Source organism: Lolium rigidum, chromosome 6 (assembly GCF_022539505.1).
Source record: "Lolium rigidum isolate FL_2022 chromosome 6, APGP_CSIRO_Lrig_0.1, whole genome shotgun sequence".
In the NCBI taxonomy this organism is placed as follows: domain Eukaryota; kingdom Viridiplantae; phylum Streptophyta; class Magnoliopsida; order Poales; family Poaceae; genus Lolium; species Lolium rigidum.
Window position 1 is genome coordinate 88,173,178 of NC_061513.1, and position 63,054 is coordinate 88,236,231.

General features: G+C 45.8%; 2 protein-coding genes, 2 long non-coding RNA genes and 1 pseudogene across 4 annotated transcripts; 2 read left to right on the top strand and 3 right to left on the bottom strand.

Annotated features, from left to right (window-relative positions):
• The first annotated feature begins 10,733 nt into the window (after nt 1-10,733).
• LOC124662922 lies at nt 10,734-24,441 on the top strand (annotated as a pseudogene).
• On the bottom strand, nt 13,238-19,764 carry LOC124668005. The gene is made up of 3 exons (XR_006991513.1): nt 19,695-19,764; nt 19,330-19,617; nt 13,238-13,574 (listed from the first exon to the last, which is right to left on the bottom strand). It is a non-coding gene; the product is annotated as an uncharacterized LOC124668005 (long non-coding RNA).
• On the top strand, nt 16,274-18,442 carry LOC124668004. The gene is made up of 2 exons (XR_006991512.1): nt 16,274-17,774; nt 18,234-18,442. It is a non-coding gene; the product is annotated as an uncharacterized LOC124668004 (long non-coding RNA).
• An 835-nt stretch (nt 24,442-25,276) lies between the features above and the next one.
• On the bottom strand, nt 25,277-32,101 carry LOC124668365 (probable LRR receptor-like serine/threonine-protein kinase At1g51810). The gene is made up of 12 exons (XM_047205525.1): nt 32,008-32,101; nt 31,162-31,729; nt 30,544-31,046; nt 29,657-29,798; nt 29,211-29,282; nt 29,060-29,125; nt 28,904-28,984; nt 28,058-28,221; nt 27,709-27,944; nt 27,418-27,547; nt 26,036-26,095; nt 25,277-25,951 (listed from the first exon to the last, which is right to left on the bottom strand). The coding sequence occupies exons 1-12, from the start codon at nt 32,099-32,101 to the stop codon at nt 25,281-25,283; spliced, it is 2,787 nt and encodes a 928-aa protein (XP_047061481.1). The 3' UTR covers nt 25,277-25,280.
• Nucleotides 32,102-54,768: 22,667 nt separating this feature from the next.
• LOC124667924 (probable LRR receptor-like serine/threonine-protein kinase At1g51810) lies at nt 54,769-60,741 on the bottom strand. The gene is made up of 12 exons (XM_047205149.1): nt 60,642-60,741; nt 59,828-60,395; nt 59,057-59,550; nt 58,255-58,399; nt 57,802-57,873; nt 57,650-57,715; nt 57,500-57,580; nt 56,688-56,845; nt 56,338-56,573; nt 56,087-56,216; nt 55,558-55,617; nt 54,769-55,470 (listed from the first exon to the last, which is right to left on the bottom strand). Exons 1-12 carry the CDS (start codon nt 60,739-60,741, stop codon nt 54,776-54,778), a joined length of 2,805 nt encoding a protein of 934 aa, XP_047061105.1. The 3' UTR covers nt 54,769-54,775.
• Between the last annotated feature and the right edge of the window lie 2,313 nt (nt 60,742-63,054).

The window sequence follows — 63,054 nt, forward strand, 5'->3', positions numbered from 1 at the left end:
AAAGTAAAACTAATTCAATTCAAAATGTTAAAAATACTAATAATATATCAAAAAATTCAGAAAAATAAAACTAATTCAATTCAAAATCTAAAAAATACAAATAATATATCAAAAAATTTAAAAAATAAACACTAATTCAAAATTTTAAAAATACAAATTATCAAAATTCATAAAAATAAGACTAATTCAATTCAAAATTTCTTCCCGGCCGCCTCTCGGGTTTTCTCGGGTCTCTCTCTTTCCCGCTTTTGTCTTTCCACGGGCCGACCCCTCTTCCCGCCTCGTCTTCCCGCCCCATTTCTTCCCCGTCTCTCCCGCCTCGTTTTCTTCCCGCCAATTTCTTCCCGCCCCGTCTTCCGCCAACCCCCCTTCCCGCCCTCGTCTTCCCGCCGTTTTTTCTTCCCCTGCTTTCGCCTTCTTTTTCTTCCTGCCAATTTCTTCCCGCCCCTTTCTTCCCGCCACTTTCTTCCCGCCCCGTCTTTCCCGCTCCGATTTTTTCCGCCATTTGTCACTACATATATGTAGCCCGGCCTGGCCAGCATTATCACATCTCTACAATCTCCTCATCACTCTCTCACATGGCTTCCACCGCACCCACTCTAACTCCACGTTGCACAGTGGAGGAGCTTTGCGCCTCGGAACTACCCTTGCCCACCGGGAACTGCCGCGTCCCCCCGGCCGGGCCGGAGCCTAAGCGCCGGCGGCGGTGCCGGCCCCTCCCCGTCCGTCACGGTACTACGCGCGCGGCCGGCGCCATCACGAACCACTACTACTCTCGACTCTCACGCCCGGAGCAGGCCGGGATGAATCCCCGCGGCATCCCGATAACCAAGCATACTTGGGACGCACTTTCTTCATCAATCGGCGTGGAGAGGGCGCCGCTGTGCATGAGGAGGACGCCGCCTACGCTCCCTCGGGAACTTCCACGAGGCTCTGGCCGTCTACGGCTATGGTGGTACGGCCGGACTTCTGCAGCAGGCCATGGACTACATCACGGGCCGGCGATATCCCCCGCCCCGCGCTTACCCTCAGTTCGAGCCACGAGCGCCGCCCTCGACTGACAGGGACGACAAGAATGACGACGACGGGGCAAGAACTTTAGAAGGCGATTTACACGCATAACGGCGCGGCTAAGGAAGACTACGAGTATGCATATTATACGCCTAGGTAGGAGTATGACTGGAATCACCCAAATTTCATGTATCATCAGTGCTATCTCGAGTCAATTGAATCATTCGAAAATGGACACCAAACACATCACTGGTAATATAATTCACATGATCCATTCAACAAAGTTTGGTACAACAAATTATTACACATCATTTCTTCCTTGTGTCCCCGCTTGCTTACGATCTGCCGTATCCATGGAGCATCCTCATCATTTAACTTAATGCTTGGGTCGGTGTTCACTTTGAAGGGCGGAATTTCAGAAAACATATTATAATCTTCTAACTATGTCCGTCTTGTCCTCCACTCCCACGACTGTTTCTTTTCCCGAAAGAACAATGTGGCGCTTTGATCATCGCGATGATGTACCGATCGCTTTCTTATCTTTCCGCTTCCTGGTTTGCTATCTCATGTCCTTCACATAGAAAACCTGAGCGACATCTTTCGCTAGGACGAATGGTTCGCAAGGTAACCAAGATTGTTGAAATCCACCATTGTCATTCCGTATTGCCGATCCACCTTTACCCCACCTCTCCGTTAGCTTGAACCATTTGCACCGTGAACAAAGGGACCCTAAAGGAGGGTCCATAGTCAAGTTCCCATATCTCCTCTATGTAACCATAATATGTGACCTTTGCCCATTCTCGGTTAAGCCGCATCAAAGCGGACACCACCGTTTTGGTTGGTGCTCTTTTATCTTGGGCGATCGTGTAAAATGTATTCCCATTTATCTCGCACTTTGGAAAGTCGTTATAGTCGAAGATGGTGTCTTGGCCAACATGTACAAATTGATCTACAACATGATCGTCACTCATTAAATGTTTTCTCAACCAACCGCCGAAAGTCTCCATGTGGGCCTTCCTAATCCAGATTCAGTGCTTCCTCGGGTTGTCCGAGCGTAAAATATTCTTGTGTTTCTCAGCACGGAGCCACCAAGCCGGAATTGGTCGAACCGTGTGGTGTGCTTCAGTCGGAGAATGGCCGTCCATACATATCGTTGATTTCCTTCCGATCGTGCCTTTTCCACTTAGTCTCCCCTCGTGCCGCGATCGAGGAAGACCAATCGGCTTAAGGTCAGGAACAAAGTCAACACAAAACTCAATTACCTCCTCATTTCCATAGCCCTTGGCGATGCTTCCTTCTCGTCTAGCACGGTTACTTAACATATTTCTTTAATATTCCCATGAACCTCTCAAGGGGAACATATTGTGTAGAAATACAGACCGAGAATGGAAATCTCATCGACTAGGTGAACCAGGAGGTGCGTCTATAATATTGAAGAAGGATGGCGTGGAACACCAACTCGAAACCGACAAGACATTGGATCACATCGTTCGTAACCGTGGTAGAACTTCCGGATTGATTACCTTCTCGAGAGATTGCATTGAGGAATGCACATAGCTTCACAATGGCTACTCGAACATTTTCCCAACAGAGCCCCCTCAACGCAACCGGAAGCACATTGCGTCATAATCACGTGGCGCCGTGAGACTGTCAGGTTTTGGAACCTTTTCTCCGCCATGTTTATTATTCCCTTTATATTGGACGAGAATCCAGACTGGACCTTCAATACTGCTCAGCATTCAAAAAGATGACCTTCTCTCTTTGGTCGTAGCGTAGCGTGCACGACCTTTGAAACCGCCCGGAGCGTCTGGCCATCGTGGTCTTTTCAAACGTTGGCCGGTCCCGCCGTGCTTCCTTTGTATCATTTGATCTTCCCATACACGCCCAAGAAGCTTAGGAGGTTCACGCAAATATTCTTCGTAACGTGCATCACGTCGATTGCGCAGCGGACTTCTAGGACTTTCCAATATTCTAGCTCCTGTATCATAGATTTCTTCTTCCACATGGCCGCGTGCCCGTCGCCTCCCTTCGAACCGATTGTCCGCCATGACCCTTTCCAAAGATGACTTTCAAATCCTTGACCATATCAAATACCTCAGCACTCAGTGTGTTCCGCAGCTTCGGCCGGTGATCTGCCTTGCCGTTGTAATGCTTGGCCTTTTCTTTCTTACCGGATGAATTTTCGGAAGAAATCGACGATGCCCAAGGTACACGTTTCTTACAATTTGGCAAATGTACACTTTCGGGCTCATGTGGGGCAGTGCGTGCATGCATTGTGGGTCCTCTTATTCGACGAAAACCCCGGAAGGTTACTATGAGCAGGGCCACTCGCTGATGGTTACGGGTGCCAAACGCCAGTAGGTCAAATTCCTCTTCTTTGTGCTCGATCCCGCGCACGGAGCGACCAGTGTCTGCCCCACAGCTGCAAAAGTTCATCAACTAATGGCCTTAGGTACACATCGCATGTCGCTGCCGGGCTGCTTCGGACCTTGGATGAGCACCTCGACATCATATAATGAACTTCCGCTTCATGCACAACCAAGGAGTAAGAAGCGTCGTAGATGCATAGAGTCATCGGGCCGTGCGCTATGGCTGAGCTCGCCTGCCAAAAGGATTCATGCCATCCAGTACTTTCAGACCAAATCTTGTGTTCCTTGCGTTCGCCGCAAAATCTTTGAACTCTCTCGCTCGATCTTTCTCCATTGGCGTTCCACCTGCGGGGTGTTCCCAACTCCCCGTCCGACTGGCGGCCACCTCTTGATGCCATCGCAACAATCTTGGCATGCTCTTTGTTCCCGGACGAGACGCTTCAACCGTGGTATTATAGGAGCATACCACATCACCTGGGCGGAACGCTCTTCCCGGGGTTTCTCGCCCGTCAACATCGGCCATCAGGAGTCATCAGCCTCTGATCTTATACGTCGCAATGCAGTGCATACCGGGTGCATTCATTCAAATTCTCGTATTCACCGCGGTAGAGGATGCAGTACGCTGATGCATGCATGTATCTTCGTCAACCTCTCAAACCTAGAGGCGTACAACCTTCTTGCTTCTTACGACTAGCGGGCAACTCTGCTATTCTGGAAACATATTCTTCAACATTTTCAAAGCAAGTTTTCAAATGCCGAGTCAGCTACACCTGCCTGTGCCTTCCATTTCAGCAAATCCAGTGTGCTAATGCTTGCCTTTCTTTCTTATCGGATGAATTTTCTGAAGAAATCGACGATGCCCAAGGTACACGTTCTTCTTACAATTTGGCAAATGTACACTTTCAGCCTCATGTAAGCAGTGCGTGCATGCATTGTATCCCTTATTTGACGAGTCCCGAAAGGTTACTAAGAGCAGTGCCAATCGTTGATGGTTACGAAAAGCAACGCTCGTAGGTCAAATTCCTCTTCTTTGTGCTCATCCCACACACGGACACCAGGTCTGCCCCACAGCTCGTAAAAGTTCATCAACTAATGGCCTTAGGTACACATCGATGTCGTTGCCGGGTTGCTTCGGACCTTGGATGAGCACCGGCATCATAATGAACTTCCGCTTCATGCACAACCAAGGAGGAAGGTTGTAGATGCATAGAGTCACGGGCCAGTGCTATGGCTGGAGCTCGCTCGCCAAAAGGATTCATGCCATCTCGTACTTAGACCAAATCTTATGTTCCTTGCGTCAGCTGCAAAATCTTTGAACTCTCCGTCGATCTTTCTCCATTGCGTTCCATCCGCGGGGTGTCTCAACTCCCCGTCCGACTTACGGTCCTCTTTGTGCCATCGCAACAACTTGGCATGCTCTTTGTTCCCGAACAGACGTTTCAACCGTGGTATTATAGGAGCATACCACATCACCTTGGCGGGAACCCTCTTCCCGGGTTTCCGGCCCTCAACATCGTCACCGGGGTCATCGCCTCCGATCTTATAACGCAATGCAAGGCATACCGGGCATTCATTTAAATTCTCGTATTCACCGCGGTAGAGGATGCAGTCGTTGATGCATGCATGTATCTTCAGAACCTCTAAACCTAGAGGGCAGCCAACCTTCTTTGCTTCGTACGTACTGGCAGGCAACTCGTTATTCTTTGGAAACATATTCTTCAACATTTTCAGCAAGTTTTCAAATGCTGAGTCAGCTACACCTGCCTGTGCCTTCCATTTCAGCAAATCCAGTGTGCAGCCCAGCTTTTTCAGACCATCATCGCATCCGGGGTACAGCGCCTTTCTGTGATCCTCTAACATGCGATCCAAATTCTCCCTCTCCTTTTCAGTTTCGCATCGTCTCCGTGCATCAGCAATGGTCCGACCAAGATCATCAACGGGCTCATCACGTGCCTCTTCTTCACCTTCCCCTTCACCTTCCCCTTCACCTTCAGACATCCTCCATGAAAGTATCACCGAAATGAGCAAGATAGCTTTCATCGATGAAATCATCCCCTTCTTCATCTTCTTCCATTATAACCCCTCTTTCTCCATGCTTGCTCCAACAATTATAGCTTGGCATGAAACCGTGCCGAAGCAGGTGCATGTGAACATCTCTTGAGGAAGAGTAACCCTTCGATTCTTACGGTTAACACATGGACAGATAACAAAACCCCCCGCTTGTTCGCATTAGCCACTACGAGGAAATCTTTCAAACCCGTAGTGAACTCGCCGGAGAGTCGGTTACCGTACATCCATTGCCGATTCATCTGCATTATTATAATACAAAATATATAATTAACCATCATGCATTTGTTAAACTAACTAGCTACAAACAATATAAATTAAACAATGAACTACACACATGCATATTTTATCAATGACACATGAAAAGGTTCAAGTGCTAACCGCGATCGAGGAGGAAAAAATAAATAAGGAAGCTCAAGTGTGGCTCCAACACTTCATATCATGTTTGTTTCATGCTCTTGGGGCATTTTTATCAAACACCTTGTGTGCATAAGAGGAACCAAAAGCAAACCTACACCCCCTTGTGAAGAGAAGTGGCACCAAATGGCTAAGTGCTGTGGGCTGAACTGTATATATAGGGGTGGGGCTTTAGTCGCGGTTGGCCTGGCCAACCGCGACTAAAGGCATTCGGGCACCTTTAGTCGCGGTTGGCCCGGCCAACCGCGACTAAAGCCCCCTCCCGTCCACCGGCTCGGCCGGCCGAGCGCGCTGGGCCCAGCTCTTTAGTCGCGGTTCGCCACCCGAACCGCGACTAAAGACCCCATTAGTCGCGGTTCCTATATTTTGGCGACTAATGGGGCTTCCCGGAAGGCCATTTTTCTACCAGTGAGCGTGGCGCCAAGTCACATTTCGTTCTATCTGGAGACTTTGGTACGGATTCTCCAACCTACTTCAGCCAGGCTGGGGACTCCGACCTTCCTAGGCGAGACTCCAGATTAAATTGTTGCAACATCTAGTATTTTGAGAGACCTATATAAAGCATCCTTCTTCCGCGAGTGGAGTTAGATGTTTTGGTTTTTCTCTCCTCCATTGTTGACGTTGAATAGCTTGCCCTGACTCTCTGTTCCTCGTATAGCTTGCCCTGACTCTCTATTCCTCGTATACTTTTTTGAATCTTTTTTAGGGAAAATAGAGAGAAGATCTACATCTACTCCCTCTGATCCTTTTTGATTGACTCTACAAAGTTATACTAAATCCGAGTCAATTAAAAGAGACCGAAGGGAGTACGAAATTTGGTGTTCTCCCCTTTTGTTCTTCCTCTTATATTCCTCCATAGCATTAGTTGTTGTGGTGGATTTGTGAGACAAGGGCTTGAACACTTCTAATGTTCTTCCCATTGCATATGGTGTATCGATTTGAGTTCTCCACGGATATTTGGTTGGTGAAAATTCATGAGCTTATTGCTCTCACGTGCTTGTACCCCGAGCTTGTTCCTCTTGAGTTCTTGGAACCCTAGACGACTTTCTGAATTGGTGGTGCCATGGAGATCAATCATTCTGGCATAAAGCTCACGATAGATTATTTGAGAGCCTCCAATTAAGTTGTGGAGACTGCCTAATCTTGTACGGGTTTGGTAACCGATGTCAAGGGTCCCATAGTTGATTGAGGACTTTCCTTTTAATTTGGAAGGAAGGTTCGAGGAAAATATGATGAGTCATTGTGGTGCTTGGAAGCATTATTGTGCCTCTATAGTGCTCCATCGGAGAGTAGCACCCAATTTTATGATACACATTTGTCATTGTGTGCCTCGGATATTCCGATACCTGAGGTCTTTACTTATGAGCTTTACTATGTGATAGCTTTAGTGCCCGAAGCCCCGAACTTATATATCTTTCTATCACATAGTTGTGAATCTTGTTCAACAATAGTATATAATTCAATTATAGATTTATTTTGCATTTTTCAAACCCATATCGCAAAAGTTGTAAATCACTTATTCACCCCTTCTAAGCGACATCGGTGCCCTTTCACATGTACACACCACTACCTAACAACTTCTTATGAGATTCTTTGCAAATATCAACATCATGCCACGCCAAATCTTCATAATAACATCAAATACAAGTATAAAATTAGTCCATATAAGTACACGTGCATCATTCGATCATGCCCATACTAAGAATAATTGAATCGGGAAAACGAGTCCACGAGTTGAAACCACTCAAGCTAAATATTCCTTGTGTTCCGACCGACGCCCCGGGAGGGGGGAGGGGGGACTGACACCGTGTGGTATTCTCCTTCCTTTAAACCATAGAACCCACCCCCTCGTCCGGCGGCCACGGTGCCCGACGGCGAGTGGGAGGGGGTCTGGCTCCTTGTAGTTTTAGGTTTTATTTTCCTTAGGTTTCCCCACACAAATAAAGAGGTGTTTGGATCCGGATCCACCTCAAATCCTTCATCGATCTTCTTTCCCTCAAACTCATGGTGGTTGCGAGGTGAAGGGATGTAGCTTGGTTGACAGTGGATCTTATGCCAACACCTCTCAGCATGATCCATGGCGAAGCGCTGCTTTGGCGCGATCACTCCCACAAGCTCCCCTTTCTCCTTTCTTCAATAAAGTGTTTTTTTTCTGTTGCTAAATCATTCGTACTGGTGCTACCTGGAACTACTAGGGAAAGGCCTATTCCCACCGCAGCAAATTCCGCTACCATCGGCGCACCAACGCGCGCCAGCGGGAACATGCCGGTGGTAATTGCTTATCGCCGGCGCACCAGCCTGGTGTGCCGGTGGTAATATTTTTCAGATTAAAAAAAAACCTAGATCTAGATCTAGATATGATTTGATCGTGTGCGTCGGGAATTGTGGCTATCGCTCGGGAAGTCGACATTGCGGAGAATAGGTGGTCGCCGGAGGGGAGGTGATAGCCAGGGAGGAGGTAGTAGCTAGAGAGGAGGCCGCTGGCTTGAGGAGGTGGAGGTTCCCGGGAGGATTTGGTCATTGGCTCGAGGAGGTGGTCGCCGGAGTAGCTCGAGATGGCGGCGGAAGGAGGAGCTCGCGGCTGCGGTGGTTTCGTCCTCGTCGCCATCTCCCGCAACATGGAGGAGGAGTGCTCGTCAAATGGAAGAGGAAGAGAAGCTAGAGGAGAAGGAGAAGAGGAAGGAAAGGTAGACGAGGATGGGGAGAGGATGAGGAGAAGGGGTGCGGGCTGGCTGTTTTGAATATATAGCACAACACACCACTATGCTCGTGCGTTGGCGGTAATTTTCCTTTTTTTTGAATTTTTTTCCATCAAACTCTTAAACGTAGAACTTATATTTCCTTTTTGATTTTGAGGAATCTAAAATATCCCAAAAAAGTAGTAGGAAGTTGAAATCGGATGTAAAAAATTTCATAGATACATTTCCATATAATTTTTCCTTCATCAGAGATTGTATGCAACCAGAAAAGTTGTTTCATCGAAATATGACACCATTTTGCATAATATATCGAAATTCATGTTTGATAATTTTCCAAGTTGACTAAATTTTTACCAAAAATCATTGTAAAATACAAAGTCAATACTATCATTAGATAGATAATGAAATATAGGTAGATATGATATCTACAAAATATCATATTTATAAATAGATTCTTCTAAAAGTTTAGTCAAACTATATTTTGGTTCGACTTTTTCAAAAGATATAAGCCTTAGGCTTTAGGATGGAGGTACTCCCTCAGTCTAAAAATAAGTGTCTCACTTTTGTCTAGATACAGATATATCTTGATGCATTTTAGTTAGAAATATATCCTTATCTAAATAAAATATAGATACTATTTTTAGACGAAGAGAGTATATATCTAAACATGTTTATAAACTAGATACATTTATGTGGGGAAAGTTTCATCAAACGATGACCAACTCAATAGCTATGCTGCTCCCGAACAGTGAGATGAGCAATTCAAGATCCAAATAAAATTGACTCAATTAATATATGAATGTACATGTTTTTTACTTTTTTTAGAGGCGTTTATTGTAGTATACATGCAAGCGATTGCATCCTATGGGCAAGCAGGCCATACCCTCTCTGTTTCAACACAGAAAGTGGATTGCTATTTTTTTCCCGTAACTCTCAGAGCCTCTCTCAGGGGCGATTAGGGTTTGGTGGACGCGGCGGCGCACGTCGATCCGATCGGCGGGGCGAGCGAGGGAAGGGCTTGCGACGAGATGGCTTCGCCTGCGAGCAACACAGAGAAGGCTCAAGGGGCGCTGTCGCCGCGTGCGGCAAGGGCGAAACTTGAAGAGGAACTGGGAAGGTTGGACATCACTGATGAGGAGGCCACCCCCCTGGTGGTGGACGATCGTGATGATGATCCTGTGCAGAAGTGGTCACTGGCGGGTAAGGTCCTCCACCGCACTGCGTTTCATATCCAGACCATAGCCAGTGCGCTTCGCCCGGCGTGGGGTAATCCTAGAGGATTGATGTTCAGATCGGTTGGAATCAACATGTTTGTTGCTGACTTCGCGACTAAGCGCGATCGTGACCGAGTCTGGGAAGGTTCTCCATGGCATGTGAGTAATAATGCTGTAATTTTATGTGAGTTTGAGGATTGTATGCAGCCCTCGGAATTAAGATTTCATCGGCTCTCTCTTTGGGCACGGATCATGAATCTGCCTTTCAACCTGAGAGATCAAAAATGGTGGTTATTGATTGCCCATCAGATTGATAAAAAGGCTACTGAGGTTCAGTTTGACCATGTTGGTGGTTTCCTAAGGGTGAGGGTCACCATTGATATTGCAAAGCCCTTGAGGAGATGGGTACTGATCGATTCTGCTAAGAGAAAGAGTATGGATATGTATGAAATCCAGTACGAGCATGTGCCTCATTTTTGTTTCTCTTGTGGTCGTTTAGAGCACTCAGACCTTCTCTGCCCGAACCCTGGTCATCGGGATGAGAATGGGATGCTTCCTTTTGGCAAGGGTCTGAGAGCGCCAGATGCTTGGAAGAAGCCCTCTGTCAGTGAAGGTTCGGCGGGTCCTAGCCAGAACAGGAAGGCGGAGACACGCAGCTCTAGTAATGTAGCTGAGAAGGGGACAGAAGTTACATCGCCTCTGAAAAAGAACCCGGCTGCAAAGCGTAAAAATGGTGTTGTGCAAAAAGAGTATAGGAGGGTAGAGATGCCGCTCCTGAAGAATAATCCGGATGGCGTGGGCATGAGTGTTGTTGTATATGATGATCCAGCTAAGGGTGCCATGACCGGTGGACCGGGTAGTGTGGAGATTCATGAAAGGGATGCAAAAAAGAAGAAACCTACACCGACTAACTCGGACAACTCGGCAGCGGCTGCTGTGCAGCCCTGCCCGGAGCAATGAATTGCCTAGAATGGAACAGTCGCGGGCTTGGGAACCAGGCGGCTGTTCGTGAACTTCGCAATATTGTGAAGCAAGAGCGCCCTAGTCTTCTGTATGTGATGGAGACGAAAATTTCTGCTAAACGTGTGGAAAGTCTGAAGGAATCCTTGGGTTTTGCAGGCTGTTTCGCTGTGAATAGTGATGGTTTGAGTGGTGGTATTGGTGTTTTCTGGTCAGCAGATGTATCTGTTGAGGTTAAATTTTTTAGTTTCTGCCATATTGATACTATGGTGAGGAAGATTGGTAGTCCTGAACTGCAATGGCGATGGACTGGATTTTATGGGGCTCCAAGGGCGGAAGATAGACATCATAGCTGGAGATCCCTTCGTACGCTGCACGGGATTGAACACTCAGCCTGGCTCTGTGTTGGCGATTTTAATGAAACTTTATATGCTTCTGAGCATTTTTCCAGAGCTTTGAGGCCGGAGTGGCAAATGCGAGCGTTTCGCGAGGTGCTTGAGGATTGCTCGCTCGTTGATCTGGGGTGGTCAGGAGTGGAGTACACATGGGATAATGGTCAGATGGGTGTGGCAAACGTCAAAGCCAGACTAGATAGATCTCTTGGTAATGAAGCTTTTATGAATATGTTTGCTCACAAAAGAGTTCGGCACATTGTGACCTCGGAGTCGGATCATTGATTTGTTCTATCTGAATTCCGGGTAGATGTGGGTGATACACGGCCTAGGGGACCCAAACAGTTCCGCTATGAGGATGTATGACAAACACATGGTGATTATGACGATCTGGTGTTAGCGAATTGGAAGAAAGGTGCTGGACGTGATGGTCTGAGTGGGGTTGTTCAAGCCCTTAATGATATGCAGGTATCCTTAAGCTTGTGGGGTGCAAAGGAATTTGGTTGTTTGGCACGCAAAGTGCGGAAGCTTAGGCAGAAACTTGAGCGCTTGCGTGGCTGTTCAGTAGGCCGTGGGCCGACAGATGAGGAACGGGCTGTAGTCAAGCAGCTGCGTGAAGCACTTTGCCAAGAGGAAATATGGATGCGCCAAAGATCTGGAGTATTGTGGCCCAGAGAGGGTGACCGCAATACGGCGTATTTCCATCGACATGCTGCTCACCGTAAGCGCATAAATAAAATTGAAAATCTAGCTCGTGATGATGGCAGTATATGTGATAACTGGACCGATGTGTGTACTGAAGTCCAGAGTTTCTACCAGAATTTATATACGTCTCAAGGTTTTAATCATATGGATGAGCTGCTGGACCTGGTTCCTACCCGGGTGAATCAAGAAATGAATATGGAATTAGACAAATCATTCTCTGTTGAGGAGGTGAAAGCGGCGCTGTTCCAAATGGCGCCATCGAAAGCACCGGGTGTGGACGGCTTCACGGCCGGTTTTTTCCAAAGGCACTGGAACCTGTTAAAAGATGACATAGTGCCAGCGGTTCTGGATTTCTTGAATGGAGGGGAGCTACCTGTTGGTATGAATGATACGGCAATCACTCTTATTCCCAAGGTGCCCCATCCTCAGAGGATTTCGCAGTATCGCCCAATTTCTCTGTGCTCGGTGTTGTACAAAATTGCAGCCAAATGTATTGCTAATCGGGCAAGGGGACTTTTGGGAGAGATTATTGGTGAGGAACAAAGTGCTTTTGTTCCTGGTCGCCTTATTACTGATAACTAGATGATACCCCGCGCGTTGCGGCGGGATTTAGCGATGTATATAATATGAATTCATATCTATAGCTTGGAAGCTTTGATGTAAAGCAACACATTTCATTATTCAAAAGTCAGTAAAAAGCCTATTACATGGTCTGAGTACTTGATGAGTGCATTGTTGACTATCCAAGGTGTTTGTAGATCTTTTTGTCTCCACAAAGGATAGTCCTGGCATGCCTCTTTCCATTTTTTATGTAAACAATTGTGAAGGGCGTGTGATCTGATCTAAGTATTCTTGTGATGTCAGCACTTGGAGGTCCCCTTGTTTGCCCTCTTGTAAAGTTAGATGCAGGGGTGGTATAATGTCCACAAGTTTTTTTATTCCCTCGGCATATATCTTGTTGACTTCTATTTGTCGATTAGGTGAAGAAGGAAGTATTCACGCGGTGGGCCTCATTAGTGTGCTCGATATAAAGAAATGTGCATTAATGTAGCAACGTCGAATATAAGCAAACATGTATGGTTGACTAAGCAATATCTATTTTTTCCTCTCATTGTTGCTCCATGTATCGTTGATGGGAGAGGCGTGTGTGTTAAAAGTTGTATGTGCATTTTGATAAGGACAAATTAACTGGTATTGTTCCTCCTGTTGTAGAGAGATATGTTGTGGCGCCTTAAATTGGGTACGGGTTATTAAATCAGCTTTAAAATGAACGTTTTTGCAAAAAAGGAAAATTAAAAGCATAGAGTTAGTATATATTAGGCTTTTTATGCCCGTGATGCCCAGGGAAACTGCCAAACAAAGTTGTATAAACCTGAGACGAAATGAATGGAAGCCTTCTCTACTGCTCCTTCCTTTCAAGAATAGCACAACTATAAAGATATTGATACTTAAGTGGAGAGAATGAATTGAAACAAAAGAGATGAATATCATCAATGGCAAGGAAAAGGCATGAAAAAATAAATAAAAACTAACAATAATAGAGGAAATTGACGATTCAAAGATGATCACAGAGTAGTTGCCTTTTGAGACAACCATAATGGCCGCTGGAGCAGTATACATGTCTTGGTCAGCCTCTCATACTTAGTGCCCTTGAGTAACTTTAGTTGTTGTATCAAGGATAGTAGACAACTGACCGTCAAAGGGTGCAGAACCACGCGATGTTCATAGTGTTTCTTGTACCTTACAACAGCAGAAAAAGAGTAAATACAGAAAAATAAAAGCATCCTATTTGTTGGTGTTTGAAGAATTGATGTAGATGATTCTTCATTTAATCTTCGACGTACTGACCGTTCTTCTATATCTGTTGTAGTTTGATCAATATGAAGCTCATGGCAATTGAATAAATTATACACTATATAAAAGCTAAACAATTTACCAATCCCATATTGACTCAACCACTGTAGATGGGCTATTTATCTCTCCCCTCATCCAATTGCTGTGTGGCACGTAGCTTTTTTTTCCTTGCATTTGATCGACTCGGACGATCGAGTGAATTTCGTTGCCTTTTTTTGGGGGTCTGGGGCTACCGGCTACCGGTTACTAGCCTTTTGTGAGCCGTTGTGTTCTGTTTCGGGTGACCTTCCCCCTTCGTTCACGTGTTTAGATCAGTTTGGTCAAAAGCGGTGGTACACCTCACAATTTACTTCACACGTCATCTCTTTCTGGACTTTTCCCCACAATTCTTCTCTATCCCCCACCTCTCTCGCCTCGCAGGGACCTCCATCTCCACCGGCCTCTCCATGGGTTCCCGGCCGAGATCCTTCCCAAAACCGTTCACCACACACTATCACCACCTCGCGCAAGGAAGTCGGTCGCATGGGGGTAGTAGGGATGCGGAGGACGACCAAGGGCGCTAGGTTTCTCCAGCAGTCACACACATGGGCGAAACGGCGTCCTGGTGGCCAATCGGTGGAGGAGTCCAATGCGGTGTTGGCCGGCGTACAGGAGCAGATCTGGACTTTTCTAGGATTGATGGCCTCCTCTCTCCCCTGGCCACAGTTACCCCTTCTCTGCTTGAGCTCCTTCCCGTTATGGCTGTCGCTAGGTATGTTGCTTGGTCTTCAGGCTTTAGGTTTTTTTCCGCTCCTCACAGTGGAGCTCTTGATCGATCTGCACGTCCTCCAGTTCTAGGTGCCGGTCCATCGGTGCTTCGGCTGATGTGATCATGTGGATGCTCGAGGTCCCTCCAGGTTCTTCCGTGAGGGGCTCCTCCATCTGCCGCTTTCGTGATTCCAAGCCACTGGCTATTTCGTTTCAGTAGGTGGAAGGCCTCTTTCCTATTTCTTCTTCTGGTATGTGATGCTTCTGATTCAGTTACACACCCATTTTGTGTTACGTTATTTGGGGCTTAAGTTTTTCCTCCTAATTGATTTATAGCTTTCAGTTATATGATATACAAATGTAGGCTTTTCCTGGTAGTGATTGAACTATTATTGCCAATGTCCCTTTGGTAAAGTTCCAAAAAAGAAAAAGACAACGTTCCTCTGATCATGGTATCGATCCTTCTTTTGCTAGCCATGCCAGTTCAGCTAGCAATTTTCCAGATGATATTGATGGTCGGATGTACAGAGTTTATCTACCCAAAAAGGTTATTGACTGTACAAGTAGCACTATGCATCCTAATTTTTTCTTTCTCTGTTCAAAGAAAATATATTAGATGTTGAATATAGTGTATAATAAGTCAACAAAAAATGTTAAATAGCACTCTCGCGGTGCGGCACATTTTTTAGGGTTGTTGTTCGCTCTTCACGGGTTCGTCCCTGCTGCAGGTCTGCGGCGTTGGCGTCTTCTGCTTCGCTTAGGTACGCCTCTATGTGCCATCTCTCAGTTTTCCTCCTCAACAAAGCGGTAGCATCCTTGATCTGCCTCTGCCTCCATCACACTGGCTTGTGCTGGTCAGATGTTGGTGCCTGGCAGTCTGCAGGGCCACTCATGAACTGCCAGGACATGTCTGCTAATACCGTAGGGTGATGTTGTTACTAGAGCCTTTAAAATTTCCTCTATAATGTTTGCACGATGCTGATTACCTTTTTAGAATGAGGTAAATCAATCCCCCTCCAAGTTCTTCTCTATTTTCCTTCTTCACGTAGCAATTTCTGTACATTTATCTATTTCAAGTGTGCAAGTAATTTGTGCTTTTTCTTCTTCCATCGTTTGTAATCATACATGAGTCTCTGTTAAAAAAAACAAGATCTTCAAAAAGTGCCATTTTTGACCACTTCTACTGCATCCATGTGCTTGCAGAATGTTAGTTTATTCCTCCATGGCCATACACCAAACTTCGATTTGGTTACTTTAGCTTCCTTTGTCAACAAAGGGGTTATTTCATCTTTCTGAATTGTGGTCAGATCTTTGTAATTCATGGGACTCTGCAATTTTGCAGCATATATTCTTTTCTGTTTGTACCCATTTAATACTAGAGAGTTACTTCCTGCAGGGTTTCTTCCAAATTTATTGGTAAGCTTTTCATATTACAAACTCATTGACCAGTTTTTCCGAACATTGAATTGATGCCAGGTCTGAGCTTTCCACTGAAGTTTTCATGCTTACAGGGATTTCTCCTGCAGGTTTGAGTTATTCTTCGAAAGACACCAACATATTATGTTTCTTCTTCGGGTTCAGAAGTTGCCCATCCATAATTCAATACGTCCTCCTGGCCCCACTCCATCCACCGCGGCGACCAATTATTATATGTCATGTTAAGTCGTTGCCACTGGAACACCGAGCAAATATGATTACTAATAATTGCGTGTGTAAGACCTTTGCTTAATTCTAAAGAAGATTCTTCAGTTGCTACTTTCTTGAAGGATAAATCGCGCGTATCCATTATGTTTGGTCAAGAGGATTGGGACCATAAGATTCGTCCTGGCAGTTGGATATGAAACCGTCATATTTCGTTTGTGGATCTTGCTTCCCATAGAAATATGCCATGTTTTTTCATCTAAAGCAGAGCCAGTGGTGCAAAAGAGGTTAGATTTTGTTTTTATTTGAATTTATGCTCGCTTTGTAATTCCGTTTTCCTTTCTAATTGGCATCTGTTCGTGTGCCTACGGTTCGATGTTGGTATGATATTGTTATTTGCAAATGCACTGCAAGAAGGTGCAATGAACAAAATATTTGTGAATATGCCAAAGCCTCATGATGTATACTCATGTGGTTTATTATGTCCTCAAAAAGCCTCCCTGGAACCTGGTCTGTTAGATGAATATTTGAGAAGGGCAGTGAGAATTGTTTGGTTGCAGTGCATACCTATATAGTGTGTTGCCTTTGCTTAGGTTCCTTTTGTAAAGGATTAATTAATTGATCAATTGGAATTTTCAACTCTCGAAAGTCTGGCCAACCTAGAACCAGGTCCGTGAAAAGGTGGTATATCAATTGGAATTATGAGTCCTTACCATCTGAAGGGGACTTTCTTAGCCTTAAGTGGGTATTGTGGTATATCTGATAGACATGTCTTGAAGAGTTGTATTTTTTTTTCCTATATAGCTATGCTGCATAGCAAAACTGAAATTTATTATGAGAGTTTCTTATCGGAGATGACCGCTATAAGAAAGGCAGGTACGTTTGCAGACAGATAATATGATCGTTCACTCCACAATGTTCTGTCTGCTTCTTTTTGGGGCAAAATAAACTCAAACTCAAGTATTTCCCTCGCTTGCTTTATTGTGTTACATGATACGATGATGGATACGTGCCAGTTCATGTTTTACACACGACAGATAATCTGACCTTTGCTTAACCGGTTTCAAACAGAGATGTATATGTGATATAGCACAAACATGTGTTGTTTATGCTGCTGGTTTTGAAGTTCAGTGCTTGGCTTTGGTCCAAGGTCTGGGTCAACCATGGGTAGACTTTCTATTTTAACTAATTATTTTCACCATGTGATTAATGACACTATTGAATTTGTAAAATACCAGAAAAGAAGTGAGCCATTTATTATTTGCCATGCTGATAAATTTAAACATTTGCCATGTCCCAATACATGATGACATGTAGTTGGAGATTTAAAAAAATAATTTCATTGGAAGTCTGAACATGCTTTCAATCATATTTCCATCTTTCAGATATACTTTTTTAGAGAGTAAAACAACGACAATACCAAAAGCAATTCCCAGGAGTCTTAGTGCAGAATTATAGTTCACAGCTTTTGCCAATTTTGTACCAAGTTCTGCTGTAAACTTAAAAACTATACTCTGAGACAGTTCAGGTTTAACGCTATTGTTACATGATACGACGGTATGTTATATTCCTTTTGCATGCACTACTATACCAGATAATCCACACTTTTGGTTCAGCAGGTGCGGCAACATCTCTTTTTTTGAACAAGTATACTGTTATCATGGAGAAGGCACAGTATCTTCATGGAATAACAAAAAGGTATCGATATGACAGTGCACCTACTGTATCTACTACATTTTGAAGTACAACCTGTTAATTCATATATTTCGCCAGCTTTACTTGACGATGATGTTATCCAAAGGTACTCTACGGCAGTGGTTCTGCATCCCAAATCCGATTAGTATTTAGCAGACTTGGGACATGTTCGTGAATTTATTAAGTCAAAATATACATGTTCGTATATGAGTTCAGCTGTTGAATGACTATGCATTTCTTGGTTTATATTGAGCAGAATTATCCTTTCATGTTGCCATACAAGATATTATTTATTTCAATGGTAGACTAGATTCATAGGGGAGAGCTAGAGCATATCCAATGGCCGTCAGTTGTTTATGTGGTCATGACAAAGACACAGACCCTGCAACTTAAATTCAGCTCCACTGATCGGATACATATTGGGTCACTTTGGATCAATGAAATCGCATGAGCTAATTGCAGATTACAGCAAGTAGGACCTTGGTGAAGTTATCACATCTGTGCTCCAGATCAAGATGCTGCCATTGCGACTGATGGACTTGACCAACCTCTATGTTGTATATCAGTGTAGTATTTTATTTTTGTTAGAGACCCTTTCCATGAACTATATTGTAAGTTGCTACATTATGTTGAATTGTAGTATGCCAGACTATTGCTCTCTATAACCTTAAGCCAGTTCCGAAGAAACAGTCTCTGTTCTGCTAATTTTTGCTCATATCTAACTGGCTATTTCCGGTCCACTCAGTTCTATTGCACATCTATTAAATTTTCTGTCTTTTAGTTCATTCCCTCATCTTGATGTAATAAAGATTGGATCGAAAATTAGATCACTAATAGTACTAATTATAAAGCCTGATGGCATTTAAGTTATCAAAATTGTTATACTGCCATTAGACGAATCTTGGAACAAGGTTATTTGCCATCTGCCTTTATTCTACAAATTTGTATGCATTAGTTCTATTAATTTTTACCATGCCAATGCTTCCATACCAAAAAGATAACACCACGGGCGCGGCGTGCCGCCGCGCCAATGCTTCCTAGTTGATAAGTATATCGGTAAATATGAGACATGTTGACCCTTACTAACCTCTATTCCTATGGTGGGCGCGACGGCGTGGGTTATTGGAAGAAGAATGGTTCAGTTGAGGGGTAACAACCAGTTGTGACTGACAGAAATAGTCGTTTGGGACTGCGTGAGACAGAATTCCTACCAATATGACTCATGGTATTTTCATAATCTTCAGAGCTATCTATCTTTGGAACTACACACGGGCATATTGAAAAGAAGCAGGTACTATTGTTCAGGTACTTTGATGGAAGATTGCAAGAGAGCAAATCACAATGCATTTAATTAATTCAGGGAAGATTTCACAATAGAAATGCATTACTATAAGATCACGATTACTTAAACAGATGATGCATGTGCCCATCCAATGTAAATGAATATTTAAAGCCATGATATTAGAGCTTTTCGTACCAATGCATGATTACGGAAATAGATGATGGATGTGCTCATCCAACGTAATAAATTTAAGATTAGGAGATTACAATTGCGTACCGATGCAATTAGGTGTTGCGCAGCGTCCATAGATGGTACATGCCTCCTAGCTTTAGCGAGCAAATCCACAATCAAATAAATCCAAAGAAATCTGGGGGATTGAGGTAGATCAGAATCCAATCAAATCAGACGCAGAGGACTTCATGTTGATTTGAAGCCGGATCTCTTCAGCGTCTGTAGGCTGTACAGGCCTCCTAGCTTCAGCGTCCGTAGCCAGTACAGGGCAAAATCCAATCAAATCGGGCGCCGAGGAAAAAACGTCAATCAGATTTGAAGCCGCATCTCAACCTGGCAGAATTGAAAGACATGTTGAGGGATTGAAAAAAACTAATAGGGAGGATTGAAATGGGGGGGCGGCCAGGTACCAGCGTGGAGGCTGCTGGCAGAGGTGGCGCCGCGAGGAGGCCGGCGTGCTCGGCGCAGATGGAAGCATGCCCTGTTTTTAAGCCGGAGGAGGGGGCAGATGAGTTCTAGCCTCGTGGGGAGTTTCCACTCGTTGAATGCTGGGGAGTAAGAGCATCCCCACTCGTTGGCGCTCCCCACGCCCAAATCCGGCGAAATTTTCGTCCGGATCCGGCGAAATTTTCATCCGGATTGGAGGAAGATTTGGCGTGGGGAGTAGTAGTTTCCCAGCCGTGTGCCCAGGCGAAGTCGATGAGGAATTTAAAAAACGGAAACTTGACAAACTACGGCTAAAAACGGGTGAATATAGACTAAATTTAATGATATTTATTATATAACGGGCGGAGTTCATACATAGAGGCCGAATTCGACTATATTTCGAATTCGGCTAGGGGAATTCAAATGCTAATTTTAAAACACGGCGCTCTACATGCCGAAATGGCGGTAGAACACCGTGTAGTCGCCGCCGTCGTCGTCGGAGCCGTCGTCGTTGACCTTCGGCCGCGCGGCCACGGCTGCTGCCGCCTGGCCGGCGTCTCCCCACCCCGGGGATGGCTTGTACCATTCGTCGTCGGAGGACTCGAGGTCGACGACGGGGACAGCGACGGCCGGATGGAGGTGTCGCGGGACGATGGTAGCGCGCGACATCGTCGTTGGCGGTTGGAGCGGCGCGGGCGGCGAGTTGGCGTGCGGCGGCCGGGTCCGGCGGTCGCCGCCGCTGTCGCTCCGCCTCCTCGCGCTCCCGGTCGCGCCTGGCCCGATCCGGTGCGGCGTCGTCCGCGCGCTTCTCCTCCTCCATGTCCTTCGGCCGACCGGCGATCGCCTCCGCCATCGCGGCGTCCTCCGCGCGCTTCGCCTCCTCGCCGGCGAGCTGGTTTGCGGCGGCCTCTTTCTTCGTCTTCTTCCGGCCGCTCGCGGCGCGGAAGGCTGGTCGCGGATGACGAGGGCGCCGCCGCTGCGCCCTCCGGTCGGCGGCGGAGACGCCGGCTCCTTCTTGACGCGCACCGGCGTCGAAGGCGACGTCGCCTCCTCCTCTTCACCGGCGCCAAGGATGACCTCGGCGCCGATCCGGAAGACGACGAGCCGGCAGCCATGCGCCGTGGCTGCCGCGACGTTTCCCGGCGGCGGCTCGCCGATGCCCTCGATGGAGGGGGCATCGTGAGCACCGGGAAGTTGCCGCCCTCGATGTGCTCGAGGACGGCCTCGAGTGTCCGGCCCGCGGCGTTGTTGCGCGGAGGCGGAGGCGGCGGGCTGTCGTAGGAGGCGAGCTCCCGCTCCCACCGCCGCAGGAAGTACGAGTTCCACGCCGTGTAGTTGTCGGGGTGGTGGCGTGGCTCGGCGCGCTCCTCATCCGTCAAGGTCATCCGCGCCTCCTCGATGGCGACGTCGAGGGCGTGGCCATGAGGCGGCGGCGGGATTGGTACGCCGCCGGCACTAAGCCGCCACCCGCCGCCGGGAGGCCTCGTGTCCGGCGGGCAGGGGTACCCCGCCTGGTGGAGGAGGTGCCCCTCCCACGCGTGGAGCGACCGGCGGGGGAAGCCGTTGTTGGTTGCGCCGTCGTCGTCGTAGAACGTCATCGGGAGAGTAGAGGGAGAGTGGAGGGAGAGTGGAGCACGGGGTACGCCTCGCGGCGAGCGGAGCGGCGTATATAGGCGCGGCTGGCGCGGGGGATTAATGCCGCGTGGAATGCGACGCGTCCGCGGCGAGCTGACCGGCGGCAGCCTTTAGTGCGCGCGGAAGACGATGCGTGCGCGGAAAACGACGACATTAACTCGCCGCGTGGCCGGCGAATGCAGACGGCGGCAGGCTTTTACAGCGCGCGGAAGACGATGCGATGAGGACGACGATCGGTTTCTCTCGCCGACAAGTTGAGGCCACCAGACGCGCGGGAAGTTTCCTCGGTATTTCCCGCGCTTTCGTTTCGTCCGGAGTCCCCGAGCGCTCCCCGGGGGGCCGGGGATGGCGTGGGATCGCCGGATGAATTTAGGCCCAAATCCGGACGAAAACGAGGAACCGGGGGCGCGACTGGGCCGAATTACGCCGTCCGGATGGAAAAAAGGCTCGCCGGGGGCCTCGTCGGGGGGACGAGTGGAGATGCTCTTATCTGGTGCCTTCATGAGCATTTGTGAGGATTTGTGAGGAGGAGGCCGCACGTCATACCAGCCCACCAGCCCACGTACGAAGAATGGAGGGACGGAGCGACGTGAGGTGAAAATTGTTAATCAGGTGACGTGGCTCGCTGTGAGATCAGCAAAATGGGGCCATCTATTAAAAAAGAGAAGATGTGCTTATTGCGTATGAGAGTGTTCATGCAATGAAGCGAAGGAAGAAATGCAAGAATACAGTATGTGCAGTTAAGCTCGATATGATGAAAGCCTAGGACAGAGTGGAGTGGCATTATCTTCACGCTATTATGTTGAAGCTTGGGTTTAGTGCGAGCTTTGTGCGGTTGGTTTTGAAATGTGTATCTTCGGTGAGGTTTACGGTCCGTGTTAATGGAGAATTATTACCGTATTTCACTCCTACCAGAGGATTGCGACAGGGGGATCCGATATCCCCATATCTATTTCTATTATGTGGAGAAGGGTTTACCTCTTTGTTGAATCATTTTGGTGGCATTCATGTAGACAGAGGTATAAGGGTAAGCCATCGCTCACCCTGGATCAACCACTTGCTTTTTGCGGATGATAGTTTGATCTTTATGAAAGCAAAGGTGGAGAGTGCGCAGCGACTCAATGAGGTTCTGCAAATTTATGGAGATTGTTCGGGGGAAGCGGGTTAACAGAGATAAAAGCTCGATTTTTTTCAGCCCAAATACACCTGTGCCAGTTCGAATTGATCTCAAACAGCAATTGGCCATCACAATTGAAGCGTTCAGTGAACGATACTTGGGTCTCCCTATGGCTGTGGGGCGTATTACCAGTGGTACCTTTGACCATCTTGGAGAAAGAATACGCAGCAAATTGCATGGAGGCATGGAGCGGATGGTTTCTTGTGCAGGCAAGGAGGTTTTCCTAAAATCTGTCATACAGGCTATTCCAACTTTCAGTATGAGCTGTTTTCGTTTGACGAAGAAAGTGCTCAAGCAGTTTCGGTCATATATGGCAAGATATTGGTGGACCTGGATCGTCGATCTCTGCATTGGCTCTCGTGGGACTCGCTAGTTGCACCTAAGTGCACAGGAGGTATGGGTTTTAAGGACTTGGGGTATTTCAATTTGGCTATGCTGGGTAAGCACGGATGGAGGCTTATCACTCATCCGGAGACTCTGTGTAGCCGGGTGTTGAAGACAAAATATTTTCCTGAGGTGGAGTTTATGGCAGCCACGATCCCAAGGAGCTCTTCTGCGACATGGAGAGCGATAATCGCTGGCAGAGAAGCTCTCACTTGTGGCTTGATCAAGTGCATTGGCAGCGGGTTGTCTGTTGATGTGTGGACTGATAGATGGATTCCAGAGACAAAAACGATGATTCCGTCGGTCCAGATTGGTGATGCAGAGCAGGCTGCTGCGGATGATATCAACAAGGTTGCTGATCTCATTGATTCCGAGAACTGGACATGGAAGGCGGAGGTCATCCGAAGGAATTTTATCGCACCCGAGGCAGATGCTATTCTAAACATTCCTCTTCGTCAGGGTGGCGGTGCAGATTTTTGGGCCTGGGGTTTGGAAAAATCGGGTATCTACACCGTAAAGTCAGCGTATCGATCTCTTATGATGCAGAACGAGCATGCAGCTCTAGCAGAAGGGACGGCTACGGGTACTTCAGATTCTGATACACAGTTGTGGTCTCGATTATGGAAACTCAAGGTAGTTCCTAAAATTCGTGTTTTCTGGTGGCGTGTTATCCATGGTATTCTGCCAGTGGAGCGTACGCTACAGCACAGGCATATTGCTGAGTTGGGACGATGCAAAGTCTGTTTGTCGGCGAATGAAGATCTGATGCATGCACTTGTTAGGTGCTCTCATGCGGAGAATTTCTGGTTTGAAGCTAGAGCGTGGCTGAACATAAAATTGCCAGCTCTACATCCAGATACTTGGACTCGTGATATCATATGTGATGAAAGATTCAGTGATGATGATAGATCAAAGATTGTTACAGTCATGTGGGTAATATGGTCATCAAGGAACAATATCACTCATGAGAAGGGTGGCCTCGATCCGGTTCAGACTATGTTGCGGACGAGGGAGGCCCTAGCTGTGCTGGATATCCCCAGGCATCACGCCAAGATACTACCAGGCCATGGTTGGAGACCGCCAGATGAGGACTGGATAAAAATCAATACAGACGCCAGTGTGTCTTAGGAGAACCGGAAATCTGGAGCAGGGGGTGTTGCGCACAATCCTTCTGGCTTCATCGGAGCATGGAGTAACCGTATCCGGGTGTAACTAACCCCTTGATCGCCGAGGCATTGGCATTGAGGGATGGTGTCATCTTCGCAAAGCTTCGGGGTTTTACGCGAGTGCTGATGGAGACGGACTGCAAGGAGGTCATCGACTTCTGGGAATCGCGTACGGGTTCTCGCGCTGTCATAGCGCCTATTACACAAGAGATTGAAGGGCTAGTTTTTTCGTTTTTATCTTTTGACGTATCACATGTAATGAGGTCAGCGAATACTCCTGCCCACCTTTGTGCTAAGCATGCTTGCACTTTGGAGGTGACGAGTTGCTGGATAAACTCCAGGCTGAATGTGCTGGTAATGGGTGAATAAAGCCTTTAATTTCCTCGCAAAAAAAAAAGGCCATACCCTCTCTGTTTGGGCAGCCGCGTGCTCAAGGGTCACCCGGCCCACTTCTTCGCCTCCCACGCTCCCAGTCCCACTACACTGAGAAAAAAAAGGCCATCGCACCACCGCCACACTGCCGTCGATTGGGGAACCACTCGCTCTGCCGCGGTGCTGCCCCCAATCTCAGTGCTTCCCTAGTACAGCTTGGGTTTCCAAGCGGAGGCGGCAGAGGCACTGCAGCGAGCAGCCGTCGGCCGACTCGAGGAACTGCCTGCTGGCGGCGTTTGATCAGGGTTAGGTATGTCATGTGCTCGCTTTTATGCCTTTACATTGCATCAGATTTGCTCATAGCTTTAGGTGCCAACTTGCATAGGGGCTCCATCTAGTGCTATGACTTCGTGATAGTGGAAGAATTCCGGAAATGATTTGGTACAGGGAACGCTATTTTTTTAAAATCTAATTCGCGAGAGATTGAGGAATAAAAGGCAGAATTTTTAAGCGCACCACTTGTGTTTAGAATTGGTTTATACGAACCATAGTGTACGCATACCATTTTGTTTTGCCAGTAACCAATATATAGATCAACCGAGTTCTCAGATGGAAGGAGAGGCTTCATGGTCGAAAACTACTCGAGCAAACTACCAAAGCGCGCACAAAAAATACCCCTCACTGAAACAACCCTCTGATAGTAAACGGGCAATATTACAAACTTCAGATAAAATCACTGAACTGCAATTTATAAACAATCGGTGACAACACAGTTGAGAATATTAGCAAACTTGTCTAAGCAGATGCAACAATAAAACAGTGGGCTTTTTTTCCTTTCACCGTCCAGAAAACATGCTTATTTCTGTAAGCCCACCGGTATAACCAGACTGGAAGGAGGTCCCCTCATTGCTTACTCCTGAAATCATCATCTGGAACTGCTTTGGAATTTCAGAATCCATGGAGTACTTACGTCGAGGGGTTCCAGAAGCAGACTGCTTATCGCTTGAAAGCGCTGGCAACCACACTCTGAGCCTTGAAATAACCTCGGTCATGCTCGGCCTGTCAATGGCTGCGTTTTCAACGCAGTTCATGGCAAGGTCTATCACACTCTCCAGGGAACTGGCATCGTACTGATCCAACAGCCTCTTGTCTGCGACATCGTGAATGCTACCCTTAGCTATCTTTTGCCGCACCCAATTCGGTAGGTGGACGGTTTGAGGGTCGTTGAATACTGGGGGTTGGCCGGTGATGATCTCCAAGAGCACGATACCGAAGCTGTAAACGTCCGTCTTGACAGTGAGTTGGAAAGTTGCATGGTACTCGGGGTCGAGGTAGCCAAGAGTACCAGCAGCAACAGTAGATATGTGCGTGTAAGCATCGTTAAATGCCCGAGAAAGCCCAAAATCAGATATTACCCCCACCAGGTTCTTGTCCAAAAGGATGTTGGCGGTCTTCACATCTCTGTGCACTATTGATGGGGTGCATGACTCATGTAAATACTCCAGTCCTGTAGTTTATTAAAACTTAATACTTTGCTAACACACACATACCTACATGACATAAAAGGTAAATATGTAGTTGAAATGCGGACCTTGTGCAGCATCAAGGGCAATATGAAGTCGCTGTTCCCAATCCAAACTATATATATCTCCTGCATCAGTAGTACCACATTAATATAAGTGCCATTTGGTACATGCATGGTAGCGTAAGTATCATTTTTTGTAACCTTTTTGGACATGTTTTCTAGATCGACACTTTTCACATATGCTAACGAAAGCTGGTTAACACACTCAATGATTAACCATCACATCAATTGGTGTATTAAGATCTAAGACCTGCACAAACATGCATTTCGATCTTTGAGAGGTCATTGCTTTTCGGAAATTCAATTCGGCTCCCGGGTGTATATATATGCTCCCTCTACCAAAAAAATATATTTTAAAGTCTTGAATTTTATGCAAAAATTCTACATACACATCTCCATAATATATGTGTGTTCACCAAGTTTCTAGAAAAACCGATATCTTCTGTGGTCTATGTAAAAAACAGAATTTTTGTCTTGTGAAAAAACATATTTCTAGCACCAAATTTTGTCTTTTTACACACGCCACATGACAATGCAATTTTTCATGAAACAACTTTGTGTGCGCGTAGCACGTGAAGACGTACGTGCGAATATTTTGTTTCAAATTTTTAACATTTCAAAAAATGTCTAAGATGGAGCATATGCTTCCATGAGCCAAAACACCACTCCCCTTTTCGGAAATTCAATTAGGGTAGAGAACTTATATACATATCCAGTTAACAAGCGAACCGAGCTATTGAAGTATACTATGAATAGATGTTTCTAGTTGCTCCATTTCTTACCGTCCTTGAAAGATGTACATGCTTAGAATTTGTGATTATCATGCGCTGGTTATGTCTAAGATTTAACTGCGGTAGCCCCAGTTTCTTGACCTATCTATGATGATGCCATGGTTACGACTTAGAATATGCAGCCCTAAGAATGCAGCTATGCCTCACTTGTTAGTTCAATATTAGGCCTACCAACTCAACTGTATTGACTAACTGTAGCAATAACAGTCTAGTAATCAACTACACCTTCAACGAACAAAACTATTTTGCCACACAGAAATCCTGATTGCAGTACGATCTCAAGGCTAGAGTAGTTTTATTTTAGGATTCCTTTGTTATACTTACGACTAAGTCCTGTCAAATTTTGTATTATGCTGCTAAGATCAATATATCAATAAATTATAAAAGTAGGTGATTCCCAGGTGGGCAATGAAAGCTTCTGACATCTGGATCTCTGTGCAGGTTTGATTGAAGAATTCAATCTTATTGAGTTATAGTACAAACAATCTCTGTACAAAAATACAAGTTACTGACAATAATAAAGTGCAAGTTAGATTAGTTGTATGTACCTAAGTCAACTATGCTTTATAGAACATTAGGAAAAGTTAAGAGATAAACCTCCTCTTAGAATCTGTTGAAGATTTCCTCTGGGCATGAAGTCATAAACGAGAGCTAGGCACTTCTTGTTTTGGCAATATCCTTGCAAAGTAACTAGATTCTTGTGATGAACTTTGGACAAGGTTTGCACCTGCGATAACAGATATAATTACCAAACATCTTAGAGCCGTAGCCAGTTGCATGACTTTACTGAATATGGACTGTTGGAATGGTTTTTGATGTCTTGCTGAGTTATACTTCACTTTCTATGGAAGCAAGCAATGATGTGGCCTAATTATTTTTGTGTTATACCTCAGGGAGGAAGTCTGTTGACTCGTCTATTGATGTCTCCATAAGCACCTTAACTGCTACTTCATCACCATTTTCTAGTGTGCCATGATAGACAATACCAAAACCTCCTTTTCCAACGATTGACTTGAAGTTGTTTGTTATGAGCTTCAGCTCTGCGTATGTAAACCGTCTGATGTCAATATGTAGGGGGGTTTCCTCTTCATACATAGCATAATCCTCATTGTCTCCCGATTTCCCTGCAGAGTCAAAAAGTTGTGTTTTACATGAAAGTTTAGGTATGGAACTGCCTTTTAATTTCTGCCATCTAGCATTCATGGAAAGAAATTGAAATTGTATAGTTTTGTTTTACCTTTCCAGTATAACTTCCAGAGTATGAACATGCCTACTAGGAGGGATATCAGTACCACAGGAACTATCACTGCAATAAGCAAGACAGATGTGGTGTTCTTCTTCGTTGTCTTATCTGAGCAGTACACATCTTTGTTGTTCGAGCATACAGGATTGCCTACTAATCTAGTGACACAGTTAAACGACATACATAAAAGATCAGCTCAAAGATCTCAGCTGCTCTACAAAGTTATAATTACAACACACCTCTATTTTCTAGCACAACTAACCTGCTAATAGTTCCTCTAAATAACTCTACCCTCAAATGAACAAACTACATGATTTATAAATCACGTGCAGTTACGAATAGGTCCTTACCTTCCCCCCCCTTTAAAAGCCATAGATGGTAAACCATTTGCAGTTACTACAGGCTAGTACATGAATTAAGGACATGTTTGGATCCATAAATGCACGCGAAAGTGCGCACCCAAATTGGCCACAACTACTTAGTTAAATTTGCCAAAAGTTTATATATGACAAGGGCTGCTTTGCCATTGTGCTAGAAAAGTGCGGCACCCAAATTAGCCACAACTACTTAGTTAAATTTTCCAAAAGTTTACATATGACAAGGCCTGCTTTGCCATTGTGCTAGTAAAGTGTGTCACGCCACAAGTATGATTTTAATGAAACGGTGGCCAAAGTATGGCAAATACAGATGTGTTTTTTACAGTAATGGGCAAAGGTTGTTGCTAAACCTGGAATTGTTTCTATGATAAACAACCTTAAGTTGAGCCTTATTCCTTTTAGGTGTAGTTCAATTTGATTAGAAATGTTCTAGTAAGGAACTGCGCAACGAAGCATGTCAAACCTTAAGTCCAGTAGACCAGCCTGAACCTGTTGAAGAATAGAATCAGGGATTGGTCCATCTAGCTTGTTATTTGACAAGTCACTGAAAAATAATAGTTAGAACCATTCATTTAAAATCTAAATCATCAGCCAGATAATAATCAGCACACAGACTTACAGAACTTTAAGTGACTTGGGTTGATAGTCTGGAATAGCTCCCGTCAGATTATTATGTGATAAATCCCTACATACGTTTTATTCTTAGGATCACAAAAGATGTCAACATACTCCCGTTAGACTATCAATATTATGTGGCAGGCACCACTTACAAGTTTTCTAGTGATGTCATGTTCAGGAATAATCTGGCAAATCCACCACCCAGTCCACTGCTAGAAAGGTTTCTGAAAAAAAAACATGTTAATTCAAGTAAGTTTAATTAAGTGATATCACCGAGCTAACATGTATTTTCAAGATTATGTAAATATCTTTTTGTGTTCAGTTTTATACTAAGTTACATCTGGTTTCAATATTTCAACTAAATAACCTATGTATATTCAAGATCTTAGATAGTAAGACACGGGGCCGAGTTTCTCCATAGTGATATATATATGTATAAAAACAAGAACATATCTGGAGCAACATGCCAACGGAAAGGGAACTTCCGTGGAACGCTAAATTGCTTAATGTTGATGGAGTGCACTTCAAATATTTAAAAATTTAGTTGCGATGCTTAGGTTTTAAATGTATATGATATGAACCCTGGTTATGTTCTTACATTGTGACAATCCTCGGATTCTGGAGGCTCTTATAGTCGCAAGTCAAACCTTCCCAGATATAGTTTCTTGGGGAGCATGGATCTCCTTTCCAGCTTAGTCGTCCCAAATTGTATTGCGTCTTGATTTCTTTTATTTTATTGGCTACAACAGTAGAAAAGAACAGAAACAAATGCGGGTGGCATAAAGTAGTTATGATATGTATTAAAAAGAGTTGGCTATGATATGTATTAAAAAGATGTAAAGAGTAGCTTAAGAAGTTGTATCATTGTATATATATCGTATGATTACATCATGGGTGCCAGATTGCATCATAGGTGTACGAGGAGAGAGAACTCACTTTCCAAATATCAAGAGGATAGAGAATTCACTTTCTAATTATCAAAATGAGAGACAAATCATTTCCGAGTTTGGTACGCAGGTTTCCTTTTATGATTCATGGTGTCCAAGCAAGTATTTATCATATGAGTGATTAAAGTGTACTAATTCATGTACTTTACTACGACAGCAAAAGACAAGGGAAACAAATATGGATGGCATAAAGTAGCTGTATAAGAATACTTTATGAAGCAATTATTATCTAATCATATAACTGATTAAATTGTATTAATTCATTTGTCAAGTATGATCTTCCCATGGCACATTGTCATTAGTTGACCTTTAGAAGATGGTTTGATTTGCAGTTGAGTGTGTAACTAATCAGCTGGTTGATAAACTTGATCCTGTTACTTAAGTGAAGCTCGTGACAATGTCAAATAGAGTCGGAAATTTTCAGGAAAGTAGACAGTGAGACCTTGGTCATTACCATTGGCAACTACATGGTGATCATGTGAATTTGCTACATACATGACAAATTATGAAACACGTCCAGTATGTACATTAATCTTACCATCGTCGGAGTCAGTGGTGAGATTCTGCATCCTAACAAGCGAGTACACCTCGAACGCGTTGATGCTGGGCGGAAGACTCGAGTTGGCTGTCTTGTTCAAGGAGAAGTACGCATAGGCGTTACGCAGGAACTCCCCACCCTTGTACATGCTGTCCACCTGGAATCGTGAAGGGGAGAAGTCTCGGAACAGCATATCTTCGGCGCTGTAGATGTCAAACCTCCTGTTCGGGTTGCTCCCGTTGATCTCAGCGAAGTGAAAGATTGGGAGAAGCTGTAGGCTCTTGGCGTCTAGATTGGGACTCGTTGCCACGGCAACAGCCATGAAGGAGTAGTTGGTGTCGAGGGTCGAGGCGTTCTGCATGATGGCCAACGGAACGTTGAAATCGTCGCTGCCAGGGATGCTCTCCACTTTATTGGTAGTGTTCAGGCTGATCCAGGGGTAGGAGTATGGTACAGCCAAAGACCAGCTCTCCCAGAACCGGTCATAACTGTCCGTTGGATATCTTGTCACAATACAAAGATCAAAGGAAACAGGTTAGCAGCTTACCAGTTTGCACACTATACCCACTTGAAGTTTGTTTGTATGTACATGGAAAATTATTGTGGAGGCAGCCTCACCTTGTGATATATTCGGCGACGTTGCCAAATCTGTACCGTTTAAAGTAGCTGACTGACACAGAAGTATTGACAAAAGGGTACATTGTATCTTCTAGTGGCCTCAGCTCCAACGAAGATATGAAGGGAATCCCAGAACCGAAGTTTATCAGGCAGACGGACACGAAGTTGCTCGGAGCAATGGTGATCACCTCCTTCCATACTGTGAGTGATGGATCCCAATTTGACAAGTTCACCGCCTCCCAGAAATTGACACCGATATGGAGCCCAAACAGAAACAGCGACCCATCCAGAGTCTTGTTCAACCTATCATAGTTGCCGTAAGTGAATGTGGCCCTCAGTAGATACTTCTTACTGATGTTGGATGGCAGTGTATAGCAATTCCTTGAGCCATCAGGGAAGCTCCTCAGGGTTTTTTGCTGCTCATTGCTTGCATCAGCCATGAATTCTGGTAACATCTCATGGTTCATGCCGCCCTCGACATAATCACCATCAGAGCTGTACGGCAGTACTAAGGGTTGGTCGACGTAGCCACTACTGTTTTTCCATCCACAATCGATGTTTATGAACCCTGCACAAGGGAGAGTATGTATCGGTTTCAAGTGTTTGAAGTTAAGGATATACTAAGCAATGATCATGGCATATGCGACTAGACATACTGTAGCTAATACTTTCATGGTATTTTGTTGATTTGTAAGATTTCAGTAAACTGAGATTCTTCAAGTTGCATGCTGAAGTAAATTAAACTAAAAAAAAAACTGAACTGTACATGTAGATGGTGCAGAGCTTAGAAAGGCGCGGGATCTAGAAGGAAAAGCTAGGAGGAATGGAGGATATGACATGTATTACCAGGAGGAGGCTGGGCTCGGACTTGAATCGTCCTGACCAGGATGAGAAGCAGCGCAAAGATCCATGTCAGCTTTGTAGTGAAGCTGATCGCCATGTGGTGTTCTTTGGTTATTGCAATGTCTGAAGCGAGAAACGAACTTTTGCAGTTATATAGCAAAGAAAGACAACTGCGTACCACGGTTAAGTAGTTTTTTGTTTTTTTTTTGTTTTTGCGTTTGGTTGACTCAGCCTCGGTGCTGGATTAACAATGCAGAGAAAACAAAACCGTTCTGCTCATCATTAGGTAAACCTTCTGGTAAAGAAATGTATAGCTTGCTTTCATCAAAAGGACAAAAAAAAACTCTGACTATGGTGCTTGTTCGGGCGAACCAAGCATGCAGCTTGCCAATAGAGGTAGAGACATGGACGTTGATGTTTCTCAGAACCAGTCTGCCATGCCAAATTAAAAAAACCGTAACAAATGTGTAGTCACAGGATTTAAAAATGTACTGTACATCTGCTAGCTAGACCAGATCCACGATGCTAAGCTGACCGACCCAACTAGGCAGATATAAGACAGATCAAAATGACGCATGTCTGCCGGCCGGTCTCAGTCTCAGCACTCAGCAGGATGTTTCTTTTTATCTTTCACGCAATCTCATCAGCACGTACGTGGTCGCATGTCAACGATGTCGCTCGGTCGAATTTGCAATGGTAACAAACAAATTAATGGCATATATAGGATAGCTTACCCCAAGTAGTGGAATATAATGCATGGATAAGCGGAGACTGCCCGATTTGAAAATAGCTTCGACCAGCAATACATAGTCAAGGGTGCATTTGTTTCGAAAAAAAAGAAGTCTGGGTGCATTTGCCGTTTCCTACTTAATTAGAGCAACACAATAACTCCGCATATTTTGAGACTGCAAAAGTGGTTCGCGGCTTTTCGCGCCACAAATTCACAAACGAGTTCTTCACACAACCATACATAGTGGGTTACATAGAAAAGAATAACGATCGATAGGAACTAGTAGAACCCTAGACGTACTCTAAACAGAGGATACACTACCACTGGGGAATCTAGGAGTTAGCAGACACGCCAGCATTTGAGGATGGGCTTGAAAACATGAGCTTTAGGAGAGCTTTAGTTGGTGTCAAGAGAGTTATGTGGACATATTTGAGGAAGCTTTGTGAAAATGTTACTTTCTCGGAGGAGCAGGACACTATCCTGGGTACTAACGGAATCTGGAAAATTTTCTACGAAGTCCTTTTATCTTGCTTTACAAAACTTTGGCACTGTCCCACACAAATTCTTGTGGAAAACTAAAATTTCTATGAGGATAAAAACTTTCATATGGTTGGTGCTTAAGAAAAGCATCCTGACAAAAGATGTACTTACTCATAGGGGGGTAAATGTGACCTGAAATGTTTATTCTGTGGTAAGAATGAATCTATCGACCATTTGTTGTTCCAATGTCCGTTAGCACGGTACATGTGGAATGTGGTCAGCTGTGGACTGGGCGTGAGCTGTCAGTTTAAGAATGTTGAGGAATGTTTGTTTGTATGGTTTAAACAATTTTCTGGGAGGAAAAAAATGATGATGTTAGTTGGTGTTGCGGCTGTTATGTGGAGTATTTGGAAAGCCAGAAATCTGGCCTGCTTCCAACAGTCTTGGCCAAGCGACCCATCTGTGGTTCTCTTCCGAGCTTGCTACTGGATTGACTTTTGGAGTAACTTGCAGGTGAAGGAGGGCGTAAAGCTGGAGCTACAACGGGGCGCAAGGCTGTCGCTGTTGAGGTGTTCAAGGACAGGAGATGGGCGCCTTGGGTTCCAAAGTTGGAGAACTGAGATATGGTGATAACAACAAAAAGCTGAAAAAGAAATTAGGGAGAGCTGCTGAAAAGTTTCCTGGAGAGGTCATCTGGGCAAACAAAAGATGCTTTGCTGTTTCCTTCAGTGTTTCAACATGGTTTGGACTGTATGGAGAGAGTCCCACAGGGGGCAGTAGTAGTAGTTTTCACTTCTTCTCTGCCTTTGTTGGATTTTCCTCCTATACCAGCCATTCTAGTTGTCTCAAAACTCTGGTTCCCTGAGATGATGTGTGTGTAAGGTGGAAAACTTTGTAGATGTTGATTTCTTTAAGAGGTCGTTTGGAAGCCAGGCTTTCATTTCGTTTGAGCATTTGAAAATGAATACATGTATTCATTTCATTTACATTGTAATTTCAGAAATATACACTTGTTTGGTTGCCACAGGAATTGCAAATGACAGCAGAATTCAATATTGAATGTGTAGAGGCTTCCATAGAGAATTGCAATTGACAGGTTTCAGCTTGGAATCATGTTTACCCATGGAGTCATTTTGCTAGAATTCCTAAATGAAATGACAGCACAATTCTGTGGCAACCAAACAACCCAGCTATGGAATTCCAAAATGAATTCCAGGATTCCAGGCCCAAATGATGGATACCAAACGACCTCTAATGGAAATCGGGGGAAACTCTTCTTTCAAAAAAAGCAGACACGCCAGCCAGATTTTTTTTTTTTGAAATGACCAGCCAGATTACTCGTTGCCGTTTGAGTAGTCGATGATGACCTGCCCATTGCGGTAGAGGGAGTGAGATCAGGTGACATGCACCTTTTGCATGTCACCGTGTGACATGCGGCCTAAAGCTAAATTTAAATTTTACGAAAAAATTTGAAAAAAATCATGCATATTCACAACATATATTAAGACAACCCCTAAAATTTTCAGATCAAAATTCGAAACATACATCGAGAAACAAAAAAGAGAAATCTGTCATGAATAGTTTCCGAATTCAAATCTGAGTTTCTATGTACACTATTCACATCTGAGTTTCTCTTTTTTGTTTCTCGATGTATGTTTCGAATTTTGATCTAAATTTTTTAGAGATTGTCTTAATATGTACTGTGAACATACATGATTTTTTTCAGATTTTTTCGCAAAGTTTAAATTTGGCTTTATACCGCATGTCACACGGTGACATGCAAAAGGTGCATGTCACCTGATCTCACTCCGCGGTGGAGGGTGTCCGCCCACGAGCAGCGCTGGGCTGACAAGGTCATTACTTTGATCCTCCTAATGATGGGCTGGCAGTGGGCAGTGGCAGCAGCTGTTTGAGCGTGCATGTTGGCGTGCGCTTTGGACCAGCTGGACAGGGACGGAGCCAGCTTTCCACTTTGAGGGGTGCAAATTGGTGTTGTAAAGTTGATGAGGGGAGCAGAGTTACCTAAATCAATAAAAAATTAGAGCTCTAGTGAGTAGTGCTCTTCATAAAATCCAAACCATGGGGGTGGCTAAGACCATCTCTAACAGAGCCCGAAAAAGTGCAAACCGAAAAACTGGGTTTCAGTCTTCCAAAAATGATAGTTCGTTCGAATTTGGCAGTGGCGCAGATTAGAAACCGTAAAATTGGAACTGAAAAGCGAAATTTGAAATGACGCGGGTAAATTAGGCGATGATCATAGTTCGACATCAAATTGATGCTCCGATTGAGCATCAAAACATACATTGTTCGACAAATTAAAGCTACATTACTGGTACACCGGCGGGCGCTAGTTAGCTAAAGCAAAATGCGGCCAATATAGTGACCTACGCGCGCGGCCGGTGGTGGCGCAGCATTTCGGCAGCAGAGGGCACCGACGCTGTCGTCGATGATCTTCACGCGTCGTCGGCGTCAAGCTCGACTATTTCGAGCTTGATGCGGCGGACGCGGGCCTCCCGGCGGGCCGCCTCGTATTCACGGACCTGGCGGACGGCTTCCGCCTCCTCCCGGCGGAAGCGCGCGCGAGCCTCCGCCGCGCTGACGGCCTTGGTCTGCGCGAGGACGGCGTCCTCCTCGTCGCTGCCGTGGACATAGTCCCCGGCGGAGAAGGTGGGAGACCGCGCTAGGATGAGGTCCTCGTCACCGCTGCTGTCCGCGACGGGAAGCCGCGGTGCGCGGCTTGACTGGCCGGACGAGGAGCCCTCACCGGCGTTGCCGTACCTGGCGAGCTTCCCTGGGGGCGTGAGCCCCCAGTTCGTCCACCGGTGGGCGCTGCGCTTGCGCGCGCCCTCCGACCGGTTCCATTTGCGCCGCTCCGCGTCGGTGCGGAAGACGGGTGGACGCGGCGGCGAGTCGCCGCCTCCCGCTCCGGCGCCAGAGCCGGCGGAGCCGCCACGGGACGCCATCGCACAACGTCGGCCGGTGGATCGCTGCCTGGGGCTCGCTGGATTGCTCGCCGAAGATGCTGCTTGGCGGTGGCGGAGGGAGAGGAACGGCGGAGGGGAGTAGGGTTTGCGACCCGAACTCCCCTCCATGAACCCTTTTAATAGGGGCCGTTCGGGGAGTTGTTCGAGCCCCTGAACTTATGTTACGGGCCGGCCCATCTTTTCGGTCACTGATCTTCGACACATTCGGCCCGAACCCGTAAATCCGCCGGAAAATTTCGGTTCCGGCAGGATATGTGGACTCCGTTTTGTGATGATGTGTGTTGGTGTGCAGTCAGAGTGCTGGCTCCGACATGGCCAACCCCTTCATTAAGGTTGTAGGTTAGAGAGGTGGCTTCAGGTTGGTCTTTATATTCTCTTTGTAAGATTTCTTTGAATAATAAATAGAGAAGGTTGTGTGCATCATTTTGATGCAGATATCACATCCATTTCGAAAAAAGGAGCATCGCTAGGCCTCCAGCAGTCCGCCTGCTCCTACTGAACCGTGAGGTTGATGTGCTTGGCGCGGTCCTAAACGTCGGAGACGGTCATCTCCCGGTCGTGGCGGAGGGCCTCTCTCACTAGTAGAAACAAGGGCTTTGGTTTTTTGCCCCAAATGGCTTTTGCACCGGATTTGGCACGAACCGGTGCTAAAAGGGGTCATTAGCACCGGTTCGTGGTGAGCAGCCAGCCGAGGGACCTTTTGCACCGGTTTGTGTTACGAACCGGTGCAAATGATGTATCTTTTGCACCGGTTCGTAACACAAACCGGTGCAAAGGTTCGTCGCCGGACACGTGTCAGCCGAGGAACCTTTAGCACCGGTTCGTGTTACGAACCGGTGCAAAGATACCTCATTTGCACCGGTTCGTAACACAAACCGGTGCAAAAGGTCCCCAGCCCTATTTCGACTGAGCTACTCGGCCAAACAACCCACTCACTTCATTTTTGCTAGGAGAAGGTGTGTGTGTTGAGTGCTACCTTGCATTTCTTTGGCATGCACACAAGGTGCTCGATGAAATGTCCGAGAGAATGATTTCGCTTGATTTTACACAAAATAAAAATGAGATGAGGTGCCGGAGCGACACTTAAGCTTTCTCCTCTTTCTTTCCCTCCTCGATCAAGGTTAAACAACTTTACCCTTTCATTTGTACGGTGCTAATATCCACTATATATATTATGATGTTTTGTAATGGTTTTTTGATAAACTTAATATTTGATGCGGATGAACCGGCGACAATGGATGTACGTTGACCGACGTCCGCCCGAGTTCACTTCGGGCCTGAAAGAATTTTTCCGTGTGGCTGAGGAAAACCCACAGGGCGGATGGTTATATGTGTTGTCCATGTGTTGATTGCCGGAACTTAAAGCAATACCCTGAATGGCAAGTCATTCACTCCCACCTGCTTTGGAAAGGTTTCATGCCCGGCTATAATTGTTGGACCAAGCATGGAGAAAGAGGGGTTATGATGGAAGACGACGACGAAGAAGAAGAGGATGATGATATGTACCCTAACTACGGTGATACTGCAACGGGGCATGATGAAGATGAGGAGGCAGGTGGAGGTGATCAAGATGAAGAGGCATCGGATGAGCCCGTTGATGATGATCTTCGTCGAGCCATCGCCGATGCACACAGAGATGCGAGACTGAAAACAAGAAGCGAAAGTTAAATGGCATGTTAGAGGATCACAATAAAAAGTTATGCCCAAATTGCGAAGATGGCAACAAAAAGCTCGGTGCCACAATGGAGTTACTGCAATGGAAGGCAGAGGCTAGTATATGTGACAAGCCATTTGAGAAGTTACTGAAAATAATGAAGAAGAGGCTTCCAAAGGATAACGAATTGCTGACAGTACGTACGAAGCAAAGAAGGTTCTCTGCCATCTAGGATTAGAGGTGCTGAAGATACATGCATGCATTAATGACTGCATCATCTACCGTGCGGAGTACGAAAATTTGAAAAAATGCTCGGTATGCAATGCACTACGGTATAAAATCGAGGCGAGATGACCACTGGTGATGTTGAGGGCGAGCCCCCTAGGAAGAGGGTTCCTGCCAAGGTTATGTGGTATGCTCCTATAATACCACGGTTGAAACGTCCGTTCGGAAATAAAGAGCATGCCGGAGTTGTTGCGATGGCACAAAGAAGACCGCAAGAAAGACGAGAAGCCGAGACACCCCGCCGATGGGTCGCAGTGGAGGAAAATCGATAGAGAGTTCCCGGACTTTGCGGATGACGCGAGGAACTTAAGGTTTGGTCTAAGTACGGATGGAATGAATCCTTTTGGGGAGCAGAGCTGCAGTCATAGCACCTGGCCCGTAACTCTATGTATCTATAACCTTCCGCCTTGGTTGTGCATGAAGCGGAAGTTCATTATGATGCCGGTGCTCATCCAAGGCCCAAAGCAACCCGGCAACGACATTGATGTTTACCTACAGCCATTATTTGAAGAACTCTTACGAGTTGTGGAGCGAAGGTGTACTTGCATGGGATGAGTACAAACGAGAGTCATTCAACCTACGAGCGTTGCTTTTCGTGACCATCAATGATTGGCCTGCTCTTAGTAACCTTTCGGGACGGACAAACAAGGGATACAATGCATGCACGCACTGCTTAGATGAGACCGAAGGTGCTTATTTGAAGAAATGTAAGAAGGTTGTGTACACGGGGCATCGTCGATTTCTTCCAAAGAGGCACCCCATCGGAAAGAAAGGCAATCATTTCGGAGGTGAGGCAGATCACCGGGAGAAGCCTGAACTCCGTACCGGTGATGCTTTACTTGATATGGTCAAGGACATAAAAGTAATATTTGGAAAGGGTCCTGGCGGCCAATCTGTTCCCAAAAAAAAGGCTTCGAAGAAAAAATCAGTTCCCAAAGACGTTGTTACCGGACACGCACCCATGTGGAAGAAAAAATCTATATTTTGGGATCTACCCTATTGGAAAGTCCTAGAGGTCCGCTCTTCAATCGACGTGATGCATGTGACGAAGAATCTTTGCGTGAACCTGCTAGGCTTCTTAGGCGTGTATGGGCGGACAAAAGATACACCGGAAGCAAGGGAGGACCGAGTATCGTATGAAAGTCCCAAAGAACAAGCAAGAACTGAATTACAAGACGGATACGGGGAGTCGCTTAAGTCCTGGCAGCTACGCTCTTACCAAAGCGAGAGAAGGAAATCTTTTTGAAGTCCTTTACGGTATCAAGGTGCCGTCTGGATTCTCATCAAATATAAAGGGAATTATAAATATGGCGGAGAAAAAATTCCAAAACCTGAAGTCGCATGACTGCCACATTATTATGACGCTAGTTGCTTCCGGTTGCACCGAGGGGGCTTCGCAGAAAATGTTCGAATACCCATTGTGAAGCTATGTGCATTCCTTAATGCAATATCTCAGAAGGTAATCGATCCGGCTAGTCTTCCAAGGTTACAGAAGGATGTGGTGCAATGTCTTGTTAGCTTTGAGTTGGTGTTTCCACCATCTTTCTTCAATATTATGACACATCTCCTGGTTCATCTTGTCGAAGAGATTGCCATCCTCGGTCCTGTCTTTCTACACAATATGTTCCCCTTCGAGAGGTTCATGGGGGTCTTAAAGAAATATGTTCATAACCGTGCTAGGCCAGAAGGAAGCATCTCCAAGGGCTATGGAACGAGAGGAGGTCATCGAGTTCTGTGTTGACTTTATTCCCGACCTTAAGTCGATTGGTGTTCTCGAATCGCGACATGAGGGGCGACTAAGTGGAAAAGGCACGCTAGGAAGGAAATCAATGATATGTAGGGACGGCATTTCTTTCACTCAAGCACACTACACGGTTCTACAAAGTTCCACCTTGGTGGCCCCGTATATCACCGATCACAAGAATATTGTACGCTCCGAATATCCGGGGCAGTCTGAAGACTGGATAACACATAAACATATGCAGACATTCGGCGGTTGGCTCCGAACACATCTCATTAATAACAACGCTATTGAAGATCAGTTGTACTTGTTGGCCGGGTCACCATGTTCGACTATACTGACTTTCCAGGGGTACGAGATAAATGGAAATACCTTCTACACGTTCGCCCAAGATAAAAAGAGCACCAACCAAAACAGTGGTGTCCGCATTGATGCAACAAACACTAACGAGTGGGGAAAAGGACACATATTATGGTTACATAGAGGAGATATGGGAACTTGACTATGGACCTTCTTTTAAGATCCCTTTGTTTCGGTGCAAATGGTTCAAGCTTGATGGAAAAGGGGTAAAGGTAGACCAGTCAGTACGGAATAACAACGGTGGATTTCAACAATCTTGGTTACGGAGACGAACCATTCGTCCTAGCCAATGATGTGGCTCGGGTTTTCTATGTGAAGGACATGTCCTCCGGACCGAAGAAAAGAAAACAGAAGGAAACGAGCTCATCCGATGAGCCAAAGCGTCACATTGTTCTTTCGGGGAAAAGAACCATCGTGGGAGTCGAGGACAAGACGGACATGTCGGAAGATTATAATAAGTTTGCTGAAATTCCGCCCTTCACAGTGAACATTGATCCAACCATCGCGTTAAATGCTGAAGATACTCCATGGTTACGGTCGAAGCGATCATAATGTATTAATTATTATCTTGTACCTTGATGAGCTCATATTGTGAAGCGTTTGTTGTGATATGTATCAGTAACATTGGTTGTTTCAACTAAATGCTCTTTCCTCCGAGAAGCTCCCGGAAGCCCTATTTAATTACCCTGAGGTACTAGTTGTTGGGTGTATATATACTAGCAGCTTCCGAGCGGGACTTGTGGGAAGAGTTACTCGGGCAAAGCTTCCGAAGATGTCTAAGACGGCCAGCCATCTAAGACATCTTCGAGAAGCTTCGCCGGAGAGGCTCTTTCCTTCGAAAAGCTCCTGGAAGCCCTCCTTACCCTGAGCTAGCTACTGGTTGTTGGGTGTATACTAGCAGCTTCCGAGCGGCACTTGCGGGAAGAGTTACTCGGGCGAAGCTTCCGAAGATGTCTAAGACGGCCAGCCATCTAAGACATCTTCGAGAAACTTCGCCGGAGAGGCTCTTTCCTTCTTGGTCGTTGCCTCTCGAGGCTGCTCTCTCTACTCTCCCCGGAGGGGGCTATATATAGCAATGTGTCTCCGGATAATCCCCCCCCGGATGAGGCCACCCCGGATAAGGCAAACACCAGATAAGCCTCCCCCATCTTTAGCACCGGTTCCAGCCAGGAACCGGTATAAAAGGGGTATATAAACTAATCCACCATCTTTAGCACCGGTTCAAGCCAGGAACCGGGATAAAAGGGGTATATAATCTAATCCACCATCTTTAGCACCGGTTCAAGCCAGGAACCGGGATACAAGGGGTATATAATCTAATCCACCATCTTTAGCACCGGTTCAAGCCAGGAACCGGGATACAAGGGGTATATAAACTAAAGACAACGACTTTATTGAAATTTAACAATATACATTAACTAAACTTAAACTAAAACAACGACAACGACTTTATTGAAATTTAACAAGATACATTAACTAAACTTAAACTATAACAACTTCTACTAGTTCTTCCGCGCATCCGTTGCTTCCCTCCTGGCTGCCGCCTCCTGCCGCAACTCCTCCTCACGACGACGCTTATACATCTCCTCACTATCCAGATCCGCCACACGCGGCCGCTTATGCAGCTCCTGGAGACTCTGCCTCTCAAATGCTTCTATGGTAGCTGCTAGCGCCGCCTCCTCCCACTCCTCTAATTCTGCGAGCTGCGGGTCCACCTCATCCTCTGCTGCCCTCCTTGCTGCCGCCTCCTGCCGCTGCAGCTCCTCCCACTCCTCTATCTCCGCGAGCTGCGGGTCCACCTCCACCGGCGGCGGGAGCGGCTTTGGGGGCATTGTGCAATGGGCTAGGGTTTGGTGATGATCGAAGTGGGAGAGACGGGGACGTACTATTTATAGAGGGAAAATATCCCGCGCGGCGCCGTGGAGAGAAAATATCTCGCGCGTCGTTTGCGTCCTGGCGGGAAAATATACCGCGCGCCGCTTGCGTCGTGGCGGGAAAATCACCCTCGCGTCGTGGCGGGAAAATATCCCGCGCGGCGTCGTTTGACGGGAACCTAGCACGCGCGCGTCGTGGCGGGAACCTATCCCGCGCGAAACAAGCAAAAAAATGGCGGGAAAATACGAAAGGCTGCGAAAAAGGGGTCTTTTGCACCGGTTCGAGCCAACAACCGGTGCAAAAGACCTCCTCTATAACTGCACACACTTCTCCTTTTTCTTCCCCATTCGCGCGCGAGGAAGAATTGGACGCCGGCAGGCTGCCCAATTTTCGCACGCCCGCCGGCGCCGTCCTCCTCCTCCCGCGCCGCTCCGCCTCCTCCCGCGCCGCTCCGCCTCCCGCGCCGCCCGCCCGCTCGCCGGCCTCCCGCGCCGCCGGCCCGCCGCGCCGCGCCGCTCCTCCTCCGCCCGCGCCCCCGGCCTCCTCCACCGCGCGCCGCGCCGCCTCCTCCCGCGCCGCTCCGCCTCCCGCGCCGCCCGCCCGCTCGCCGGCCGGCCCGCCCGCGCCGCTCCTCCTCCGCCCGCGCCCCGGCCTCCTCCACCGCGCGCCGCGCCGCCCTCCTCCGCGCCGCCGCCGACCGCCACCGCCCGCGCGCGCGCGCCGTCGCGCGCCGCCACCGCTCGCGCCGCCGCCCCCGCGCGCGCGCCCCCAGCGCGCCGCCCCCCCGCGCGCCGCCCCTTCTCCGGCCGGCGCAGGTGAGCACGCCCGACCCGGCTACCTTGTATTTTTTTTATATTTTTGTTAGATAAGTTAGTTAGATAATATTTGTTAGAAATTAGTTAGATAAATTAGTTAGAAAATTTATATGTTAGAATATTTGTTAGATAATATTTGTTAGAAAATTTAGGGTTAGAAAATATTAGTTAATTTAGAGTTAGAAAAATTTGTTAGATAATATTTGTTAGAAAATATTTGTTAGAATATTTGTTAGAAATATTTGTTACAAAATATTAGTGAAATTTATATGTTAGAGATATTTGTTAGAAAGTATTAGTGAAATTTATATGTTAGAACTATTTGTTAGAAATTTCTATGTTAGAAATATTTGTTAGAAAGTATTAGTGAAATTTATATGTTAGAACTATTTGTTAGAAATTTCTATGTTAGAAATATTTGTTAGAAAATATTAGTGAAATTTATATGTTAGAACTATTTGTTAGAAATTTGTATGTTAGAAATATTTGTTAGAAAATATTAGTGAAATTTATATGTTAGAAATATATGTTAGATAAAAATGTATGTGTTAGACAAAAGTAGTAGTATTTGTTACTAAGATATATATATTCATAAGTAATTTATTCAAATTCAATATTAGTTTGCATACGATGCCGCGCCCGCCGCGTCCTGGAGCTAGGACAATTTTAGATGAGTTGCGGCAGTTGGGGGAAGTTCGGGACTGGGCTCCGCCGGGTGGCACTGGGAGGTGTTATCTTCCGGGGCGCGCACCTTGGTGCGGAATCCGGGTCCCGTCGTCGACCCGGATATTCTATGGTGGAGGTCTTATGGGCCACGTTCGTTTCAGAGGGAGCCGGCCCCGCCGGAGGTGGTAGCTCAGCGCATTGCAGCGGAGGATGAGCATGTTCGCCGTTACATGTATGCGTTAGACACCATGTATAGGACCGGATGGTCAGTTATGCGGGGATCTCATGTTAGCTATGCTCCCGTTACTTGTTCCGTGGCTTTGGGTGTTCACCCGGCGTGGCTCGGGACCCGGTCGGCGCCGTTGAGAGCTTGTAGTGTGATGTATTAGGGACCGATCGAGCTATATGTGTAACTCAGATCTTTGATTATGTATTCAGCATTATCCTTAATTTGCACTTATATATATGTGTAACTGTAATATTTGATCATTTATTTATATCATTATCTTGGTTAATTACTGCTTCGTTGTGTTTATAGCATTAGAATAACTTGTATGTCTTTGCAGAAACTATGGAACGAGACCTAGAAAAAGAATTCCTCGTCGAGGAGATTATCCGTGATGATGAGGATATCACCTCTCTTTACCTAAACCAATCCGGCGAGGGAGACGAGCGAACCCGTGGAGACGCCTCCGGTGAGGAAGATGAGCAAGACAACCGTGGAGACGGCTCCGGTGAGGGAGAAGGTGACGACTGCGAGGGAGAAGCTCACCACGCCGAGGTATATATATTAATTAACCAAGCCTACAGATATGTGCATATACATATATTAACGTTGTTTCTTCTTTTAGACCTCCCAATCAACACACTCTACCGGCGAGAACTAAACGAGGCGCGGCCAGAAAGATGGAAGAGCATGAAAGGTGCGTCATCACGGAAATCGCTATAGACGGCGAACCGATTTCTCCCAAGGATCACGCAAAAAAATTTGTAAGTCAATGCGGAGTTATTGTTAGGGACACCATCCCGATCACCACTCAAGAATGGAAGAAACCTGCAAAGGAGGACGAAGGAGTTACTTACGTCGATACGAGATCCAAAAATCTGATGTTTAGGAAACTCATGGTAAATTTCACATTTCGGAGCCAGTCGACTACGATAGTGATAATAAAAGGCCGGACCACGAGGATCCCGAGCTGAATAGCATACAACGAAGAGTCAAGAAGTGGGCTCTTAAGAAGATGGCAACGCAGTTCAACGACTACAAGAAGAAATTGGACAACTCCTTTGTCAAGAAAAAGAAGACTCCAGATTTCAACGGCCCCTATGAGAAGATAAAAGACCACCGGGAGGCATTTGTGAAGTACAAGACATCGGAGAGGGCAAAGACAAGGTCGAGACACCAACAAGAAAAATGCTGCTAATAAGATGTACTTCCATACCATGGGGCGAGGAGGCTACAAGGCTGGCGGACCTAAGTGGGAGAAATGGGAGAATGACCTAATTAAGAACGGGATCCAGCCAGAGGTACGGAAATGGAACCAGCGGTCAAGGGATTGGTTTTACGCGCATGGGGGCACGTTGGACGCACAAGGGTTCTGCATATATACACAAAGACATCGGGAAAACCCACTTCCCATCGAAGCCTTCAGAAATGCTTGCAAAGGAAGTTGAAGAGGGGAAGTTCCGTCCCGAAAGAGAGAAGGACCAGCTCACACGCGCCCTTGGGAATCCACGAACACCCAGGACGAACACGAACCATACCAGGTGGCAAGCCGTGGTGTATTGGGTTTCCTGCAGAAACGAAGAAATATCCCGATAGATGCCGTCAGAGGCAAAAGGATGTGGTTCAAGAACGCGTTGCTAAGCTAGAGGAGCAAGTGAGGATGATAATGTCGGGCTCGGTCCACAGTCACCCAACCTCAACCTAATCCGCGGATAGAAGAAGTTGCATTCGATGCTACCGGCCGGGGATCTCAGCGGAAGAGCAGCGTGGCTTCCACGGAGCTGCCCGGTGATGATGCGGATGTGGATCCGCGGATGGCTCCTCCCTCCCCTGTGGATCCGCGAGATGCCTTCCGATCTCTACCACTGTGGACTTTATCACGCAGTCGACACCTTGTGAGCTACATTTCCAAACGATGGGCTACTTAACGCTCAAGGCGGCGATCGGCTATGTCTTACCGCCGGTACCCGATCAAAGATATCACTTCAAGCCGGTTCCACCCGGATACGGCTGTTGCCGGGGTGGATCAAGTTATGGATGGGTATGGGCCGCTGAGGCTTGACCACCACTGCCGGTGAAGGGGATTTGCTAGAGCTGGGAGAGGCCAAGAACACTACGAGTTCTATGGCGAAAGGAATTCATTGTGATTCCGGGTTGGAAGGCGCCAACAAGGTCTCCACCGAGCCGGCATTCTCCACCGATGCAGCCGTCTCCAGTGCGTGAGCCTTCCCCGCCGGCGCGTGAGCCATCTCCGCCGCCGCGTGAGCCTTCCCCGCCGGCGCGTGAGCCATCTCCGCCGCCGCGTGAGCCTTCTCCGCCACCCAACTATAAGAGGAAAATTAGGCGGACCGCTACGACACAGCTGAGTCGTAACAAATCACCGAAACGCAAACAAGAGCCCCTCCCAAGAGTGCCTAAGGTTACTCCCAAGAGACCTTATGACTATACAGTTGAGGAAAATGCCAAGATCGTAGCTGAACAGCACAAGCAACAAATGTTGAAACTTAAAAAGCCCCGGCTTGAGCCGGAGCCAACTATATCTACGGAAAAGAAGTTGAAACTGCTGAAGAACCTTCATCAACCTGAGCCAAGTCTTTCATCGAACTATGACCGGTCTATTCGCAAGTCAAATGTGTTAGCAAAAGAGCGGTGGGAAAAAAGTAAGGTAGATGGGAAACCAGTTCCCCAGCTTGGAGCCCAGAAAAACTCGTGCCCCCCGCTCCAAGTGTATCCCGATGTCCTAGCGTGCCTTGATCCAACGATGGTAAAACTATACAAAGATGAGGCGGATGCGGCCGGTATGAGTATTCCCGAGTACTTAAGCCGCATCGAATTCATGGCCACGGACGATGTCCAATTAGCATACCATTACACATACGGGGAACCTCTTGTCAGAGCTGCGGAGTTGCCTAATCTATCAACACAGCTGCGAAGACTACATAATTGGTACTTGGATGCATGTAAGGACGGCCAGAATCTGGATCATGGTGGCAATAAAAGATGAGCACTACGGGCGAACCGACGTGATGAACATCGAATTTTGTGAATTATTTCAGTTATTCAACCAAGACGCCCTCGACAAATCTCTCGCTGAGTGCATACTGCCTGTAAGTATTATTTATGTAATTAAGTCTCTACCGCGGCTCGTCCATTATTGCATGCATATAACCATACTCTCACTATATTATGCAGAATGAAGATTCGCGAATGCCGCAAGGGGCAAATCTATGATCTTGGGTTCGTTGACCCATACACCGTGAATGGGTATACTGTCGACAACTCTCCCAAGGACACGAGAGAATAACTTGGTACATGTCTTAAGGATAAACTCATACAAAAGGGCAATACTTTTTCCTTACAACTTCGCGTGAGTGTTACTCTCTTCACACATTAAATCTTTTTCGCTTACTCCATGTGTTAAGTGTAATTGATGAGTTATGCATATATATATATATGTGTGTCCGCAGGTTTCACTATATCCTGCTAGTCATTGAACCCGACACCGGGATAGTAGAAGTCATGGACTCGAAGAGTAAACCCCTTGAGGCGTGGGGGGACATGGCTGATATCCTCCACAAGGCTTGGAAACGGTTCACCAACAAAGCTCCGGGTTTAAAGAATAAAGAACTTCGAATAAAACATGTACCGGTAAGTACTAATGGCTAGGCCACGCATCTCTTTGATTCTAGTTTCAATACAATTATTATCATCCTTGATTATATATATATTATTTTGATTGAACTTTGTTCTCGTAAAGTGCTTGAGGCAAGAGGACGGGAATAATTTATGCGGGTTCTACGTTTGCGAGTTCATCCGCCAGAATACCCATCATGTGAGGGACATTTTGGAACAACTTGATGTAAGTAATTAAACAACATTCGTGGCTTTATTTTATCACCTTGTGTTTCATTCACATACACACACATATATATATTGACCACCGTAGCTTCTTCAAATTATTAGATCCAACGGTTGCGGAACGGTCTTCTAGCAACAGAGGCGTGTACGAGCAATTCAAGAAGAACTGGCGGGGTTCTTACTTGAGCAAGTCATAGCTCCAGATGGAGAACACTATGTGGACAACCGCCAATATCAAAGTTGATGTAGACATATATATATATATATGCATGAACGTGTGTCACTTTGATCGATATATGTAATACAATGGTTTCCTATATATATATTTGAATTGTTTGCATTAATATTATACCGTGTTTCGAATGGAGGCAGAGTCTGCCGCGGCAGCGTTTTAGTGAAAATTCCTGCCGCGGCAGAGTCTGCCGCGAGCAGGAATGGCACCAAAACCCTGCCGCGGCCCAACCCTTTTGCACCGGTTTGTATTACGAACCGGTGCAAAAGCTCCCCCGCCGAGCGCCCCACAGCCGGCCACGTGGAGACCCCTTTAGCACCGGTTCGTAAGAGAACCGGTGCAAAAGGGGGGGGCCTTTTGCACCGGATGGTTTGCACCGGTTGGCCATCCGGTGCATATGGGCCTTTTGAACCGGTGCAAAAGAGCAGTTTTCCACTAGTGTCTGTAGAGGGGTCATCCTCGGAATTGTCGGAGTCCCTGGGCTCGTCGCGGTGGACCGGAGGTAGCGGAGAAAGCCCCACGTGCCGAAGCATCTGTAGCATATGAGGGGAAGCTCTCGCGACGTCCCGCTCCCGCCTCGACATCATGCGCGCATCAGGCCTCAATACCCGGGAATCTGTTCCACGCGGGTGAAGAGGCGTGGCGGTACGAGATGAATTGCGATGGCGAGCTGATTCCGATGGCTTTGCCATGAGATCGGAGGAGGAGGACATGGAGAGATGCGACAAGGACGGAAATCTTCCTCCGCTCGACAAATTGATCAGCTACATTTTGGTAGCCAAAAGATCCAGGCTCGAGCGCGGCGGAGTAGGCGAAGATTCGGTGCAGGCGGCCGGAGAGGATGGCATGGTGGAAGCGGTGGGGGAGAAGGGGAAAAGTGAATGTGTTAAACCGCATTTCACCCCAAGAAATCGTAGATATAAAGGTCTGAAAATGGGTTTAGGGTGTACCGTATAAAAAATTTCAAGCCTTATTTTAGCAGGGAGTGTTCATCGACCCAAAATTTACTGTTTTGGCCACGCTTGAGTTGCTCTTGCAACGCAACTACACAAGCTACATAGATCACTCAGCACAGCGCATCCGCACGTAGGGTGTCCCGGCGTAGTCGAAACCCGAAAAGTGATCCAGCTCGTGACATTTCTTTTATGTTGCAACTCATAATTATATCATTTTCTTCGTTTTTGAATTTATCTACACTTATATCGAGCTAAAACACTTTTTGGCACATATAAATTTAGATAAATTCAAGTCACTTGTTTTCCTGGATAGAGGAAGAGAGGGTAACGTGCGGCACTGCACCTTTAGAAACAACAAGAGCCTTGACGGGGCCTTCTGACACGAGAGAAAAGCATGCAACTTGCATTTTTTTTTCACGAAACAGAAAATGCAATTTAAAATGGAGGTTAGGTTGCACGTCAACTGTCGTGCAATTTCTCAATCTCTTCTTTTTAGACGGAAGGCTCGAAGTGAGTCCGGCTTTGAATTAAAGAAGCCATCAACCGGCTAGGAGATACATCAAAAGTTACAACACACACGCGCCAAGCGCACAACTCAAACCACAACAAAAGACAACACAGAAAAGCAAGCCGAAGCGCCAATTGATCCATGAAGAGGGAGCCTTGTCTTCTGTTGCACCGGAGCGATCACAGCCGAGTCCACGCCAACAAAGCTCCACCGCACCAAGACTGAAACTCAAGGGGGAACTCAACGACTGGCCGGCCACCTAGCAGAGCTTGAGAAACCAAAGGAGGGAGGATCTTGCGGCGGCGCCTCCAAGAAGGTGAATAGCGTAAGGATGCCCGTCATCGTCGTCGGCAGAGAAGGACCTGCAGAGTTGTTTGTTTGTTTGTTCTGGGTGCAACCAAAGTGCTGCTTCAGCATGATAACCAAGTCCCAACTCGCGAGCCGTTGTTTGTTTGCGCGAACCATGCATGCATGATGCATTCACATTCAGCTCGCCCACATATAAAGTCAGGGACGTCGATGTTTCTCTGAACCAGTCTGGTACGCGAAAACAGACAACAACTACTACTCCAAATCGCTATATATAGGTCCATGTAAGAATGCCGGAGAGCGAGAGAACCCTGCCACATCCGGTGCCAAATGTCAAGCGTATCAATTTGACCATGCAGTTTCATCAACACTCTACCTTGTCGTGTACCATAGCTAGCTTACGTTTTACGGTAGGTAGAATTCATCAGCAAGCAAAGACTACGAGTCCGGTCCAAATGCATAGAGCGAGAGCACAGTTGAAGTAGTCGTACTCAATTACATGTGCAAAATAAAAGGGATGGAGAAGTAGGTGGAATATGATTTTTGTGCAAAAAATAAGGGATGGAGAAGTAGGTGGAATATGACTTTTATTATTAACTGGTGTATCTCTCTATATAATACATGGGGCCGAGAGGGATAGGTGGATAAGCACCAACTAGAGAGAAATTCCTAACCCAATAAAGGTTCCCTTCTTTTGAGCTTCTATACTGACTTGTTTGTTCTCCATCGGATAACCTAAAAGAGGTGACTTACGGCAAGCTTCTTCCCACCGCTATTTGAACTTGTAGTGCAAATTTAACAGCCTAAAAAAGTGTTCATAGGGCAGCTTGCCGAGCTCTTCAAACAGTAACTTCGAATAGGTACAGGAGAACGGAGAAACAAGGTTATGAAAATCGATAGAGATAAGCTACGGTGGAAAGATGCTCCTAAAAACTATCGGTCCTCTTCTTTTGTGACTGAGACGTTTTTTTGGCCGGCGTCCCCCAAATCCCTTTGGGGGGCGCGGCTGGAGATGCTCAGAGATGTGGGAGACAAAGGGAGTCGAGCGCGTTTCAGCCCAAAATAGTAGTAGCAAACAAAGAGAAAAATGATTCTTCGTGTGGTGGTGTCACTTCTGTTGTAATTTTAACAAAATAGGGTTATTGTGCGGTACCTATTCAGATTCACTGCTCGGGAAATTCTGTCCTCCGTAGCTTTTCAGGCCACCAAAGTTGCATTATAAGCCTAGATTGCGGTGGGGAAAAGAAGGCATTTTTTGGCTTCTATGTTGGGGAATAAGATATTCTAGTGCCTCATACAAAACTCAATGTGAGATGCATCATGAAAACTCACAGAAAGGAGAAAGAGAACATCCACCTTAACATCAGGATGAGGACTAGATCATCTACATCGAGATTCATAGATAGGGCTATGAAGGATCTCCCCCAAGTTTTGCATCTCTCTGAGTCTCATCATACTGATTCCATGAACCACATTCCAAAAGATGATGTCCGTAATGATTTACTGAATAAATCAACGAGATTATTACATGACTTAGAATGCAGGATCCTCACCTTGTCCATCTTCCGCAACTCATGGTCATAAAAGAACTTGGTTTGGTATTCCCTTCACATAAACAAAAGGAATAAATTATAACACCCGAAACTTTTTCATGTGCCAAAGAAAAGAACAACGAGCTTTTGAAAAGATTTTTTGATGTTGGCATTTCTATTTTGTTTTCGTTGTGACCTCTAAAACTGAAGGGAAAAAAACTCAGAAGTAGTACAAAACCTGTGTAAATATATTTTCACATACATGCAGGTGGGCATGTGCTAGCTTCGTTTTGTTTGTTTGAGGAAGCTTTCTTTCTCTTTAAGGAAGAGGATTTACTAGCTTCTTTTTTATTTTCTTTTAAGAATTCTCCATAAGTTTATTGATTATTATTTTCATCAAACTACGCTAGGTGGAGACTGAAACTAAACATACCTGCCAATCGAAAGATAAATGAAACTTGTGGCTAGGTTGTGAGCATCAAGTTTGTTGTCCTCTTCTCATGGAAAAGCTCGACATTCTGAAAGGACCCGGTTCTTGCCTTGATCTCATGAACTATATGACCATAAGACCCATTGCACTCCAAAAGCAGAACCGCTCCATCTCTCCCCCCGTGAAAGAAAAAAGAAACCCTAGCCGCCGCCTTCTGCCTCATCCTCGCCGTCTACGACCGGGAATTGACGGGTCCCTGCCTCCCCTGCTAGCGGTTTTGGCGGCGGGAGTGAGTGGGGACCTCGGACCTGCGCTCGATGCTGCAGAAGGGTCTGTCAAGTTAGATTTTGGTCAACTGGCATTCACATTATGGTGTCTATGGCGACGTTGTGCGTGTTAAGAATAAGTTACACCCGCTTCCTCATCTACCTCGTGGGAGGCGATCTCGCTAGTGGTGTTGAGGAGGGTGGGGATTCGTCCGGCCGCCGCTTTCTTGGAGTGGTGGATCTCGTCTAATCTACGTCTGTTATAGTTTTGGTGTTATCAGATTTGGATTAATTCAAGGGTTTAATGGCATAACCTTGGCTCTAGGCCGCTAGTTCTTAGGGGCACGTGCATGAAGACTTTTTCGAATTTCATCAACACGACCATGCCAATTCTAGTAAAGGAGGGCCGACAACGATGCGTCGGTGGCTCGAGGCGGCAGTAGTGGTCTCTAGGGGGTTCAAGGACATCGTTGTAATTTTTATTATATTTAGAGTGCTTTATACTCCTCGTGAACTCATGGAATAGATGTGGATATTTCCTTAAAAAACCTTGCACTCCTCACTTTTTTCTCCGCCCCACGTTGCTGCAGTCTAACGCCAATCCGAATCGTTGGTCAAGCAGGTCAGGTGCAACTGTTTAGGCTGCGTTTGGTAGCAAAGTTTTTTTGAAGTATTTCTGCAATACCATAGTTTTTAAAAATACCACAGTTTCAAATACCTTTGATGTGTTTGGCTACGACATAAAACTGAAGTATTAATACTTTAGTATCCCTGAAACTGTGGTATTTTTGAAGTATTGTAAAAACAACTTCAGGCCTCTTTTTTTCTAAAACGGAGAAAGAGATAAAAACACGGTCACCTCGCTCGCTACTTTGAGCTGCTGCCGCCGCCTATATTCTTGACAATCAGATCGCTTCAGCCGTGAGAAAAGGAGAAAGAGTGAAAGACCTCTATCTTTCATCCATTATCTATTTCCGTTGGTTTGGTCCAGCGGCCGGTCTGCAAGGGAGTTTGCATCCGCTGTGTGCCGCAGGCAGGACGGAGCAGCGGGACTTTGCCGTAACACTATCGGTCAAGTGTCCATATAGGCATACATCGATCAAGCAGGCTGCCAATCCGCAGTATCTCCATATGAACAGGCTCTTGTTGTCATAGTTTCGTGCATGAATCCAGTGCAATCCGTGCAGATCCTAACAACCATGCATGCAATAGCCATGCACACACAATATCTATATGTCAAAGGAAATCATACATCCAACGTGGTCAAAGGGATGGTAAAATAGCACTTCTCAAACGCCTTGATGTTTTTACCAAAACTGAGAAATACTATAGTATGAAGAAACTGCAGTATTTTTGACTATGCGCGAAAATACTTTAGTTTTGTAATACTTCAGTTTCAGAAAAACTTTGTTGCGAAACTAGGCCTTAATCCTCTCTTCAGGCCAGCTTCCAAGGTCTCCGGGGATCGTTTGGGAAATGGGAGCATGGGACAAATGCGGGGCACGCCTATCAACCCCTCCGATGCCTGTGGGAATATCACACGCACTGGGAGCTTTCCCTGGTGGGCCGGCCCAGGTTTTATTTTGAAAAAACCTTAAATTTGAAAAAACTTTTCATTTTTTGCGATTTTTTTCCGACTTGAAAAATGCATGAAGGAAGAAAATTCAAAAAAAGTTTTGCTCAAAATCTTTTTGTTCAAAAAAATTTGTGCTAAAAAATTTCTTTATACTTTTTTTTGTCCAAAAGAAAATTTTGTTCAAAACAAAAATTATTCAGAAAAAAAATTGTTCAGAATCAAAAATTGTTCATGTTTCAAGAATTATTCATTTTTTAAATGTGAAAAAAATCATTTAGAAAAGAAGAACAGAAAAAGAGAAAAACAGGAAAACGGAACAAAACCATCTGAGCCGAAGGAACAGAAAAAAAAACAAAAAATCGCGCGTAAACAAGAAAAGCCGCGCTAATGGGGCGCGGCCCAAGTCGATCCGTTAGTGAGCGGGGCCTATTCCCCGCCGCTAATGGGCGATATATAGGAATTACCACAAATGCGCCATCGAAGGACACCAGGGCTTCTGGGTTGTGGGCAGTGAGTGGGCTGTGGCACGGGCCTAGGCCTACACGCGACCCTCAGCTTGGTGCGATATTACGATCTCGTCACGTTACTGCTGTGCCCACCAGTCCGTCCACACCCACGGGCTCACAGGGCGTAACGCGGGTTTGCCCCGCCGCCTACCCCTCCCCCTACCGGCGCAACATCTCGTTTCGACGCGGCGGCGGCGGAGGCGCTGCAACGAGCGCCCGCGTCGAGGAACTGCCTGCGGACGAGGGTTAGGTATGTCATGCTGCTGCATTTCCTTTCATCGGCCTCTTCATGGCTCAGGTGCCAACTCGCTCCATCGCGTGTAGTAGATTTTTCATGGTCCATAGACTCGGGAAATGAACAGCGGTTTTGGTACAACGAACACCTAATTTAATCTATATTTTACAACATTGTTAAGGTGGATTACGTACAAAAGGGGGAATTCTTAGGCAGCAGTGTTTAAGCAGACCACTTGTTTTAGGGTCGGTAGGGAACTTGATATACCAGTGCCGATTCATCGAGCATGGTGTCTCTCATGGATGAAGATGCTTCCTCTGTTTGAAAACTACTTTAACCGGCTAAGGGTTACCAAAGCCCACACAGAAAAGGTACCCCAAATCCGAACAGTCCCCTAGTACTACTAAACAAGCAAAATTTGAAACTAAAAAAATAAAATGACTGAACCGCTCTTTATAAACAGTTAACGACGACACATTTAGCAGATTACCGAACTTTGTCTAAAAAGATGCAAGGATGCAACAATAACTCAGCAGGCATTTCACTTTCACCGTCCAGATAAGGGCATCAATTCCGACGTCCCACTAATTAATTCTGACGTCCCGCTGGTATAACCAGACATGAAGGAGCTCTCCTCGTTGCCTGCTGCAGAAATCAGCAAGTGGAACTTCCTTCGCATTTCAGTATCCATGGAGTCCGTACGCCGAGGGGTCGCAGAAATAGATTGCTTGTCACTTGAAACGGACGGCAACCACACTCTGAGCCTTGAAACAACCTCGGTCATGGTCGGCCTGTCGATGGCTGAGTTTTCGACACAGTTCATGGCAAGGTCTACCACACTCTGCAGGGAACTGGCGTCGTACTGACCCAGCAGCCTCTTATCCACGATATCATGAATACTGCCTTTGGCGATCTTTTGGCGTACCCAGTTTGGTAGGTGGAAGGTACGAGGCGGCTCTATCACTACCGGGGGCTGGCCAGTGATGATCTCCAAGAGCACGATTCCGAAGCTGAATACATCTGTCTTGACTGTGAGTTGAAAAGTTGCGTGGTACTCGGGGTCAAGGTAGCCAAGAGTGCCAGCAGCAACAGTAGATATGTGCGTGTGAGCATCATTAAAAGCCCGTGAAAGCCCAAAATCAGATATTATTCCCACTAGATTCTTATCCAGAAGGATGTTGGGGGTCTTCACATCTCTATGAACTATTGACGGGGTGCATGATTCATGTAGATACTCCAGTCCTGTAGTTTATTGAAGCTCATACTTTGTCAGAGCACACACTTGTATATATATGTGAACTCAAGGTAAATACGAATTGAAATGTGGACCTTGTGCCGAATCAAGTGCAATATGAAGTCGTTGTTCCCAATTCAAACTGAAGTCATCTCCTGCATCAAGACATACCAGATTAATGTATGTGCCTTCATACCTGCATGCATGGTATTTTTGAGCCGTGACCATCATGTCATGGTTATGACTTAAGAATGTAACTATGATCTCCTCGATTTGTTAGACAAATATCTATTACGACCATGTCATGATTTGGCATGTGTTTGTTAGACACATACTGTGCATCCCCAAGAATGCACCTGTTGTGGGCTGGCCTCATCCACTATCTCAAATGCATTTAGTAGCAGCAGCAATAAGAATCCATGCTGGCAATCAATCATACACTTAACAAGGAATTCAGTTTTTAAAATAATATCCAGTTTGCAGTAGGATGTCAAAAGCCAGATTAGTTTGGTTTCATTTTTATACTTATGAGTTATGATTCAGTCTTGCCGATTTTTATATTGCGCTATGAAGCATTATATATTGATAAAATATATCAAGTAGGCTTGAAATTAAGAGATAAACCTCCTCTGATAAGCTGTTGAAGATTTCCTCTGGACATGAAGTCGTAAACGAGTGCGAGGCATTTCTTGTTTTGGCAATATCCTTTCAAAGCCACAAGATTCTTGTGATGAACTTTGGACAAGGTTTGTACCTGGGGCAACACATGTAATTACCAAAATGGACTTGTTTAAAGGGTTTGTATGGCTTCATGCTTATGGTTTACTTTCTATTGAAGACTGCAATGATTTGGCCTAGTTGGTTTGGTGTTATACCTCAGGGAGGAAGTCTTTTGACTCTGCTATTGATGTCTCCATAAGCACCTTAACAGCTACTTCGTCACCATTTTCTAGTGTGCCATAATAAACAATACCAAAACCTCCTTTTCCAACAATTCTTTTGAAGTCGTTTGTTATGAGCTTCAGTTCTGCATACGTGAACCGTCTAATGTCAATACGTAAGGGGGTTTCCTCTTCATACATACCATAATCCTCACTATCTTCCGATTCCCCTGCAGAGTCAAGAAGTTATTGTTTACTTGAAAGTTTAGGTATTAACTGCTGTACAATTTCTACCACACTTGCATTGATAACATAGAATTTTGGAGCTTGAGATTGATTGTTACCTTTCCAGCATAACTTCCAGAGTATGCACATCACTACTAGGAGGGATATCAGTACTACCGGAACTATCACTGCGATGAGCAATATATGTATGCTTTTCTTCTTCTTATTTGAGCAGTACGTATCTTTGACTTTTGAGCATATGGGATTGCCTTCTAATCTATTGACACAATTACACAACATAATCCATTGATCAGCTCAAAAGATCTTAGCTGCAGCCGCTTTTATAAAATTATGATTATAAGTTTATAGCATACCTCCATTTTTTTAACACAACTAACCTTCTAAGAGATCTTCTACAAATCTCTACCTCTAAAGGAAGAAACTACATGGTTTCGCGTGTAGTTACTAATAGCTCTGATGTTAAAAAAGCCATAGATGATAAAGCATTATAGATACTACATGTTGGTACATATAACTGACTAACTGAGAGCATGTTTGGATCTATCAATGCTACTGCAAAAGCGCGGTTTGACACACTTAGCACTCAAATTGGCCGCCAAAGCTTAGTCTCGTCCACAAAGGGTTAAGTATACGACAAGTGGTGCTCCTGTTGCATGATGATATAGAAGTGTGGGTTGCCGCAAGTAGAAAGTAGAACTTGCATAGTTTGTTTGGCAAAGGCATGGAGAGGAATTAAATGTGTTTTAACTTTTAACCAATAATTTACACTATTTGCAATGATTGCAGCTGAACTTCCAATTATTTTTATGAGAATGAACCTTTGTTTGAGCCTACTCCTTTTTTGGCGTAGTTGGTAGTTTGATCAGTAATGAAAGTATATTCAGGTACTGTGCAGCAGAGCATGCCAAACCTTAAATCAAGCAAACCGGCCCGAACTCTTTGAAGAATAGAATCAGGGATTGGCCCATCTATCTGGTTATTGGACAAATTGCTGAAAAATAATAATTAAAGTCATTCATTTAAAATTTATATCATCAACCAAAGATGTAATCAGACTTACAGAATTTTGAGCGACTTAAGTTGATAGTCTGGAATAATTCCCGTCAGATTGTTGTGTGATAAGTCCCTATATATGTTTTGTGCTTAGGGTCAAAAATAGATGTCAACATAATTGCATTCAGTGTCTAGTGTTATGTGTTGGGCACCACTTACAAGTTTTCCAGTGATACCATGGCCATGAATGATATGGCTAACCCACCTTTCAGTCCGCTGGTAGACAGGTCTCTGCAAAAATAACTCATGTCATTAGGAAGTTCTATTAATGTAGTGATCTCATTGAGCTTACATGTATTTTCAAGATCATGTAAATACCTTTCAGTGGTTAATATTTGCACTAGATTACATGGGTTTTCAATGTTTCAACTAAATTATCTTTGTTGTTAAGGTCTTAGACAACATGTGGCTGAGTCTCTATATTCTTATACTTATTCTAATGTTACACAAGAATCAAGAGCATATCTGGAACAACATTTACACTAAAAGGGAACTTTTGCGGAGCTTTAACTACTTGGGGTTGATCCAATGCAACTTCAAATGTAAAAAATAAATAAATTGGAATGTTTAGATTTCAAATGCACATGGTATAAGTCCATATTATGTTCTTACACTGCGACAATCCTTGGATTCTGGTTGCTCTTTGAGTAGTCGCAAGTCAAACCTTCCCAGGAATATTCTCTTGGGGAGCATGGATCTCCATTCCAGTCTATTCTTGCTAAATTGTAGTGCTTCTTGACTTCTTTGATGCAAGTGACTATAACAACAAAAAGACAACTGAAAAAATATGAACCAAATAAAGAAGTCTGTATATGTTGGGTACTTATAGGTATCGTTTTTTGCGAAATGGGTACTTATAGGTATCAAAAGCCTAAAAACGTTAGCTTAAGTGCTAATGTTATGTGGGGGGGTTCCTTTCAAGTTCCAGATTAAATTTCAAAAGATAGAGCCAGTATCCCTTGAGGCTTAGATTGGTTTGGGATGTCTCCATCGATATTAGGAGGCAAGGCAACACCTCAACCCAACCACATCTCCAGCAGCCCAAGCCATGGGTCTTGCATAACAAGGTGCGAAGTTTCATATGCAAGTCTCAGCGAATTGAAATTTTTACTATGAAATCTAGTACAAATGAATCCTAAGAAAAATTTCATATGGTTTACAATTCTATGAATCAAACAACCAATGCATGAAACATTCCTAAGGATTGGAGTAGTCTAAAACTCCTTCGAAAATCCTTTGAATCAAACAACCAATGCATGAAACATTCCTAAGGATTGGAGTAGTCTAAAACTCCTTCGAAAATCCTTTGAATCAACGAGGCCGTAAATAAATTGCGTGATGAGCATGTGAATCTGTTATTAACATGATAAATGTGTAATGCACGTGCACCATATAGTGATATACATTGTCTTACCATCATTGGAGTCAGTGGTGAGGTTATCCATCCGAACTAGGGAGTACAGCTCGAACGCATTGATGAGCGGCGGGAGTGTCGAGCTGCGCGTCTTGTTCAGGAGGAAGGATGCGCTGGGGTTGTACAAGAACCGGCCATTCTGGTGCATGCTGTCCACCTGGAATCGTGACGGGGAGAAGTCTGAGAACAACAATTCGCCAGTGCTGTAGATGTCAAACCTCCTGTTTGGGTTGTTCCCGTTGATCTCAGCAAAGTGAAAGATTGGGAGAAGCTGCAGGCTCTTGGCGTCTTGATTGGGACCTGCTGCCACATCGATGCTTATGAAGGAGTAATTTCTGTCTAGGGTCGAGGCCTTTTGCAAGATGACTGACGGCACGCTGAAAGCGTCGCTGCCAGGGAGGCTATTCACTTTATTGCCAGTATTCAGGTTGATCCAGGGGTATGACGTGGAGGCCCAGCTCTCCCAGAACCGGTCATAATTGTCCGTTGGATATCTTCATCGCACAGAGACAAGGAAAAGCAGATTAATAGCTAGCACAACACAATAATCTTTTCGACTATGGTTAAAGGCATTTGCTATGAGATTTACCAATCACAACTTACTTATCGCCTTGAGATTTACTATTGCTTTTGTAGAAGCAATTGCAGGATTCAGAAAGCAAAGGAGCAAACACTTCAAGTGAGTTGAGCTAGCCATTGGAATTTAAAAATATTGATATGTATTATTAATATCCTATCCAAAACTATTATGCCAGTCTGATCTGATCTCACCTTGTGATAAAGTCGGTGACGTTGCCAAATCGGATTCGTCTGAAGTAGCTTATTGACACAGAAGTGTTCACAAAAGGGTACATGGTATCGTGCAGGGGCCTAAGCTCCAGCGAAGATATGAATGGAGTTCCTGAACCAAAGTTTATCAGACAGACGGACACGGAGTTGCCCGGAGCAACGGTGAGCACCTCCTTCCATACTGTGAGTGATGGATCCCAATTTGTCAAGTTCACCGCCTCCCAGAAATTGACGCCGATATGGAGCCCAAACAGAAACAGCGACCCATCCAGAGTCTTGTTCAACCTATCATAGTTGCCGTAAGTAAATGTGGCCCTCAGTAGATACTTCTTACTGCGGTTGGATGTCAGCGTATAGCAATTTCTTGACCCGTCAGGGAAGCTCCTCAGAGTTTTTTGTTGGTCATTTCCTACACCAGCCATGAACTCTGGTAAAATCTCGTGGTTCAGGCCGCCCTCGACAAATTCACTATCAAAACTGTACACTATTCCTAAGGTGTTGTCGATGTAGGCACTACTGTTTTTCCATCCACAGTCGATGTTTATGAACCCTGCACAATCGAGAGTATGTATTGGTTTCATGTGTTTCAATTTGAATATCTAATAAGCAATTATTATGGCATATGCGACTTAGACGTGCAGTGGTCAATAATTGGTTGGTTTCTGTGATTTCAGTAAAGTGAGAATTCTCAAGTTGCACGCTGAAGTAAACAGAACTGTGTGTGTGTGCAGATGGAGCAAAGCTTAAAGAGCTGCAGGACCTATAAGGAAAAAGATAGGAGGGTGGCTTGTATTACCAGATTGGCCGTGGACTTGAATCATCATCAACAGGATGAGCAGCAGCGCCAAGATCCATGTCAGTTTTCTACTTTCTGAGGAAATGAAGCTGATCACCATGGTACTGTTCTGTTCTCTTCTCCTAAAGTCTGCAAGCAAGAAACATCCTTGCGAACCTATATAGCAGAGGAAAACAACTAGCACGGTTTAGCATTTTTTATTGAACTGGTCTCGATCAGCATACAATTAGCAGATGTAACCTACTCTTGATAGAAATGCAACTTGCATTGATCTAAAGAAAAAGAGGGTCTGCCAAGTTTCGTTTAACAATCGCCGCCAGTTTGCCCGTCAGCGTGATAACGAAATATGAACGCACGAACTCGTGCGTCTGGACACGTTGATTCTTTCTCTGGAACCAGGCCGCTACTTTTGCTAGGTTAAAGAACTGTATTATACTGTCGCTTGACCACTAAAAGGAAGACAACTTGCCTGGTACAGACTGAGCTGATATAAGAACAAATTCTGGTTTGAACACAGGCTCAACTACTCCAGGTCGACCTCTCCTGCCAGTTCTCAACACTGCGACCTTACGGAAGAAAATCACGGCGCTACATGATGACATCAAGTACGGGCTTGTATTTTAATTAATTACTTCTTCCGTTTAATTTTTTTGTCATGATTTTGTTTAAATTCAAATTAATATCACAACAAGAACTATATAACGAAGGGAGCAGTTGTTTAGGATGAATCTTCAAGGATATCTGGCTTTAGGGTAGGTGGCTTAGAGCATCTTTAACAGTCCCGGTAAAACGGGCCGAAACTAAAAAACTCCGGCGGAAATATGGTTCAGGCTAACACTGGGCCAGAACGGAGCCTGAATTCGCGGCCTGGCCCGTAAAAGAAGTTCGGGGGCCCGAGAAATTCAGCGGCCGTCCCGTATTAAAAGGGGCCGCGGAGGGGAGTTCAGTTTCCAAACCTTACTCCCCTCCACCGCTTCCACTCCCTTCGTTGCCGCCTGCTTGAATTCCGGCGAGCAATCCACGTCGTAGCAGCCACCCCTCCCCCTCCTCCGCGGCGCGATGGCCTCCCGTGCTGGCTCAGCAGGGCGAGACACGGGATTAGGCGGTGGGGACTCGCCGCCGCGTCCCCCCGTGTTCCGCACCGACGTGGAATGCCGGAAGTGGAAGCGGTCGGAGGGCGTGCGCAAGTGCAACGCCCGCCGGTGGACGAACTGGGGGCTCACGCCTCCAGGGAAGCCGGCGAGGTTCGCCAGCGGCGGCGAGGGGTCGTCGTCTAGCGGCTCCAGTCGCGCACCGCTGCTCTAGTCCGAGGATGACGAGCTCGTCCCCGCGCGTTCGGCGACGTTTTCGGCTGGCGACTACGTCCACGGCTCCGATGAGGAGGAGGCCATGCTCGCGCGGGTGGAGGCGGAGGCCCGCGCGCGCTGCCGCCGGGAGTACGAGGCGCGCCAAGTGCGCGACTACGAGGCGCGCCGCCGGGAGGCCGAGGAGTGAAGCTTCTCGACGCCAGCGTCGACGTCGTCGTCCGCCTCGACGCTCCGCCACCACCGGCACCGCCGCGCGCATAGGCCAATTAGGCCGCATTTTGGTTAAAACTAGTTAGCGCCTATTGGTGTACTAAGTAATTTAGGTTTTATTATCGAATTATGGAACTTATGATGCTCAAGCGGAGCATCAAATCCATCTATATATATATATATATGTATAATCATCGACTAATTTTCCCTCGATATTTCAAATGCACCTTTTCAATTCATGTTTACGGATTCTACTCTATGACAACGTTTTTTCGATCTGTAAATACAAGTTCGGTGAACTGAGACTGCTAGAGATGCTCTTAGAACCGATGCGTGAACTGAAAGCGATTCCCAAGGTGTTGGAGTCAGCTCGAGTAGACATAGAGTGGTTCATTCACTTGTTAGAAATCAATCTTCATAAAATGCTTTACATTTGGATTTACCGTTTGCTACGTGTGGGTGAGCCCTTTAAAACTTATTTAAGACTTATCGGCTGTCCGGTGTCAAAAGAAATTCTAGAAAAACTACATGCAACTTGCACTCATCTTAAAATACACTTGTCGTAGAGTTGTTAGAGCATCTCTAGCCGTGTCCCCCAAAGCGTCCCCAAAGGGTTTTGGGGAGCGAACAAAAAATGCGTTCCAGCCGTGTCCCCCAAAGCCCATTTTTGTCCGGCGCGGCCCGATACGGTGTCCGGCGCCCCGAGCCCGTCTCCGTCCCACAGGGGACGCACCGGGGACGCCGGTGAAAGGACACGGATGTCGCCTAGAGGGGGGGGGGGTGAATAGGCGGTTTAAAACTTTTACGAGATTGCCTTAACAAATGCGGAATAAAACTAGCGTTTACTTTGTCAAGCCTAAAGCCTATATACTATGGTTCACCTATGTGCACCAACA

Excerpts from the sequence above, each read along its gene's own strand:
- LOC124668365 (XM_047205525.1), bottom strand. The coding sequence starts at position 32,101 with ATGGCGATCAGCTTCACTACAAAGCTGACATGGATCTTTGCGCTGCTT. Across the intron at positions 31,047-31,161 it reads GTCGCCGAATATATCACAAG|ATATCCAACGGACAGTTATG; the intron begins GTGAGGCTGCCT and ends TATTGTGACAAG. Across the intron at positions 29,283-29,656 it reads AATCCGAGGATTGTCACAAT|AAACCTTTCTAGCAGTGGAC; the intron begins GTAAGAACATAA and ends TTTTTTTTTCAG.
- LOC124667924 (XM_047205149.1), bottom strand. The coding sequence starts at position 60,741 with ATGGTGATCAGCTTCATTTCCTCAGAAAGTAGAAAACTGACATGGATC. Across the intron at positions 57,716-57,801 it reads ATGGTATCACTGGAAAACTT|GGACTTATCACACAACAATC; the intron begins GTAAGTGGTGCC and ends AAACATATATAG. Across the intron at positions 56,846-57,499 it reads GCCGGTTTGCTTGATTTAAG|ATTAGAAGGCAATCCCATAT; the intron begins GTTTGGCATGCT and ends TTGTGTCAATAG.